The sequence below is a fragment of the Nicotiana tabacum genome, chromosome 3, assembly GCF_000715075.1.
Source record: "Nicotiana tabacum cultivar K326 chromosome 3, ASM71507v2, whole genome shotgun sequence".
Taxonomy (NCBI): Eukaryota; Viridiplantae; Streptophyta; class Magnoliopsida; order Solanales; family Solanaceae; genus Nicotiana; species Nicotiana tabacum.
Genome location: NC_134082.1, coordinates 86,363,785 through 86,435,873, shown reverse-complemented (window position 1 = coordinate 86,435,873; position 72,089 = coordinate 86,363,785). Strand labels below are relative to the sequence as shown.

At 39.4% G+C, this 72,089-nt stretch overlaps 1 long non-coding RNA gene across 2 annotated transcripts; it reads right to left on the bottom strand.

Moving 5' to 3' along the window:
- Nucleotides 1-22,732: 22,732 nt before the first annotated feature.
- LOC142174853 (uncharacterized) lies at nucleotides 22,733-33,045 on the bottom strand. Of its 2 annotated transcripts, none has more exons than XR_012703938.1 (3): nucleotides 31,237-33,041; nucleotides 29,796-29,924; nucleotides 22,733-23,013 (listed from the first exon to the last, which is right to left on the bottom strand). It is a non-coding gene; the product is annotated as an uncharacterized LOC142174853 (long non-coding RNA). The 2 variants fall into 2 exon arrangements; XR_012703942.1 differs by lacking the exon at nucleotides 22,733-23,013 and adding an exon at nucleotides 23,023-23,532 and having other exon boundaries at nucleotides 31,237-33,045.
- Nucleotides 33,046-72,089: the final 39,044 nt, after the last annotated feature.

The window sequence follows — 72,089 nt, the reverse complement described above, 5'->3', positions numbered from 1 at the left end:
ATGGAGTGATTTAAGGCTTCGATTTGGTTGGTCAATCTTCTAACATAGTCCTTGAGGAGAGGCCTGATATTCTCGAGCTGCACTTGATATATTTCCTTTGTTAGACATCCTCGATGTCCTTTGATTAAGACTGAGATGGAGGGAATGATTTGGTTTCCTTTTTGATGGCTTGACTTCCTTTGATTTAGCATCATCAATTCCGGACTTCCTTTGTTTTAGCATCATTAAATCTTTAATCTTATCTCCTATTTGTTGATGCCCTTGATGGTGCCTTAATTCTTGAAATCAAAGTAGATAGGATTTAGTTTTGCACAATTGTCATAACTGAAACTTAGATGTAACAACTTTAAGTAGAGCACGTAAGGACAAGCCTAGCAACAAAGATATAACATGAAACGATAATTTCAATTAAATGCATGAAAGAGGCCTAATAGTTTAAACCAATCAAATACCACATATAAGCCTGTGTACACACTCATCACCTCGTGTATACTCCTTCCACATAAATCAAATAGTACCATCAACCCAAAACCTAAGGGGTAGTTTTCCCCACATAAAGTTCGACAAGATATTTACTTCACTTTGGCCAAATAAATATTCAAATTAGCTTTTTCTTTATAAATTCACCTCCTCTCGGCTAAATCTAGCCGAAGATGACTTAAATATATCAAACAATGCAAGAGAATAATTTCAATTAACAAAGCTATGATCTTTATAAAATTTTAAAAAATCAACAAAAGTCAACTCCGGAATCACCCAGTCAAAACCTAGGTCTAAGGTTAGGTATTGACTACCTATAACTCCACGAGTCCATATATGTATTTTATATTCAAATCCGAGTCCAATTCAACTCTCAAATCTCAAATATTTATTTTTCAAAATTTTGATAAAATTCCTCAAGTTTCCTCTTGGATTCTCATGAATTTGATGTTAAATCTAACATATAATCATGAAATATAATTGACAATTGATTAAAATCACTTACCCAATAGTTTGGTATAAATATCTCTCCACAAAATTGCCTCCCACCGAAGCTAAGGTTCGAAATATGATAAAATAAAGCTAAGTTTCGGAATACTCAGCTATAAATAAGCTGTAGATGTGGCATTTATGACATGAGGTTCACAATTGCGGACCCTCGCAAAAGCGAAACCTGAACAATTCTGTTCCCTTTTCAAAAGTGACAAAAAAGTCGCAAATGTGGACACTGGTCGCAAAAATGACTCTTCCCCAGTCCAGGCCTTCATCGCAAATGCGAGCTCTACAAGCTTCACGAAAGTGATCATTTCCTCGCAAAAGCAAGTTCCCTCCCCATCAGCCCAACATCGCAAATGTGAGATCAAAAACACCAGCAAATCTGAACCTTCTTCAAAACACTGAGAAATGCATCCAAACCTCATATGAGCCCTCGGGGCTCCAAACCAAATATCAACACAAGTCTAAAAATATTATACTAACTCACTCATGTGATCAAAACACCTAAATAACATCCAGAATCGCGAACCGGATGCCAAAATGCATGAAAATCACAATGAACTTCAAGAACATCTAGAATTACAATCAAGCATCCGAACCACATCAAACAAACTCCGAAAGACACCAAATTTTACGTGCAAGTTTCAAATGAACGGACCTATTCCAAGCCCCGAAACCAAATTCCGAATCTGATAGCCTTAATGTCAAACCATGGTCAAACTTAGAAAAATTCCAAACCTTTAAATTGCCAACTTCCGCCAAATGGTGCCGAAACATTCTAGAAACATCCAAAAGCAAATCCGCGCATACTCCCAAGTCCAAAATCACCACCCGGAACTATCGGTACCATCGAAGCTCTAATCCGAGGGCAAATACTCAAAGTCAAATTTGGTCAACTCTTTCAACTTCAAGCTTCTCAAGAAAGAATCCTTCTTCAAAATCTACTCCGAATCATTCAAAAACTAAAGTCGGTCGTGCATGTAAGTCATAATACACTATAAGAAGCTACTCATGACCTCAAACTGCCGAACTGGATGCAATTGCTCAAAATGACCGGCCGGGTTATTACATCCTCCCTTACTTAAACATACGTTCTTCCTCGAAAGTGCTAGGAGTTGTTCCAAAGCTATTGAATCACTACATGAGCTCGTCATACGTACACCAGGGGGAGGGGGGAAGGGGGTGATTCCATGTCATCCTAATCCATGTAGGCCTAACAACACAACTTAACTAAAGATATCACTTCATCCTTAATCTATAAACCTTAGGACAAAACCCAAATCCTCAACATCTGAAACTCATCATATGACCCAAATCTCGCATATACACTGTATAAGCATGAACAAGCTGAATCAAGCCACAACCCCAACCCATGGTATAATCACATAATATTCCACACAACTCAGATGCCCGCAACAATAACTTCCGACCACCATAGTTGTTCAATAACAATCTTGGTACCAGTAATGCACTCCATATAGAATAGAATCTCGTTTCAAACCTCCGCAACACTACCTATGATAAAAGAAACATGCAGAAACTCATAGCCACATATGAAATCAAAAAGGCCAAGAATCTCTCTCGTGCGCCAAGGGCCATTGCCTAATTATGAAATATAGCACTATGCTTCCAAACACTCCCCATCCCTATACGATAGTGCAAATCTTAGGTCCCACATAACATCCGATGCAGCGTGCAACCCGATCCCAAATATATCAATCCATATAGGGATACCCTCTGATCCAAGCACTCATGTTCACTGATCACATGTATGCAAACATCAAACATGATAGAGTGCACAACTATAACCGTGGGAAGATGAATTGAATTAATACAACATGGGGGAAAGCAAGCACAACTATGACGACCCGGCCGATTGTCTTAAGAATTTACGCCTCGATCCCCTATTAACTGCTTTCCCCATATTTATTTCTGCTATTTTGATTTGCCAGGATATTCGGTTTCGAGTTTCGAAGAGTTTTGGTGCACTTAGTTCCTAAATGAGAGCTTAAGTGCTGGAAAGTTGGTCGTAGTTGGAACAATATGAAGACGGCCTCAGAATGGAAATCTGATGGTTCCGCTAGCTCCATTGGGTGATTTCGGTCTTAGGGGTGTGTTTGGATTGTGTTTTGGAGGTCCGTAGCTAATTTAGGCTTGAAATACCGAAAGGTCGAATTTTGAAGTTTTCGATTCGATAGTGAGCATTTTATCCGAGGGTTGGAATGGAATTCCAGAAGTTGGAATAGCTTCGTAATGTTGAATATGACGTGTGTGCAAAATTTCAGGTCATTCGAACGATGTTTGATGGACTTTTTGATCGAAAGCGTATTTCTAGAGTTTTGGAGTTCTTAGGCTTGAATCCGTAGTTGATTTGTTGTTTCGATGTTGTTTTAGGTGTTTTAAGGATTGGTATAAGTTTAGACAGTGGTATTAGACTTGTTGGTGCCTTTGGTTGAGGTCCCGGGGGCCTCGGGATAATTTCGGATGGTTGACGGAAGGATTTTGGAGTTTGGAGTTGCAACTTCATTTGTTGGTTTTCTGTCATAACCACTCCTGCGGTTTGGGTTCTGCAGGTGCGGAGCCACAGAAGTGGAAGAGAGACCACAGAAGCAGAAAAGGGAGAAGCCAGCAGGGACAACAGAAGCGGGAGCTTCACAACAGAAGCGGCCCCGCATCTGCGAAGGGTTAACCGCAAGTGCGGAAGTTGGGCTTTATGTGAGAAGTCACAGATGCAACCATTGTTCCACAAAATGAGGACCGCAGAAGTGGTCCCAGGACCACAGATGCGGTAACATCTGGGCAGAAATGAAATTTCGAGGGTTTAGTTTCAAAAGTTGAAAATTCAATTTGGAGCTCGGGAGAGGGCGATTTTGAGAGGAAATTGAAGAGATCATTGGATAACAATTATTTAACCCTTTCTAGTTATATTCCATCAATCTATAGTTAGTTTCATCATTTAATTTCAGATTGGAGATGAAAATTTGGGAAAGGTTGGAAGAAAGTTCTTAAACCTAAAATTCGACTTTTAAGTGAGAATTTGACCTTAGATTTGGATTATTTTGGTATGCATGAACTCGTGAGAGTATGAGAATTCTGAAAATATAAATTTTACCCGATTCCGAGATGTGGGCCCGAGGGGTGTTTTGGTCATTTTACCTAATTTTGCGTATTACTTGAAGTGTTATTTACATTATGCAATTGAATTGAATAGATTTGGGCCATTTGGAGTCGAATACACGTGGTAAGAACGTGATTTCGAGTTGATTTTGAGCTGGTTCGAGGTAAGTGCCTTGCCTAATCTTGTGTGGGGGACCTTCCCCTTAGGATTTGGTATATTTGGTAATTGAAAGGCCTTGTACGTGAGGTGATAAGTGCATACTTATGCTAATTATTAGAAGATTCGGTTTTCATTAAGTAATTACTAGTATGTTTCCTTTCCTGTTTTTATTACTTGCACTATTAAGCCTGTTGTTAGCTTAGGAAAGCATGTCTAAGTGACTTAATTACTTTACTTGTTCAAACTACCTTACCTGAATTCTGTGCAGCATGCTAGGCTAGAATTTCTTGTTTGCCTTAATATGAAATTTTCCATTTTCAAATATTTTCCTGTTGCTGCTACGTATTTAAATTGGGACTACGGATGTGGGATTCCGGTAGCTCCCCCTCGTCTGTTTATTTTGGGACTACGGAAGTGAGATTCCGGTAGATCCCCCTATACAGTTATATGGAACTACGGGAATACACCCGATAGATTTTTTCAGTACTGGTTATTATATTTGGGACTACGAAATGGGATTCTGGTAGATCCCCGCGCACTATGAGTTGGACTATGGGATGGGATCGCGAGAGATCCATTGGATATATATATTTAGGACTACAGGACGGTATCCTAGGAGATCCCCGATTGTTATTTTGATGATGAACCATATTTCTTTTTGTGTTTACCTTGTCTCTGTAATAGTTGTTGTTGCCCTTTATATCATGTGTTACTTTTATTGTTGTACTTATTTATACTGTTTTGTTCCACATTGTTGAACTTTATATTTTATTTAACCTCAGTAGGGCCCTGACCTTCCTCGTCACTACCCGACCGATGTTAGGCTTGGCACTTACTGAGTACCGCTGTGGTGTACTCATGCCCTCTCTGTGCATGTTTTTCATGTGCAGATCCAGGTACTTCGACTCAGACTTACCATCCTTGAGGCAAGGCGACCGTTCGGAGACTTCGAGGTATATCTGCTGCGTCCGCAGAACGAGGAGTCTCTCTCCACTCTCTCTTATAGTTACAGCCCTTATGTATTTATTTTGTTTTAGACTATTCTGGAGTTAGAGCACTATGTAGTGATCCTTAGCTTGTGATTTATGGGTTTCTGGGTTTTGGGCACATGTATTAGTTTTGAGAGTTAAATATTGTGTATGCCGAGCGGCACTTTTGAAACGATGTTATATCACTCTATTTCTGTTTTAATTTGTTTTATTTTGCACTTTGGTTTATCTTTTGCAATTTAGGCTTACCTAGTCGCAGAGAATAGGTGCCCTCATGATGGTTCACGGAGGGCGAATCAGGGTTGTGACAAGTTGGTATCAGAGCACTAGGTTCATAGGAGTTGTGGATCACAATCCGGTTTATTAGAGTATTGATGATCGGTACGGAGACATCTGTACTTATCTACGAGAGGCTATGTAACTGTTAGGAAAAATCCACTTCATTAGATTTCCTTGTCGTGCGAGATTTTGACATTACAATTCTAAACTTTTGTCTCCTATTCTCTCATAGATAGTCAGGACACACGCTACCCAAGATGATCAGGCACTCGCGTCCCCTACTACAGCTGTCAGATGCCGGGGCCGGGGTAGAGGCTGAGGGTGTGCATGCGGTGCAGCCAGAGCACCCATGCGCGTTGCCACTGAGGTACCACCAACAGATCCAGCCGAAGCCCAAACACCTGATACGCCTACTGATACTACTACTCCAGCACTTTAGGAGACTCTAGCATAGTTCATGAGCATGTACACCACTTTGGCTCAGACAGGGTTGCTTCCCCTTGCTGCAGCTACGTCTTAGGCCGGTGGAGGAGCACAGACTCCCGCCGCCTGCACTCCTGAGCAGCGAGTGCATGTTGAGAAGGTCCCTGAGATTATTCATGTATAGCATGCAGTCCGAGATCAGCGCGAGGACAAGGTAGCGGCTTCCGAGGATGAGCAACTGAGGCTTGAGAGGTTTAAGAAGTACAAGCCTCCTGTTTTCAGCGGTCTAGCATCGGATGATGCTTTGGGATTTCTAGATGAGTGCTATCGTATTCTCCATACCATGGGTATATCTGGATCGATCGGGGTTTCCTTCACTACTTTCCAGCTTCGAGGAGCCGCCTATGAGTGGTGGCGTACCTATGAGTTAGACAGTCCGGATGAGGCTGCTTTACTGACTTGGACTCAGTTTTCAGTTCCGTTCCTGAGAGAGTATGTTCCTCAGAGCCTTAGGGACGCATGGCACGCAGAGTTTGTGCACTTGCGTCAGGGTGCTATGACTGTCTCAGAAGTATGTTGTCCGTTACACTAGTTTGGCTATACATGCCCCAACCTTGGTTTCTACTATTCGTGAGAGGGTTCGCCGGTTTATTGAGGGGCTTATTCCCAGCATCAGGTCTAGCATGGATTGTGAGTTGGAGATGGACATTTCTTATCAGCAAGTGGTGAGCATGGCTAGGAGGATTGAGGGTATGCATGCTAGGGAGAGAGAGGAGAGGGAGGCCAAAAGGTCTCGAGAGTCAGGCCATTTCTCTGGTACCCGTGCCCCAGTAGCAGGTTGTCATGGTAGGGGTTATATGAGTTGCCCTGTTCATTCATCTCTTCTAGAAGCCAGTGGTATTCCAGCTCCTCCTAGGACTTCAGAGCCTTAATATGTACCTCCAGTATCTAGCGCGTCTCCCGCGCGGAGTGCTTTCAGAGGTCAGTACAGTAGACCTGGCCTGAGCCAGTCACAACCACCACATCCTCCCAGAGCTTGTTTTGAGTGTGGTGACACGCGCCATATGGTGAGGGACTGCCCTAGACTTGGGAGGGGTGCACCTCCATAGACTTCTAAGCCACAGCGTGCCTCGCAGAGTTCTCAGGCTATGGTTACAGCTCCAGTTGCTACCCTATCTGCTCAGCCAACTAGAGGTGGAGGTCGAGGAGGTAGAGGTCGCCCTAGAGGGGGAGGACAGGCCAGATACTACGCCCTTCCTGCCCGTACCGAGGTTGTTTCCTCCAATTCTGTCATCACAGGTATTATACTGGTTTTGTCACAAAGATACATCGGTTCTATTTGATCTAGGCTCGACTTACTTATATGTGTCTTCTTATTTTGCTCCCATTTGGGTGTACCTCGGGATTCTTTGAGTTCCCATGTTTAAGTTTCTACTCCTGTAGAAGATTCTCTTGTTGTGGACCGCATTTATCGGTCGTGTTTGGTTGCTCTTAGTGGTTTTGAGACCAGAGCCGATTTATTGTTGCTCAACATGGTAAATTTTGATATTATCTTGGGCATGGACTAGTTGTCGCTCCATTATGCTATTCTTGATTGTCACGCCAAAACCGTGATGCTGGCTATGTAGGTGTGCCATGTATTGAGTGGAGGGGTACTTTAGATCACACTCTCAATAAAGTTATTTCTTTTCTTTAAGCTCAACATATGGTTGAGAAGGGGTGTGAAGCGTATTTAACTTATGTGAGAGATGTCAGTATTGAATTTAGTTGATTTAGTCCCAGTAGTACGGGATTTTCCTGATGTATTTCCAGCTGATCTTCTAGGCATGCCGCCCGATAGAGATATTGATTTTGGCATTGATCTGTTGTCGGGCACTCGGCCCATTTCTATTCCTCCGTATCGTATGGCTCTTCCTGAGTTGAAGGAGTTGAAGGATCAGTTACAGGAATTACTTGATAAGGGTTTTATTCGACCCAGTGTATGACCTTGGGGTGCTCATGTCTTATTTGTAAAGAAAAAGGATAGTTCTATGCGTATGTGTATTGATTATCACCAGTTGAACAAAGTTACATTTAAGAATCGTTATCCTTTGCCTCGTATTGATGATCTGTTTGACCAGCTTCAGGGTGCACGGGTGTTTTCTAACATTGACTTGCGCTCAGGTTGCCATCAATTGAAAATTCAGGAGCCAGATATCCTGAAGACTGCTTTTAGGACTCGGTATGGTCATTATGAGCTCCTTGTCATGTCATTTGGGTTGACCAACGCCCCATCAGCTTTTATGTACTTGATGTACAGTGTGTTTTGATCGTATCTTGACGCATTCGTCATTGTCTTTATTGATGATATTCTGGTGTATTCTCGAAGTCAAGAAGATCATGAGCAGCACCTGAGGACTGTGCTTTAGACTCTGAGAGAGAAGAAGTTATATCCTAAGTTCTCGAAATGTGAGTTTTGGTTGGACTCCGTGGCATTCTTAGGCCACGTGGTATCGAGTGAGGGTATTCAGGTGGATCCGAAAAAATAAAGGCCTTGTAGAGTTGGCCCATACCATCCTCAGCTACAGAGATCCACAGTTTCCTTGGCTTGGTGGGTTACTATCGTCGTTTTGTGGAGGGGTTTTCGTCGATCGCAGCCCCGATGACCAGACTGACCCAGAAGGGTGCTCCGTTCCAGTGGATGGAGGAGTGTGAGGCGAGCTTTCAGAAGCTCAAGACAGCTTTGACTACAACCTCAATTTTGATATTGCCTACAGGTTCGGGGTCTTATACGATCTATTGTGATGCCTCAAGGATTGGCCTCAGAGCGGTGTTGATACAGGATGGTAGGGTGATTGCCTACGCATCCAAACAGTTGAAGATACATGAGAAACATTACCCTGTCCACGACCTTGAGTTAGCTTCCATTGTTCACGCCCTGAAGATGTGGCGCTATTATTTATACGGGGTTCCCTGTGAGATTTATATTGACCATCGGAGCTTGTAGCACCTGTTGAAGCAAAAGGATCTAAATTTGCGCTAGAGGAGATGGTTAGAGTTGCTAAAGGATTGTGATATCACCATTTTGTATCACCCGGGCAAGGCCAATGTGGTGGCCAATGCCTTGAGTCGCCGGGGAGAGAGTTTGGGGAGTTTGTCTTATTTACCAGCATCGGAGAGACCTATGGTGATGGATGTTCAGGCCCTAGCCAGCCAGTTTGTGAGATTGGATCTTTCGGAGCCCAGTTGGGTTCTAGCTTGCGTGGTTTCTCGGTCTTCCTTATTTGATCGTATCATGGAACAGCAGTATGATGACCCTTATTTGCTTTTCCTCAAGGACAATGTTCACCACGGTGATGCCAGAGATGTGACTATTGGTGATGATGAGGTATTGAGGATGTAGGGTCGGATTTGTGTACCCAATATTGATGGGCTTCAGAAGTTGATTCTGGAGGAGGCCCATAGCTCGTGGTATTCCATTTATCCGGGTGCCACGAAGATGTATTAGGATTTGAGGCAGCACTACTGGTGGAGACAGATGAAGAAAGATATAGTTGGATTTGTAGTTTGGTGCCTCAATTGTCAGCAAGTGAAGTATGAGCACTAGAGACCAAGTGGGTTGCTTCAGTAGATAGAGATTCTGGAGTGGAAGCGGGAGAAAATCACCATGGACTTTGTAGTTGGGCTCCCACGGAATTTGAGAAAGTTCAATGTTATTTGAGTGATTGTGGATCAGATGACCAAGTCCGCTCACTTTATTCTTGTGTGTACCACTTATTCTTCGGAGCGGTTGGCGGAGATCTATATCTGGGAGATTGTTCGTTTGCATGGTATTCTAGTATCCATCATTTCAGATAGACGTATTCAGTTCACATTACGATTCTGGAGAGCCGTTCAGCATGAGTTAGATACTCGGCAAGAGTTCATCCGGTATTTCATGTTTTGATGCTCCGGAGGTATCACGGTGATCTGTCGCACGTGTCAGATTTCAGTTCAGTCCAGTTGGACAAGGATCTATCTTATGTTGATGAGCCAGTGGTAATATTGGACAGGCAGGTTAGAAAGCTGAGGTCAAAGAACATTGTATCAGTAAAGGTTTAGTGGAGAGGTCAGCCGGTCGAGGAGGCGACCTAGGAGACCGAGCAGGATATGCGCAGTCGTTACCCTCATCTTTTCACTACTTCAGGTATGTCTTTATGATCGTTCGAGGACCAATGAATGTTTAAGTGTAGGAGGATGTGATGACCCGGCCGGTCGTCTTAAGAATTTACGCTCTGATCCCCTATTAACTGCTTTCCCATGTTTATTTCTGCTATTTTGATTTGCCGGGATGTTCGGTTTCGAGTTTCGGAGAGTTTTGGGACACTTAGTCCCTAAATGAGAGCTTAAGTGTTGGAAAGTTGGTTATAGTCGGAATAATGTGAAGACGGCCTCGAAATGGAAATCTGATGGTTCTGTTAGCTCTGTTGAGTGATTTCGGGCTTAGGGGCGTATTTGGATTGTGTTTTGGAAGTCCGTAGCTAATTTAGGCTTGAAATACTGAAAGGTCGAATTTTGAAGTTTCCGGTTCGATAGTGAGATTTTGATCCGAGGGTCAAAATGGAATTCTGGAAGTTGGAGTAGCTTCGTAGTGTTGAATATGACGTGTGTGCGAAATTTCAGGTCATTCGGACGAGGTTTGATAGACTTTTTGATTGAAAGCGTATTTCTAAAGTTTTGGAGTTCTTAGGCTTGAATCCGTAGTTGATTCGTTGTTTCGATGTTGTTTTAGGTGTTTTAAGGATTGGTATAAGTTTGGACAGTGGTATTAGACTTGTTGGTGACTTTGGTTGAGGTCCCGGGAGCCTCGGGATGATTTCGTATGGTTGACGGAAGGATTTTGGAGTTTGGAGTTGCAGCTTCAGCTGCTAGTTTTCTGTCATAACCGCACCTGCGGTTTGAGTTCCGCAGGTGCAAATCTGCAGAAGCGGCAGAGAGACCTCAGAAGCAAAAAGGGAGAAGCCAGCAGTGACTGCAGAAGCGGTAGCTTCACTGTAGAAGCGGCCCCGCATCTGCGAAGGGTTAACCGCAGGTGCGGAAGATGGGCTTTAAGTGAGAAGTCACATATGCGACCATGGTTCCGCAAAAGCGCCGCCAGGACCGCAGATGCGGTAACAGCTGGGCAGAAATAGGAAATTTCGAGGGTTTAGTTTCAAAAGTTGGAAATTCGATTTGGAGCTCGGGAGAGGGCGATTTTGAGAGAAAATTGAAGAGGAGATCATTGAGTAACAATTCTTTAACCCTTTCTAGTTATATTCCATCAATCTATAGTTAGTTTCATCATTTAATTTCAGATTGGAGATGAAAATTAGGGAAAAGTTGGAAGAAAGTTCTTAGACCTAAAATTCGACTTTTGAGTTGGGAATTTGATGAATATATATATATATACACCCTCCGTTCACTTTTATTTAGACATAATATGAGGTCTTTTTGGGATATATTATATATCAAATTGAAGGTCTTGGAATGTATTTTCCAACATTCTTAATCGTTCATTCATAAGATGTCTGTATAAAAAGATATAAGCATGTAAAGATAGGTCAATGCTAGGGTGCTAACTAGCACCTCGTTGACTTTTCAAAATTGGATATATATATATATATATAGACACTCCCTCCGTTCACTTTTACTTGGCACGTTTTGACTTTTCATGCCCCTTAAGAAATAATAAATGAAGGGCAAAATTTACCATAATACACATATTATTTGATGCATATTTTATTGGATTTGAGAATATGATTTAAAATGAGTAATAAATACTGTGGGTATAACAGGAAAAAAAATTATCTTCTCTTAGTATGCGTAAAGTGACAAGTAAAAATGAAAATATATTTTTAGTATACATGTCAAGTAAAGTGAACGAAAGCACGAAGTGTGTGTTATATATATATATATATATATATATATATATATGCATGTGCGCGCCGCTCGCCCGCGCTTGCCTCATGGGCAAAAGTTCATAGTTAAAAATTAAATATATTATCCATGGAACAAGAGAGGACAATACTTGTTAAATTTGAGTTCTGCCCCATGTGGCAAGATTTGTGTACTTTACCCCAACATTGGTGTCCGTGGTTTAATAGGTAGTCATAAAAGAAGCCCATTAATTGTTTGGACTTGATTAATGTGTAGAAGGTTCCGTAAAAATTACACGGGGCGTCCTATTTGGTCGCCCTCATTTAACCTATATTTATTTATTTTTAAACTTTTAATTTGTACCTACTTTTTAAATAACTTTAGCCCCCTTTCTCCTCCTCCTTCTCCTCTTTTGTTTTCTTCTTCAAGTTACAAAACAAACTGGTATTTATCTCCATAAGCAACGCTGCTTTAGTTATAAGGTCAATTTTTTTTAATTGATTAGTTGGGCAGTTGTACTTCTGCTCCAAATTTACAGCAAATTAGTCTTAGGAAAAAGTTTAAGTTACCAATACGATGAGTTGTAAAATGTTGGAGTTTTTGTATGTTTATTCGTGTTTGAGCGGAGAAGATGTACACTATTTTTCTTAAAAAATCCCTACTAATTGTGGTGCTTCAGCTCTAGAACTGAAGTTCGCCAGTTACAAACAAAAACTTCAGCTCTAGAGCTGAAGTTCGCCAGTTACAAAACAAAAATTTCAGCTCTAGAGCTGAACTTCACGCCCGGCTACTAGAATGCTGAAGTTTTGCGTGATTGCATTTGCTACTTCAACCCCGTATGCTGAAGTTATGCGAAAAAGTAGATACGCTTGCAATTTTTTTTTTGTAAAGCGGCCACAAGTTAAAACGTGACATAAAAAAGGGATATAGATGCAAATGTCTGAAGGTTTCTGACATAGGGTACATCCCATTAAGATAGCGGCCCATGACATCATAGACATGGTGATTAGTACTATGTCAATATTTCATTCTTTATTTTCTTCCATTGAAACTACAAAAATACTGAACTTCATTGGATAATTTGGATTTTGGCTTGCAGCCACTCCAATGACCCATCTTCTATATTTATCAAACAGTCATACATTGTATATAGCTCAATAAAAAAATATCAAAAATTATGCTAACAAAATGAATATTAGACAAATTAGGACCCCAAAAAAAAATACTAGTACCATAGCAGGAATGTAAAGTAGAAGAATGAAAGTCAAAGTAAATTATCATTATTCAACAGAATATATGTGTTAACTCTCAAGTATTCTTGCCTTCTTTTAGTATAGTTTAAATTTCTTCCTGACAATGGTTCCTGTTTGTTTCTCACATGCATTACTTCTTTTATTTGTTCTTCAAAAGATATTATATCTGTTTTGACTATTGCATTAAGTCCAGACTGCGAATGAGATTTCTGCAGTCGCTATTTGCTCGTCAGATGACCTTCACCTTTATCTTTTGCCTTGCAAATCACAACACATCACTCGACCTTAGCTTGTTAGAGTTTCCCACATAAATTACTTGAGAGAAACGAGCTAGTTGATCTAATTGGACATTGTTACTATCTAACGTCCATATACTTAACGCTTGCAAATTAAACGACATGAGGACCTACTTTAATTTAGTCTTTAAAAGAGGGCAATTGCATGAACTATGTTCTTTTAGACTAGCTAACTAGGGAAGGCACTCAAGTAACCAAAGAAACGAAGGACAGTAATAGGAGAAAAGTGAGCTGATATTGTTTCCATATGAAAAAGCTTTCTGTGAGAACAATGTCATTCAGTTAAAAACTCATTGTGTGTAAAAAAAATATTATCTCAAAATCAGGTTCAGTTGGATTGCTCATTCTTTGAATATTAAATCGGACAGATACACGAGACAACTAGCTATAGATAGGTCGTACATTAAGACTTGTCTATCATAGCTAGAGCACAAATTAAATGGTTCTTTGGGGAACCCACCTAATGAATTATTATAAGAAGGAAAGAAACAATGCGAAAAATACAAACCTCAACTTATTGAAAATGCCACCTTTAGGTACTTTGACACTGACAAATTCTTCCCTTCACCCGAGTAATTTTATGGTATGTCTCACACAATTCTGACATTAGTTGTGTGCAACCTCTTTTTATCTCACATATTTGTGGACTCATATCTAACATATTTGGGTCCACAAAATTGTAATACAAAAAGAAGGCTCACACAGCTACAAAATAAAATATTTCCCTTCACTCTATCCACGTCCACCCAAATGCATCCGCGCACAAGTGAATTAGATAAGTGATTGTAAATATATCAGCCAGCTGAAACAAAATAAATCTTATATGTAACTTTCTTCTTCTTTTTACCAATTTCTAAATTACGACTTTATTCACACCGTCTACATAAATTTCGAAAATGATTCCAACTTCCCACTAGTATGTGATCATAACATAAACCTCCTTGAGATCCACTTGGAACCCCATTTTGGTCGCAAGGTGCACAAACAATCAAATTATGAGTTTTGTCACAATTTACTCTGTTAGACGGCTAATTGTGATTGTTAAAAAAGCTGAGAATTAAGAGAGGATACATTTCTGCACTTTGTTGTTGCAGTCAAGGAATAAGTAGACATGGGAGTAACCAAAGAGAGGAGAGGAAGCTAAATGGAAATGATATATTTAGCTTCTTGGAATTGCTCACTCTTCAATCATTCCGCCTCATCTTCACTAGTCCAAAAATATTGGGGGGAAAATTAAGTATCTAAAACTTTAAAGTAATGAATAGAGTATTCAAAGATGTCTTTTAAAAGCACTTACACAACTCTTGGAGAAATTATAAAACTCAAGAAATAAATTAAACTCAGACATAATAACTGCCAAATTGATTTATTTAGTGTTTGTATAGAGCAAATATGAGAAATATAACCATATTAAAATCATGAGTGCTATAGCTGCTAATGACACACCAGGCAAGGAAAGCAATGAATCAACCAGGACGATTGCAGTAATTGTAGTAGTTACATGGCCGCTGTGTAGGCTTCTTATCCCCTATGCAATTGCCATAGATTCTCGCGTCGCAGATCGGCGGCCGCTGAAGAGTGTTGAAAGATATAGTATTTTCACCATTTGCAAGACTTACCTGCCAGTTAATACCATCCAATTCGTTCATCAATTCTCCGGCAGCACTGCTGTTCCAAGATATACCACCACTGTATATCGCGGCGGTAACCGAAGAAGCAGAGAGCAAAACATCCGCTATTACCATCAGGGAGAGGAAGAAAGTGATGCTCCTCATCTTAGAAGTCTCACAATTACTGCCTTAATTAAGTTCCTATTGAGTATATAGGATGATGCTGAAGGTGTTCACGGAGTATAAAGCATTTTAGGGGAACCCCACGTAATGAATTATTAGAGGAAAGAAAAATTGTACAAGATACAAACTTTCTACCTGTCTTTTTGTCCTTTCATGCATTTTTAATTTCGCGAAAAGTTCTTCCGCATACAAACAATGCGTCATCAGCGACGTTATGCGTATTGTATCCATTCCAGTGATGTTTTTCATATCCCGCAATATATAAATATTATTTCTATATGTAAATACATATTTATGCACCCACTTATGAACTAAATAATTATAATTGTCTCTATAAGTATTTCAAATAATTCTCTCTAAATGAGAAACTCTAAGTAAGACAATAACTTAATAGTCCTTTCTAACAATTCAAACTCCACTTCCGAATGTTCATAATGTTAAAGATGATATGAAAGTGTGACAGCCGATAATTTTCGTGATTCATTTTAGAACTATGATATTACATTGTTCGATTCATAGCCTGTTTGGCCAAGTTTCTCAAGGGGAAAAAAGTGTTTTTTTCCCCAAATTTGAGGTGTTTGGCCAAGCTTATTTGGGGAAAAAAAGTGCTTTTGGGAAGAAGCAGAAGCAGTTTCAGAGAAGCAGAAAAAAGTAGCTTCTTTCCAAAAGCAGAAGCAGAAGCAGTTTTGGCTTTTCTTCTTACCTAAAATACCCTTAACAAAATATAGTATATACCAAAATAACCCTTAAACCTAATACTTAGGATATTAATTTATAAATATTTCTTCTTATTTTTAGGAAAACTTTCTAATATATAGTGACTTTAGGGGTGAATGCTTTTATATTTGTTGAAGGAATTTTAATATATTTAACTTATATTAAAAGAATTAAGTACTTTTAAATTTTATTTTCATATTTTACTTAAATAAAATGAATTTTTTTTAATTATTGCATGTAATAACAAAATTTTGATATTATTTATTTACTTATAATATTAATTATTAAGTAAATCTATTCATGTCCTTATTCGTAATTTGACACTTAAAAGCACTTTCTAAAAAGCTTGGCCAAACACAAATTATTTCTCAAAAGTGCTTTTCAGACCGATTAGCCAAACACAAACTGCTTCTCTCCAAAAGTACTTTTTTCAAAAACACTTTTGAAAAAAACACTTCTCAAAATAAGCTGATTTCTCCGGCTTGGCCAAACAGGCTATCAATCATATAAACTTATTGGAGATGGTCAAATTCATGCATCAGTTCACCTTAAGCACTTATCATATTTCTAATAGTGTTCCGGGAGCAATTATTCTTCATATTTGCAAAGAACATATTTGTTATCCCTTACAAAGTTCAAAATTTTATATTAAACTAGTCTTAGGTTGTATAGAGAAAAATATGATATGACACATGGTCACCTAGAGGAAGGACACGTGGAATTCAAGACGGAGATGGTCACCGAACATAGCTATTCCGCTTGTCACCGGGAGAGAATGTTCATAAAGATGTATTAAATACTTTGCGTCCGATAGCATTTAATAAAGAAAATTCTGTATTATTAGGAGCGACAGCCCGTTACAAGGAATTTGACAGTTATTTTCACCGTTACACCTTCATCAATGGCCCTCATAATTGACATTAAAGGAGGGCACGATCCAAGGACCTCATTCCCAAGACATAATTATAAATAGAGAGCTCAGTTATCATTGTAAATGACACAAATTTTCTGGCAAACTGATGCTACAATTTATAGAAAGCTTAATATCATTTACTTTCTTGTTTTTTTGTCTCATAATTGCTGTACCGAAAGTCTTGCTCCCGAAATCGTTGTATCTGCTATTTTATCTACATTTTGAAGCTAAGTATCGTATTATTTTTCAATTACTTTATTATTTCTGGATCAAATTACTTCACTTGTCTAGAAACCACGTATAAATTCAATTGTACCATTTTAAGGTTAAATAGTTTGACGCCCACCTTGGGGCCTAGACATCTATGCAATTAAATTGATCCTTGCCTTTTTTACTAACGTATTTTGATTGTTTTGTCTCAAAGAAAAACCATAAGAAATGGCAGATAACACCGTCAACAACACACACAACCCCGAGATTCAAGGAGATCAACCTCACTTCGATGACTTAATCAGTGACACTCGTAATAAGGAGAATGAAGCCACACCTGTCATGACCCCGGTTCGCCCTCCGTGAACCCTCGTGACGGCACCTAGTCTTTATGACTAGGTAAGCCTTAAATGCGGAAGATAAACAAATTCGCAGAAGAAAACAATTTAAAATAGAAATAGAGTAATGAAAACAACGTTTAAAAGTACCGCTCGGCATACACAATATTTAACTCTCAAAAGCTAATACATATGCCCAAAACCCGGAAGCTCATGAATCACAAGCTAAGGATTACTGCATAGTGCTCTAACTCCAGAATAGTCTAAAACAAAATAAATGCAGAAGGGCTGTAACGATCAGAGAGAATGGAGAGAGACTCCTCGGTCTGCGGACGCGGCAGATATACCTCGAAGTCTCTGAACGGTCGCCTCGCCTCAAGGATGGTAAGTCTGAGTCGAAGTACCTGGATCTGCACATGAAAAACATGCGCAGAAAGGGCATGAGTACACCACAACGGTACTCAGTAAGTGCCAAGCCTAACCTTGGTCGGGTAGTGACGAGGAAAGTCAGGGCCCTACTGAGGTTAGATAAATATAGAGATGACAAAATAAAATAAACAGTACAATTAAGAATCTACAGTAAGAATTTAATACAGGATAATAAGGAATATAATAACTGAAACAGAGATAAAGACAAAATACAAAGAAATAACACTCATAACAAGGATGATAACCAGGGATCTCTCAGTATCCTCAATCTATGTCGGGGATCTCTTGGTATCCCGAGGATCTCTTGGTATCCTCAATATATATATACTAGGGATCTCTTGGTATCCTCAATATACGTGCCAGGGATCTCTTGGTATCCCGCACCTCAGCTCAAGTCATAAATACATACAAGGGATCTCCCGGGATGCCATCCCGTAGTCCCAAAGTAAAACATACAACAACAACACAAGAATACTCAATTAAGCTCAATTTCGTACCAACTAAACAGGTAATTCTAATTTAACATGCTTCACATAATTCAATTAAGGCAGTTTAAGCAAATAAATAGTTAAGTCAATTAGACATGCTTTTCTAAGCTAACAACAGGTTTAAATTGCAAGTAAAATGAAATAGGGAAAAGGAACATAATTGAAATTACTTAAAGAAAATCGGATATTCAATAATTAGCTCAAGTACGCACTCGTCACCTCACGTACAAGGCATTTCAAATATCAAATATACCAAATCCTAAGGGGAAGGTCCCCCACATAAGGTTAGACAAGACACTTACCTCGAACCAGCTCAAATCAATCCGAAATCACGCTCTTGCCACGAGTACTCGACTCCAAATGGCTCGAATCTATTCAATTCAATTTCATAATGTAAAAAGCACTTCAATTAACTGATTCTATAAAGAATTTCTAAGCTAATACACGAAATTATCTAACTGACCAAAATGCCCCTTGGGCCCACATCTAGGAATTGGGTAAAATTTATATCATCATAATCCTCATTCTCTCACGAGTTCATGCATACCAAATTTATCCAAATCTAAGGTCAAATTCTCAATCAAAAGTCGAATTCTAGGTCTAAGAACTTTCTTCCAACTTTTCCCCAATTTTCACCCCCAATCCGAAATTAAATGATGAAACTAACTATAAATTGATGGGATATAACTAGAAAGGGTTAAAGAATTGTTACCAATGATCTCCTCTTCAATTTCCTCTCAAAATCACCCTCTCCCGAGCTCCAAATCGAATTTCCAACTTTTGAAACTAAACCCTCGAAATTTGATATTTCTGCCCAGCTATTACCACATCTGCAGTCCTACTTTTGCGGACCATTGGTCGCACCTGCGACCTTTCACTTAAGACCAGTTTCTGCTTCTGCGGTAGACCCTCCACACCTGCGAGACCCTACGCACCTGCGGTCTCGCAGGTGAGATACCCTTCTCGCACCTGCGGCTCCTGCTGGACCTCCCCAATTCCGCTTCTGCGACTACAGAACCACTTCTGCGGCACCACACTTGTGGTCCCACACTCGCAGGTGTGGTTATGATAGAAAACCAGCTGAAGTTGCAACTCCAAACTCCAAAAATCCCTCCGTCAACCATCTGAAATCATCCCGAGGCTCCCGGGACCTCAACCAAAGGCACCAACAAGTCTAATACCACTGTCCAAACTTATACCAATCCTTAAAACACCTAAAACAACATCAAAACGATGAATCAACCACGGATTCAAGCCTAAAAATCCCAAAAATCTAAAAGTACTCTTTCAATCAAAAAGTCTATCAAACCTCGTCTGAATGACCTGAAATTTTGCACACACGTCACATTCAACACTACGGAGCTACTCCAACTTTCGAAATTCCTTCCGACCCTCGGATCAAACTCTCACTATCGAACCGGAAACTTCAAAATTGACCTTTCGGCATTTCAAGCCTAAATGAGCTACGGACCTCCAAAACACAATCCGAACACGTCCCTTAGCCCGAAATCACCCAACGGAGCTAACGAAACCATAAGATTTCCATTTCGAGGCCGTTTTCACACTATTCTGACTACATTCAAATTTCTAACACTTAAGCTCCCATTTAGGGACTAAGTGTCCCAAAACTCTCCGAAACTCAAAATCGAACATCCCGGAAAATCAAGATAGCAGAAATAAACACGGGGAAAGCAGTTAATAGGGGATCAGGGCGTTAATTCTTAAGAAGAACGGCCGGGTCGTCACATCCTCCTACACTTAAACATTCGTTCGTCCTCGAACGAGCATAGAGACATACCTGAAGTAGTGAAAAGATGAGGGTAACGACTACGCATATCCTGCTCGGTCTCCCAGGTCGCCTCCTCGACTAGCTGACCCCGCCACTGAACCTTTACTGATGCCATGTTCTTTGACCTCAACTTTCTAACCTGCCTGTCCAATATTGCCACTGGCTCCTCAACAAAAGGATAGATCCTTGTCCAACTAGACTGAACTGAAATCTAACACGTGCGACGGATCACCGTGATACCTCCAGAGCATCGAAACATGAAATATCGGATGAACTCTTACCAAGCTGGGAGGTAAGGCAAACTCATAAGCAACCTCCCCAATACGCCTCAATATCTCAAAAGGGCCAATAAACCTCAGACTCAACTTCCCCTTCTTCCCAAATCTCATGACGCCCTTCATAGGCAAAACCCGAAGCAGAACCCGTTCTCCAACCATATAGGAAATATCACAAACCTTCCAGTCCGCGTAGCTCTTTTGTTTGGACTGGGTTGTACGGAGCCTATCCTGAATCACTTTAACCTTCTCCAAAGCATCGTGAACCAAGTCTGTGCCCAATAATCTAGCCTCACCTGGCTCAAACCAACCCACCGGGGATCTACACCGCCTACCATATAAAGCCTCATACGGTGCCATCTGAATGATAGACTGATAGTTGTTGTTGTAAGCAAACTCCGCCAATGGTAAGAACTGATCCCAAGACCCTCCAAACTCAATCACACGCATGGAGCATATCCTCAAGAATCTGAATAGTGCGCTCGAACTATCCATCCGTCTAAAGGTGAAATGTTGTACTTAACTCCACCCGAGTACCTAACTCATGCTGAACGGCCCTCTAGAATTGTGATGTGAACTGAGTACCTCTATCTGAAATGATGGAAACTGGAATACCATGCATACGGAAAATCTCCTGAATATAGATCTCCGCCAACTGCTCCGAAGAATAAGTAGTACACACAGGAATAAAGTGAGCGGACTTGGTCAGTCGATCCACAATCACCCAAATAGCATCGAACTTTCTCAAAGTCCGTTGAAGCCCAACTACAAAGTCCATGGTGATCCGCTCCCACTTCCACTCTGGAATTTCTATCTGTTGAAGTAACCCACCCGGTTTCTGGTGCTCATACTTCACCTGTTGACAGTTGAGGCACCGAGTTACAAATCCAACTATATCTTTCTTCATCCGTCTTCACCAGTAGTGCTGCCTCAAATACTGATACATCTTCGTAGCACCCAGATGAATGGAATACCGCGAGCTATGGGCCTCCTCCAGAATCAACTCCCGAAGCCCATTAACATTGGGTACACAAATCCGACCCTGCATCCTCAATACACCATCATCACCAATAGTCACATCTCTGGCATCACCGTGCTGAACCTTGTCCTTGAGGATAAGCAAATGAGGGTCATCATACTGACGCTACCTGATACTATCAAATAAGGAAGACCGAGAAACCACGCAAGCTAGAACCTGATTAGGCTCCGAAAGATCCAATCTTAAAACTGGCTGGCTAAGGCCTGAACATCCATTGCCATAGGCCTCTCTGATGCTGACAAATAAGCCAAACTCCCCAAACTCTCCGCCCGACGACTCAAAGCATCGGCCACCACATTGGTCTTGCCCGGGTGATACAAAATAGTGATATCATAATCCTTCAGCAACTCTAACCACCTTTTCTGGCGCAAATTTAGATCCTTTTGCTTGAACAGGTGCTGCAAGCTCTGATGGTGAGTATAAATCTCATAAGGAACCTCGTATAAATAATGGCTCCATATCCTCAGGGCGGACGGGTGTTTTCTAAGATTGACTTGCGCTCAGGTTACCATCAGTTGAAGATTCGGGAGCCAGATATCCCAAAGACTACTTTTAGGACTCGGTATGGTTAGTACGAGTTCCTTGTTATGTCATTTGGAATGACCAATGCCCCAGCAGCCTTTATGCATTTGATGCACTGTGTGTTCCGTCCGTATCTTGACTCATTCGTCATTGTCTTTATTGATGATATTCTGGTATATTCCTGGAGTCGGGGAGATCATGAGCAACACCTGAGGACTGTGCTTCAGACTCTGAGAGAGAAGAAGTTATATGCTAAGTTCTCGAAATGTGAGTTTTGGTTGGACTCCGTGGCATTATTAGGCCACGTGGTATCGAGTGAGGGTATTCAGGTAGATCCAAAGAAAATAGAGGTCATGCAGAGTTGGCCTAGACTATCCTCAGCTACAGAGATCCGCAATTTCCTTGGCTTGGCGGGTTACTACCGTCATTTTGTGGAGGGATTTTAATCGATTGCAGCCCCTATGACCAAGTTGACCCAAAAGGGTGCTCCATTCCAGTAGACGGAGGAGTGTGAGGCGAGTTTTCAGAAGCTCAAGACAGCTTTGACTACAACCCCAATTTTGATATTGCCTACAGGTTCGGGGTCTTATACGGTTTATTGTGATGCCTCGAGGATTGGCCTCGGAGCGGTGTTGATGCAGGATGGTAGGGTGTTTGCCTATGCGTCCAGACAGTTGAAGGTACATGAGAAGAATTACCCTATCCACGACCTTGAGTTAGCTGCCTTGTCACGACCTCGGTTCGTCCTCCGTGAACCCTCGTGATGGCACCTAGTCTCTATGACTACGTAAGCCTAAAATGCGGAAGATAAAAAATTCGCGGACGAAAACAATTTAAAATAGAAATAGAGTAATGAAAACAACGTTAAAAAGTGTCGCTCGTCATACACAATATTTAACTCTCAAAAACTAATACATATGCCCAAAACCCGAAAACCCATGAATCAAAGCTAAGGATAACTACATAGTGCTCTAACTCCAGAATAGTCTAAAACAAAATAAATACAGAAGGGTTGTAACGATAAGAGAGAATGGAGAGAGACTGCTCAATCTGCAGAAGCGGCAGATATACCTCGAAGTCTCTGAACGGTCGCCTCGCCTCAAGGATGGTAAGTCTTAGTCGAAGTACTCGGATCTGCACATGAAAAACATGCACAGAAATGGCATAAGTACACCAAAACGGTACTCAGTAAGTGCCAAGCCTAAGTTCAGTCAGGTAGTGACGAGGAAAGTCATGGCCCTACAAAGGTTAGATAAATATAGAGATGACAAAATAAGATAAACAGTACAATTGAGAATCTACAACAAGAATTTAATACAGGATAACAAGGAATACATTAACTGAAACAGAGATAAAGACAAAATACAAGGAAATACCACTCATAACAAGAATGATAACCAGGGATCTCTCAGTATCCTCAATCTATGTCGGGGGTCTCTTGGTATCCCGAGGATCTCTTGGTATCCTCAATGTATACAAGGGATCTCTTGGTATCCCGAAGATCTCTTGGAATCCTCAAAATATATATGCTAGGGATCTCTTGGTATCCCAAGGATCTCTTGGTATCCCCAATATACGTGCCAGAGATCTCTTGGTATCCCGCACCTCAGCTCAAGTCATAAATACGTACAGGGGATCTCCCGGAAGGCCGTCCTGTAGTCCCAAAGTAAAACACACAGCAGCAACACAAGAATACTCAATTAAGCTCAATTTCGTACCAAGTAAACAGGTAATTCTAATTTAACATGCTTCACATAATTCAACTAAGGCAGTTTAAGCAAATAAACAGTTAAGTCAATTAGACATGCTTTTCTAAGCGAACAACAGGTTTAAATTGCAAGTAAAATGAAACACGAAAAAGGAACACAATTGAAATTACTTAAAGAAAACCGGATTTTCAACAATTAACTCAAGTACGCACTCGTCACCTCGCGTAAAAGGCATTTCAAATATCAAATATACCAAATCCTAAGGGGAAGGTCCCCCACACAAGGATAGACAAGCCATTTACCTCGAACCAGCTCAAATCAATCCGAAACCACGCTATTGCCACAAGTACTCGACTCTAAATGGCCTGAATCTATTCAATTCAATTTCATAATGTAAATAACACTTTAATTAACTGATTCTATATAAAATTTCTAAGGTAATACGTGAAATTAGGTAAAATGACCAAAATGCCCCTCGGGCCCACGTCTCAGAATCGGGTAAAATTTATATCATCAGAATCCCCATGCTCTCACGAGTTCATGCATACTAAAATTATCCAAATCTAAGGTCAAATTCCCAATCAAAAGTCGAATTCTAGGTCTAAGAACTTTCTTCCAACTTTTCCCCAATTTTCACCCCCGATCCAAAATTAAATGATGAAACTAATTATAGATTGATGAGATATAACTAGAAAGGGTTAAAGAATTGTTACCAATGATCTCCTCTTCAATTTCCTCTCAAAATCGCCCTCTCCCGAGCTCCAAATCGAATTTCCAACTTTTGAAACTAAACCCTCGAAATTTGATATTTCTGCCCAGCTATTACCACATCTGCAGTCCTACTTTTGCGGACCATTGGTCGCACCTGCGACCTTTCACTTAAGACCAGTTTCCGCTTCTGCGGTAGACCCTCCGCACCTGCGACCTCGCAGGTGCGATACCCTTCTCGCACCTACGGCTCCTGCTGGACCTCCCCAATTCTGCTTCTATGACCACAGAAGCCCTTTTGCGGTGCCACATCTATGGTCCCACACTCGTAGGTGCGGTTATGACAGAAAACCAGCTAAGCTGCAACTCCAAACTCTAAAAATCCCTCCATCAACCATCCGAAATCATCCTGAGGGCCTTGGGACCTCAACCAAAGGCACCAACAAGTCTAATACCATTGTCCAAACTTAGACCAATCCTTAAAACACCTAAAACAATATCGAAACGACCACGGATTCAAGCCTAAAAATTACAAAACTCTAAAAATACGCCTTCGATCAAAAAGTCTATCAAACCTCGTCCGAATGACCTGAAATTTTGCACACACATCACATTCAACACTATGGAGCTACTCCAACTTCCGAAATTCCATTCCGACCCTCAGATCAAAATCTCACTATCAAACCTGAAACTTCAAAATTCGACCTTTCGGCATTTCAAGCCTAAATTAGCTACGTACCTCCAAAACATAATCTGAACACACTCCTAAGCCCAAAATCACCTAACGGAGCTAATGGAACTATCAAATTTCCATTCCGAGTCCGTCTTCACACTATTCCGACTACGGTCAAATTTCTAACACTTAAGTTCTTATTTAGGGACTAAGTGTCCCAAAACTCTCCGAAACTCAAAATCGAATATCCCGGCAAATCAAGATAGCAGAAATAAATACGGGGAAAGAAGTTAATAGGAGATCAGGGCGTTAATTCTTAAGACGACCGACCGAGTTGTCACAACACCGGTTCATAATAGGTAGTATCCTCGACAAGTTCAAGAGCCAACTCCCGATAATGTTGATGAAGAACATGTTGTTGACGCAGTAAGGGTTTTACACGACCAACAGGCGATCATCCTAGACCATCTCACGCGGAAGGATAAGGTTATGATGGAATTAAATCAAGCACCTATCACTATCAGGTGTTTCCAGTAATGCAAACAGACGAGATCCAATTCCTCCCGGTATTCCCATAAATCAAACAGCGCAGAGGGCCGGCAACAACACTCCCAGGGGTGAAGTTGGATCAGATGGGGCTGGGGGGAGCGGATCCGGTCTAAACAATGAAAATAATCTTTTTAAGAATGAGCTTTTACAATTTATGAGAGAGGTAAACTCCCGCATTGACCAGATCCCCGGCGCGCTACCTGTATTGAAAGTCCCGGATTCAAAGAAGTACACTCAATTTCCATACAAGCCGAGCGCTGCACCAGAGTTGATACCAAAATGGTTTAAAATGCCTGAAATGCCAAAATATGACGGAACTTCAGACCCTCAGGAGCATATAAACACATACACAATAGGAGTAAAAGGAAATGATTTAGCTCCTCATGAAATTGAATCTGTGTTGTTGAAGAAATTTGGAGAAACTCTCATGAGAGGAGCTCTGACGTGGTATTCATTATTACCCGAGCATTCCATTGACTCCTTTGAGATGCTCGCAGATTCTTTCATCAAGGCCTACGTAGGGACCAAAAAAGTACAAGTTCAAAAGGCATCAGGATTGCATAGGGAGAGTCCCAGTTGTTGCGCAAATACGTCACTCGTTTCTAGAAGGAAAGAATGTTGCTCCCCGCTGTCCCAGATGAATGGGCAGATGAAGCATATACCAAAGGATTGAACCCGAAAAGTTCAAACGCTTCCCAAAAATTGAAGGAAAACCTACTCGAGTTTCAAGCAACTACTTGGACGGATGTCCACTACCGGTACGAGTTAAAGATAAGAATCAAAGATCATCAAGTTGGCTTTCCATCGTCGGTAAAAAAACGGGAGAAGGATAGAGAAAAATTAAGAGATGACTACGACAGACAGACTTTGAGAGTCCAGTTTTTGCTCTACGAGCGGACTGAAGGTCGTAGCAGAAACCTCCAAACAGCAGATAAGTTCACCATTGATAGAAGGATCGATCACGGTCGAAATAACAGATCGCTGCAGGAGAAAGAAACGTCAGGGTCACGGGATCTTTCTTACCCCAAGTTATCAAAATACAACACCAAAGTCGGTATAGTGGAATTGGTATCAACCATGAGAAATATCAAAGAACCACGGTTCCCGAGACCAATGGGATCCGATCCCGGTCAAAGGGATCCCAACTTATGGTGTGAATACCATGGGAGTAACGGCTACCGGACAGGGGACTGTTGACATTTTCGGGAAGAAGTGGCAACGCTATTGAAGAATGGTCACCTTAGAGAATTCTTAAGTGACCGAGCCAAAAACAACTATGGTCGGAACAGAGACAATGTTGAACCCTCGAAAGTAGGAGAAGAACCCCCATGACAAATGATTATTATGATCTTTGAGGGAAATGAGATTAATGGGGTCACCTTTTCAGCAGCGAAGAAGACAAAAGTTTCAATAACTCATAGTAAAAAGCTCCAGCAAGATGATATCAATTTCACGGAGGAAGATGCAGATGGATTGTTACTTCCACACAACGATGCACTGGTAATTTCTTTAAATGCATTAGATTTTAAGATTAAATGTGTTCTAGTGGATCCAGGAAGTTCAGCTAATATCATACAATGGAGAGTACTCAAGCAAACCAAACTCACCGGAAGCATTATTCCGGCAACAAAGCTCCTCGCTGGATTAAACCTCGCAAGCGTGACTACCCGGGGAGAGATTTTGCTGCTCACAAACGCCGAAGGAGTAATGAAGACAACTCTCTTCGAAGTTGTAGACGAAGACATGGGGTACAATATTATCCTAGGAAGGCCATAGTTACATCAGATGAAAGCTGTGCCCTCAACGTATTACCAATTATTGAAATTTCTGACTCCAGAAGGGATCAAGAAGATAAGAAGTGATCAACCAGCAACAACGGAGATGAATGCAATCTCGGTCTCCAGCAGCAAAGGAAAAGAGCGCATGGCATAACAATTATAGGAACTGGTATTTGCCCCTAAAATCAGAGGAAGTTAGCCCGGGGATAGAGGAATCGGAATAGTATCAGGTGCCAAGGTATTTCCAAGTTTCAGAAGAGACGGACGCAAAGAAGTCCACGGTGGAAGAACTAGAGCAAGTTGTGTTGTTCGAAGAATTCCCAGAAAGGAAATTCCATTTGGGAATAGGATTGCACCTGGAGCTCAGGTCTGCTTTTATTGAGTTTCTTAAAATTAACGCCGATTGTTTTGCATGGTCGCACAAGGATATGACAGGTATCCCAATGGAGATAGCCATGCATATGTTAATCTTGGATCTCGACATACCTCTGGTAAGTTAAAAGAAGCGCCCTATAGCTGAAGCGAGGAATAAATTTGTCAAAGAAGAGGTAATCCGCTTACTCAATATCGGTTCAATCCAAAAGGTAAGATATCCGGACTATCTAGCTAATATAGTAGTACTTCCTAAGAAAAATAATAAGTTCCGCATGTGCGTAGACTATAAAGATCTTAACAAGGCATGCCCAAAAGACTCATTCCCATTACCAAATCAAATGATTGATGCCACGGCGGGGCACGAGTTAATGAGTTTCCTCGATGCTTATTCTGGGTACAATCAAATCAAGATGAACCTAAAAGATCAGGAAAAGACTTTGTTTATAACAAATTTCGATATATATTGTTACAATGTGATGCATTTTGGGTTAAAACAATGCCAGAGCCACCTATCAATGACTTGTGAATAAGATATACGAGAAACAAATAGGAAAGACTATGGAAGTATATATAGACAATATGCTCGTTAAGTCTTTAAATGCATGTGGCCACCTAAAACATTTGCAAGAAACATTCGACATCCTGAGGGAGCATAACATGAAACTTAACCCTGAGAAGTGCACGTTCGGGGTCAGCTCTGGTAAGTTCCTAGGATTTCTGGTCTCACAAAGGGGAATTGAGGTAAACCTCGACAAAATCAAGGCCATAGAAGATATCCCAGATCAATTGTCAAACGTAAAAGAAGTCAAGAGACTCACAGGGACATTAGCAACATTGAGCAGGTTCATTGTCGGAAAAATGTCATCGCTTCTTCGCCCTGCTGAAAAATAAGAATGATTTCGAATGGACAATGGAATGTCAGCAAGCCTTGAAGGACTTGAAGAAGTATTTGTCAAGCCCTCCGTTTCTCTCAAAACCAAAAGAAGGTGAAACATTGCTAGTCTACCTCGCAGTTTCAGAAGTTGCGGTAAGTGTAGTTTTAGTCCGAGAGGACGAAGGTACACAATCTCCCATTTATTAGATTCACAAAATTCTAACGGGCGCAGACTTGCTACCCACATTTGGAAAAATTGGTCTTAGCTCTCGTAGTCGCTACTCGAAAGCTGAGGCCCTACTTCTAATGTCACTTGATAATTGTGGTGACTACTTTCCCTTTGTGGAACATTCTTCATAAGCTCGAGCTCTAGGGCAGATTGGCCAAATGGGTCGTTGAAATGAGTGAATTTTATATTGAATGCAAATCAAGGGCTGCAATTTAGTCACAAATCTTGGCAGACTTCGTGGCCGACTTCAGTCCAGGACTTTTGCCTCTAGCAACCAAGGAGGCAGTAATGGTGTCGGAATTGACATAAGGGGTTTGGACCTTATCTACGGACGGAGCTTCCAACATAAAAGGGTCCGGGCTCGGAACAGTTTTAATCACGCCATCAGGGAAAACCCTAAGGCAAGCCATCAGAACAATCCCTTTAACTAAAAATGAAGCAGAGTACGAAAGCTTTGATTACAGGGCTCGAACTGGCTTGGGGACTTTACTCTGAGGTCATTGAAATCAAATGTGATTCGCAGTTGGTGGTAAATAAGGTCTACGGGATCTTTGACACCAAAGAGGACTGTATGCAACAATACGTGGTAAAGGTTCAGTCTCAATTGGTACGATTTCAGGAGTGGTCAATTACTCATATCCCGGGGGAAGAAAACATGGAAGCATATGCATCGACAAACTTGGGCTCGTCGACAGAAATCAAGGGATCAGAATCAAGAACAGTGGTACAACTAATGAATTCAGTCTTGGATACAGATGGTTACTATGAGGTGAATTCGAGTAGTTTGGTCTGGGACTGGAGAAATGAAATAATGGACTATCTCGAGCACGGAGTTTCCCGGAGATCCCAAAGTGTCACGAGCGCTACGCACAAAAGTTGCACGTTATAGCTTCCAGGAAAGCCAATTACATAGGAAATCCTTCCAAGGCCCGTTAAACTAGCCCTACTACAGGAAGGAAGGGAGTGAAAAAGAAGACGACATGAAAGTCGAAGCAACAAAAGATCGAAATGAATGACTTACCGGTCGAAGAAGGTTTACATCCAAACTTCTTGTGGAACGATGACCATTCGCGGATCCCTACCGTGTGGGGCAAAATTTGACTCATCCAGTCGCGAATGTCAGCGATCAACGTAGGAGGCTCCTTCTCGGCTGTACAAAAGAGGAAGAAGAATGATTAACGATCCTAAATAAATAAATAAAGCTTCCGACACTGTCGCAAACCAATATCGTTCCATGTGAAACAAGTTTCTTCATGGATCTCTAGATCTGGCACAAGAAACTTCAGATATAGAAACTTACGTATGACTACTGGACAACGTAAATCAAACCACTAATACATGTACGTTATCCTATGAACAAGAAAATCCATCTAAATCTTTAACAGTTGTATCCATAATCTCAGCTTTGTAATTGGCAATAGTTAGGATTCAGGAACTCATGAGTTTAACCTGCAATGTTTGAAAAGTAACTTAACATTGAAAATGTTGAAGTGAATATGAGATAGAAGGGCCCATCAAAGTAGCATTTTTGTGCTAAACATACAATTTGCACAACACACGTGCCCTAAAAGTTACTCTAAACCGCGGCCAGTAGCATAGACTCTGAATAAAGCTTCAGTGGCTAAGAGCCATCTCAATTACAACCACTGCGAGCGATTGAATGGAATCAGAATTGTGTGCTGAACGTGATAATCCAACCACGCTAAAGTAAAAGAGAAGACACATAGCAGCTGCACCAGAAACTACTTAAGATAACATTAAAGCTTTTGTTATATTATATAGGTTAAGTATTATCATTTGCCACATCTAGAGGTTGCCATTTGTTAAAGATCTGGTGCAGCATACCAGTAGCATGAAATTCATATAGGAGTGGCAACAACACTTTGCACATGAATTTAGAAACAAAGAAGCCAGAAAAATAGTATTTAAATCCAAAAAAAATGGAATAAGATATCTAATATCTATGATACATTTCCTATATACAATTCTTTTTATTCTTTGGAACAAAACAATGTTGGTCATTGATTCACCAAGCAAAAATAAGATGGCAAAGACCCAAAAAAAGAAAACCAGAACTTCAGAAATTCAAATTATCGTAACTCGCCTATTCTGTTTAAGCTACATCTAGATTCAAAATTAACTATCACTTGTGCATTTCTAACTCAAAATATTCGCGATTCTTGATTTATTATTTTATTGAATATTCTATAGAAGATGTGCTACGCAAGTTCAATGAATCATACGTGATCTAAATGTAACTAAATTAAGTCTCGACTTTTACACAAATTGAAGTATCTTTTCTTTCTAGTAGGAGCTACATACACATAGATTCCCTCAACAGTAAATCAACGTGCACTTATATAAAATTCAGCAACTGTAACAAATATGAAAGTATCCTTGTTTATAACGATCAATCAAACTAAAAACAATCTTAATATTAAGCAAAACTCATAAGTGCATACCTTAGTCCCAGTCGCAATATACTTTGCTAGTGGAATATTCTTCATATAAAGCTAAGCAACAAAGTGGTTGTTAAGAATTTTTTTTCCTAACATCCCGATCTTTAGAGAGAGAAAACCAAACCCAAAAGTACAAAAATCATAACATCACAACTCACAAGTTGGCCTCTGATTCACATCTACTTTAACAGGGAGATTCAGACCCATCTTCTTCAATTATTCAAATAATTAGGGTGCAGATACAGTTGAGAAAAAAACAGAACTGAAACTACAGTTGACTGCCATAGTGATAGCATGAGCCGGTCGCCGGCAACCATGCTTAGACAGTGAGGGACAGTGTGAATCGGGAGATACAAAATGAGATCCGGAGGTACAACTTAACCTTGTCCTGAAAAGTCATTTACTCACTCTAATTTTACGAGTGACCTAAATAAAAGTTGACTTTGTAAATATGGCACTTTTTCAATTAAACTGCCATGGATGCAGTTCCGAGCACTTCCTTTCTGTTTTTCTTCTAAACTTGTCCGTGTTCAAATTATAAAACCTTCTTTAACCTTTTAGCTCAAAATTAAGCGAGTGCAATCTTATACCACTAAGTCTAGTCTATGATTATCAAATAAGAAAATAATTAACAAGTCTAGTCTATTAAAATTTCAGTAACAACTTGTTTGGATGGTCCCCGTTGTATCCTATTGTATTGTTATCCCAAAACAATATTTGTTTTGATTATTTAATTAAAATTTATTGTATTGTATTGTTAAATTCATTATTCCTTAACAATAAAAAGTCCCCTTTTTTGAAATAATCGATTTGGTGTGGTGGTATTGTTTCCTATTTTTCTTTCCAATTATGCCCTAACTTATTACTCCACAATTCTATTTTACCCTTTAGCTCCTTTTTTTTTTTACTATTTTAACTCCAAATCTCCAACCTATGATCTACTTTATTATTTTTTAGAACTTCTGCCGCCAAAGTTAAACGTGTTTTTGACGTCTTTTATTTTATTTTTTCTCCTGCTTTTAACTCAATTCTAATTAGTTGTGCTCCTTTGTTTTGCCTTCTTTTGTCTTGCTCCCTTTTTCTGCTTTCTTAAGGTGTTTTGCCTTCTTTTGTTTTATTTTTTAAAATTATTTTTATGCATAATTTTTGACAAATTTAATATTTAAATAATTGAGGATATTTTAGTAAACTTATCAGTAGTTACAGTACAATATGATACAGTCAAACCAAACAATAAAATATTATTTAACAATAATAAACAATACAATTTATCCGAACATTGTATTCATAAAAAAAATACGATACAATACGTACAATACATTTAAAACGATGGGGAACAATAATCCAAATAGAGTGTTACTCCCTTGTAATTGGGATTAACACTATTTTTATAGCTATCTTTAATCAACCAATACAACAACAGCTAATGTCACAGTATATAATTCAGCTTATACAAGGGAGTTTCAAGCAACTCCATACCATTAATCACATGCAAGTAAAGTACCCAACATTTGCTCTTGTCCTTTCTAGGTAGTTGATTGTTAATTTTACACAAATATATTTTTTTACATAATCAAATGTACAGGTCCATTCAAAATTAATGTTGGAACTACCAAGATAACGTATCAGCCTATTAGCACAGCTTCTAGTTAAAAATTCCTTAAGAATTTAACTTAATGGTGCAAGTATGTCATCCATCAATACTTTTCATAGTTGCATGAGAAGCTCTTTAAATTGGTAAGAAACTAAGGATAGGCTCCTATAAAAAATCTTGCAGTATCGGCCAGGATACGAGACATTAATTATCAAGAATCTTATACTCGTAGACAATTAAATTTTTATTACATTTAAATCCACAAATAATTTGGATTTTATCATATATTAAATACATATTAGTCCAAATAATATTATGGGCTAGTATTATTGGGTAGATTATTTAAATCCAAAATAAATAAATTTAAACAAAAGTCCAATATATTATTGGGCTAACCCGTCAATTTGTCTTCTATCAAATGGGTCGGTCGATAAGCCTCAAGCCCAATGGCTTACTAGGATTTTCTTGGAGCCTACTCCATCCCATACCTATATAAAGGGGTCAAAGGAGAAGGCTAGATAGGACAATCAAGAAAGCACAAGGAAAGGCTAAAGAAGCTCTAAAGAATAGCATCAAGGTTTCCATCCATATTTGCAATTGTCGTCTGTACTCAAATTCCAGAGGCGAACTCAAATCATAGGCGGACGACTTCAAATCTTCCGTTCGTGATAACCCAACACCAAATCCTGATTTGTGGCGACCTTCAAATTATTCGTGACGTACTACAAACATGAAATCTATCAAGTTCAAGATCAAGCTCTCTAGCACTTGAACCATCGTTCATAAGGAGAAGAATCAGAGGACTACATTTCTTTAGATTTGAGATATTTTAGAGATTGTAACCCCATCACTTGAAATCGAATATAATATTTGTCGCTATATTTCTTGTCTTGATTATTATTTTTCAGGAGCAAAATTTAGTTATTACAAATTTTGATACGCCCGGTGAGACCATATCTACCTCTCATCTCTTCTCAACTCTCAACATTCAAGATCCCTAAGATGGCTTCAAAGAAGATCGACTCAAAAGTTGCCGACTCCAAGTTTTCTTCTGATGTTGAAAGTATCCTGAACGCTACCATGGGGTGTCTTGGGCCAATCACCAAAGCATGGCGAGCGTCTTTGGACAGAAAGCACTGCAAGTGTCGTCTACATCAATGCATGCTTTGAGATCTTCATCATCCGGAGAAGAAAGGTCCTCTGCTAGAAAATCAGAAAGAGGAGATAATATTGCAGAAGTTGTGGAGAAAGCTCTTGCCCAACTTACTTTATACAATACCAAGAGTCAGCTTACCCAACCTGATGATGGAGTTTTAAGTGTTGGATCCACGCCAATCTCTCCACATGACATGTCCCAAACTGAGTTCAACCCATGGGAAGATCTTGGTTACTCTTCATCATTTGTAATAATCATGGAGGCAATGATGACTAACACTTTGACATTGGAGGAACAACTCGCAAATCTGACAAAGGCGATTGAGGGCTTAACAAAGTATGCTCAAGATCAAGATGTTTGTATCGCAAAATTGACAAGCATAGCTGAAAACATGATGGATGGAGAATCAAGTCATGCACCTGGAAAGCTCCCAGAAGTCCACGAGAAGGCTTATCCTCCAACAAAACAAGTGTCATCCGCCAAAGAACTTCATCTCATCCAAAGGATCAATTCCCATTGAACAATTGAAGGATTTCATCATGGGAATTATCAAATATAAGTATAAGGTCGCTGCAAAGTCTTCTCTCACATACGCAAATCCATATACTGGAAGAATCGATAGCTTAAAGATGTCTGCCGATTATCAACCTCCTAAATTTTAGCAGTTCGACAACAAGGGAAATCCAAAGCAACATATTTTGCACATTGTTGTGACATGCAACAATGCAGGGACTTATAGAGACTCCCTTGTCAAGCAGTTCATCCACTTACTAAAGGGGAATGCTTTTGATTGGTACACCGACCTCAAAGCTGGATCCATTGATAGTTGGGATTAATTGGAGCAAGAGTTTCTCAATCGCTTTTATAGCACGAGGCATACTATGAGCATGGTGGAACTTACGAACACTCGCCAACAAAAAGATGAACCAGTTATTGACTTTATCCATCGATTGAGGAATGGAAGCCTCAACTGCAAAGATAGGCTAAAAGAAGCTTCTTGCATAGAGATGTGCATCCAAGGAATGCATTGGGGAATTCATTACATCTTGCAAGGAATTAAGCCTAGGAAATTTGAAAAACTTGCCACACGTGCTCATGATATGGAGTTGAGCATAGCTTCTATGGGAAATGAAGGGTTGCCCGTCTACAAACCTCGCAAGGGAAGAGATAAGCAAGAAGTCGATAAATGGAGCAAGTTCGTACCGAAGAATGAAAGCAAAGAATCCATGAAGGTCAATGCCTCTCATGTGAAGTTTATTACCAAGGTGAGCAACAAATAGAGTATTAAAACAACTTCCTCTCAAGACAATGCAAATCAGAAGTTGACCCTCAAAAAGATGCAAGAAAAGGAGTACCCATTTCTAGAATCCGACGTGCCTGCAATATTTGAAGAACTCCTCGAGCTAAAGCTCATTGAGCTTCCAGAGATGAAGCGGCCAGATGAAGCTGGAAAAAGAAATGACCTGAATTACTGCAAATATCATCGGCTTGTAGGTCACCCTCTTGAGAAGTGCTTTGTCTTCAAGGACAAAGTTATGGATTTGCCTCGTCAAAAGAAGATCGAGCTTGAAGACAAAATTGAAAGCACAAACCATGTGTCTATTGGCTCATTCGATCCAATTGAGATATTCACCTATGAAGGGAATGAAGATGAAGAATTATTGGAGGTGACAATGTCCGAGTTGATCAACCTGATGAAGAAGGTTGGACCCTGGTGACTGGTCGAAGACGCCGTAAATTGAGTCCGCAAAGAGGATCAACGAAGCAACCTACGAGGAATAAAATGGTGAGAAGACCAAAGAAGCAACAAATAGTTAAGAACCCAAAGAAAGTGAAGATAGAGACACACCATCACCAAAATCCACGTTACCCATTCGCTATCGAAACAGTTAACATTCTTCCCATTCGCACATTAAAAGAACTCAACATCTCAACTGAAGAACTTTCTGAAAGCCGTTTGATGATTCAAGGATTCAATCAAGGGGGACAAAGAGCCATAGAGGCTATCAAACTGGAAATCACCATGGGAGATATGCAATCAACTGCATGGATGCATGTGTTGATGCAAAGACTTCATACAATTTGTTGTTTGGCAGACCGTGGATACACGAGAACAAAGTTGTCCCATCAACTTACTACCAATGTTTATAATAATGATGGAGTTGAAAAGAAGATAGTTGTTGATAACAAGTCGTTCGCTGAAGCTGAGGCATATTTCGTTGATGCAAAGTTCTACTTGAAGAACTACATCATAAAATGAGTAAAAGTTGATGACATCACTAAGGCCAAAGGTGATAATATCATGTCCAAAAGGGCTGAAGTGGCTTCTGGTGAAGATAAAGTTCTAATAGAAGCATACCAAGTTTCAAAAGCTCACAAAAAGAATGTAGCAATTGCAGGCAAGAAAATAGCTCATTTATTTCGTTACATCCCAGAAGTGAAGAAAGATGAAGGAGAATCATCAAGCCTCCAAAAAGATGTGCTAAAAGAATTAACCCTTCCTATCAAGCAAATTGATACCGTAAAGTTGTCTACAAAGTTACTGGAAAGTTTGTGGCCCCTAACATGCCTCAAAATATGGCACTCCCCACAAAGCGCACCAATGAAAGTTTTAATTTGAATGCTTACAGGTTCTTCGCAAAGGCTGGATATGATCCCAATGAACTATCTAAGCTAGGGAATCTCCTACCTGAAGCTACTAGGAAAGCAAATACGATGAAAGATAAGGAGTATATGGTGAAGCATTCATGTGAGGGCCTGGGTTACAAACAACTCCCACTAGTTCGCATCTCCATATGAAGAGCAAGTAGTAATTATATCACGATGGAAGATGAACTCACTGATCCTAATAAAAGACCTTCTGTCTTTGATCGACTTGGAGAACTGTAGACATGTGATTTTTGATCCTCCCCAAGATTTTTCATATTTTAGCACGTAAATATTTAATTTAGGCCTAATATAGCTATTTCAACTCATTTTTATTCTTTTACTTTTTTTTATTATAAGAAAACGAAAATTACAAAAAAATAGTTTCATTAATATTTTGTAGTCATTTTTAATCTTGAAAAAAATACCAAAAAATAGTTTGTTTTAACTGGCAGTCTTATTTTAATAATCATTTTTACTTAAGTAGGGTTAATTAACATTTTAGGTAATATTTTTATATGGATAGATTTTTAGTTAATTAAGCTAATTTTAAGCAAAATTAGTCATGAATACCCATAATTCTCAAGCCCATTTCTAGATCTATGCCCCTTAACCTAGAAAACCCTACAAATACCTAGACCCGTAGAGCTAATAGAAAAAAAGGCAGCTAAAAAACATGCCTAAAAACCTTACACTCTATCAGATAACCATCCGCCGTTTCCATCAGCTCTAAGGAGACCCCCTCCCCCAAAACTCCATCTCCTTCAGCGAATATCTGGACACAAAAATCAGAAGACCCTCTCCAAAAAAAAAAAAGGAACGGCGCCTATCATCTGCTGCAACGAACTAATCCATCACTTCGTCAGACTCAAGCAACCCAAAATCACACACTCACGTAGATAGGAAAAGAAATAGCGTCTCCTCCCTTTCTAATTAGTGTTGACAGTGCTGCTCTTGCTGGTATTTTCGAACGTGCTGGGAATGTCGAAATGGTTGAGTTATTTTTTTTCAAGGTTAAATCGAGTTCTAAAAGGGCTGTTTGTTGATGCTGTGTTACAATTTTGGTGAACTCTTATTGTCTTCCTCTATAAATAGGTACTCTTCTACGAATTCTAAATTACATATTAGATGAAAATACACCTCTGTTGAAGAGAAGTTTGATTACGGAAATTAATGTTGAATTTCAATGCTTGTTTATTTTCAGATCTGTGTGTTATATTTTAAGTTTAACCCATATGTACCCCAGTTCTTTTTTTTTTGTTCTTAAAATTAACAGATTCTAAGCTATTTAGTTTGTTAGCCTTTAGTTCTGCTTTTGAATACCGTTACTAGTTTTGTTTGTGTTGTTGTGTGTTTGTTTGAGTTGTATTTCTTTAGGATTCCAGGGTGTTAGTTAGTGAGTGGTCAGTGGATTTGTATTTGGGACGTAATACCTTCTTTTTGCATTTTCGTTCTTGTTGTCACTTTTAGGTCTGCGTTCCTTTTGCTAGTAGAATTTGTATTGATGTGCTCCTTTTTTTTTGCCATTTTTAATTGACTTGGTTTGACACCGACAAAGTAAAAAAACAAATGTTTAAATAAAAATATATTGGGTCAGATGGCAAAGAGTTACAATAAAATTTTGATCTTCAAAAAGGAGAAATGGTGTCAGATGAATAAGTAGTATATATTTATGCTGAGGTATAATTTCCATTAGGAAAGACTTGAACTTTTGGAGTGTATACGTGGAAATAGTAGATCAATGTAAATGGAATGGAATGGAACGGGGTGTATCACTAATTACCGTGATCATGTACATGTTTGGCTTACACGATTATGATTTTAAAAATTGAATACTCGTAGTGTGCTCTAGACGCGTAAATAAATCATTACAACTACAAGTACGATTTCTATGACGTAGTTATGATATCTAATTAGTTAAATATGAATATCCATAGTTCACTTAGTTGAATGCTTTTCCTTTAATAAATTTGAGGTGTGCCATCCAAACCTAGTTTATGGCCCTCACATCGATATCTTAACTAGTGTAGAAAATGCCTTGAAATCTCATAGTTTGGTTTAGGCCCGTTAATATAATAATTGTCATAGCTACGGGTACGGTTCCCGTGACGTGATCGTAAAAATATGGGGGTACATTTATGTGACCCGGCCACAATTTAATCTTTTTAATAAAATAAGCACGTTGTGGATAGTGGGTACGGTTTTCGTGACATGATTCACAAACGTGTAATGAATAATTAGTTGTATAACAATTGGATTATTAAAAGCGGTTTAAAAAGAATAAAATGCACATAGGTTTCAAGAACGTTTTAAAATCAAATAAATATGCCAATACTAACAGTTGAGCGACCGTGCTAAAATCACTGAATCCGGGAATGCCTAACATCTTCTCCCTGGTTAATAGAATTTCTTGCCCGGATTATTGTTTTCGCGGATGGTAAAACAGACTGAATCTTTCCTCGATTCGGGATTTGAAATCGGTGACTTGGGACACCATAAATTATCCCAAATGGTCACTCTGAATTTTTAATAAAATAATCCCATTTCGATTGTCACTTAAATTGGAAAAAACTACCTTGTATACCCTTTTCGAGGTAGTGAAAAGGAGGTGTGACAAGAACCAACTACAAAAACTTTTATATTTGAGAGGTTGGGGCCATTGAAAAGGAAGAAGAACAAGTCCCAATGAAATTATAGAAAAATAAGAATACATGTGACATCTAGAGTCCAAAGTATCTCTAAAGAGTGTCAAAGTCTGATCCCTTCTAGAATAAGGTGTCAATCAGAACTTCTGATTTTATGCGGAGATGTACTCAAAGTGAAGACTCTCATAGTGATCCACACTACAGAGCGTGACGAAGACGAAGAAAGCGTAGGATATTCATATCACATTACTACGAATGAGGAGAAATACACTTCATTTCTAAGGAAGGTCGACGAAAAGTTGGGAGACCCTTCTTGGTGTGGCCATATATCTTTCAATGATAGTGATCCCCAAGAAGACAAAAGTGTCAAGGACGCTCCTCCAGAACTAGAAGAAGGAATTAAAATGAAAGTTGATGCATTGAAAGAAATCAACCTTAGCATTGCACAAGACGCTTCAGGCTAGAATTGATCCCATAAATCGAAGCCGAGGTCAACAATCTCATTGAAGCCAGTTTCATTCGGGAGGTTAAATATCCTACATGGATTTCAAGCATTGTTCCTCTGAAGAAGAATGACCAAATTTGAGTTTGTGTTGATTTTAGAGACCTCAATAATGCATGCCCTAAGGACAAATTTCCGCTTCCCATCCCAGAGCTTATGATTGATGCCACCACTGGATACGAGGTGATGCGTTTCATGGACGGATCATCTAGCTACAATCAAATACGTATGTCACCGAAAGACGAAAAGCTTACTATATTTCGCACTCCTAAAGGCATTTATTGCTACAAAGTAATGCCTTTCAGCTTGAAGAATGCTGGTGCCACATATCAAAGGGCAATGTAGAATATCTTTGACGACATCCTCCACAAGAACGTGGAATGTTATGTGGATGATTTAGTGGTGAAGTCAAGAAAAGGAGGAGACCACTTGTAAGACTTAAGAACAATGTTCGAACGACTCCAGATATATCAACTTAGAATGAACCTGCTGAAATGTCCCTTTGGAGTTACTTCTGCAAAATTCCTTGGCTTCATTGTTCGACATTGAGGGATTGAGATATATCAAGCCAAAGTTGATGCAATCTTGAAGATGCCTGAGCCTAGAAATATACATGAACTAAAAAGTCTACAAGGAAAATTGGCGTATCATAGAAGATTCATCTCAAATCTAGCAGGGAAGTGACAACCTTTTAGCCATCTCATGAAGAAGGGTGTACCTTTTGAATGTGACCAAGCTTGTAGCAATGCATTCCAAAGCATCAAATCTTACTTGATGAAATCTCCAATTCCGGTAGCCCTGCACCAAGAAAGCCATTGATTCTACAAATTGCAGCCCAAGAAAGGTCAGTTGGAGCCCTTTTGGTCCAAGAAAATGGTGAACGTAAAGAAAATTCCCTCTACTACTTGAGTAGGATTGATGACCCCAAATGAGCTGAAGTATTCTCCAATGTCTGGCATTTGTTTTCGTAATTCAAAAGCTAAAGCACTACTTTCAGGCTCATGTCATACGCCTCATCTCAAGGGCGAACCCGATCAAGTTTAATATGTCAAAACCCGTCCTCAAAGATCGATTAGCAAGGTGGTACCTCCAATTTCAAATATTCGAGATTGTGTACATCCCACAAAAAGATGTGAAAGGACAAGCTTTGACAGATATCTTGGCGGATCATCCAATATCTGATGATTGGGAGTTGACTGATGAACTACCTGATGAGGATGCAATGGTCATCGAAGTGCAACCACCTTGGAAAATGCATATTGACGGTGTCACGCATCGTGAAGGAGCTGGTGCAGGTGTCGTGTTCGTCACTTCTCATGGAGAGGTCTTGCCACATTCTTTCACCTTAACACAACATTGCTGCAACAAACATTGCGGAACATCAATCACTCATACTTGGGCTTGAAATGGCCATTGATACGAGACAACTCCAATTACATATTTTTCGGGACTTTGAGTTAGTGATCAATCAAAATTGCTAGGTAGCTACAAGGTCAAAAAGCTAGATTTGCATCCTTATCATGATTATGCACATAAATTGATTGGATGACTTGGCAATTTTTACACCCCACATTTTCGTAAGTGAAAGTATGCCATAAGTAAATTGATAAAAGTCGGGAAATGAGATATTATACCCCGCATTCTTGTACGTTAAAGTTTTATCGTAAATTAATCGACGTAAGTTTGGGAATGAGATTTATTTTGGGATTATAAGCATCATGCTATTTCAAACAAGTAATAAGTAAATTCGTGAAGGTGAGAGGGTAAATAAATCGAAGAAAATGAGTTTCATCAAAGTTTGACAATTTAGGATAAAATACGGTCCGAGCTATAATACCCGATATTTATGGACTAGTACCATACAAGGTATCACATGACCATGATAGTGAGGTATATAAGGTATATTAAAAGTGAGTAATATTTTAAGTAATTTGAGATAATTCTTAATTATGTGGTTAATTGGATAATTATGAATTTTTAAGTGGGAGATTAACTTGTAATTAAATTGTGAACAATTATCTAAGAACGATTTGGATAAATATTAGGGGGACAAACATCCACGTGGGATGTCAAAATCTTGGCAGCAAATTGCCATTTAATTAAGTTATTAAGGAGGTGGAGGCAAGAAAATTTAAGACATGTCACCTTATCTCTCATTCTTGTGCCATGTCTATTGAAAGACTCTTGATTAAGGATTTTGTTGAAAGACTCTTGAATTCACAAAAAAATGAAGTTACTTCATTTTCAAAGTTACGGCTTCAGCAAGAGAGGCTATATAATATTATGATCAAACTTACAAGAATGGAGACGTTTTTCATCTCCCAAGCAATGGATTTTCAGAAAAAAGAAGTTACACTACGTAATGTTATAGCAACGAGATTTTTCGATTCAGAGGGAGTCCGATACAATCTTTCTCAAGAATATAATACGGATTTTTTCCTACTCCGATATTGCCGTCACGTGTTTTGTGGCAATTAACGTGTGTTAAAGAGATTGTCAAGAGAATCGACTCAGGTATGTTAATACTATCCCTTCTTTCTTTTTGGAATGATCTATACGACACGAACGAAATGAGTAACTGCACAACTTCTATAAATGACTCTATTCATAGAAATAGTAGAGATGCTTATGTTCTTGATTCCCCATGTGTCATATTATTCTATCTTCTATTCATGGATCTCAAAAATACGTAAGTTGGTAAAGTTTATTTCATGGTACTAATCAGAGGCATAATGGCCTTATGACGTACCAAGAGATTTTATTAGCATATCTCATATGCATTTCATGTATTTATACATGCACATTGACCCATGACCAGATGACGTTATATATATATATATATATATATGTGTGTGTGTGTGTATGGAATATGGGAAAGGTAATGACGTTATATACGCAACACCACCTGATCAGCTAGTATACGTTGATTATTTTGCCTATAGTAGCCGAGATGATATGATGGGATGCCCTCAGAGGCCTGATGATGTTATGAAACATGTAACCATGCATGATATGACATTCATATGCATATGTATGGCACTAATTATTTCATTAATTACAGATTTATCCAGACTTATAAGTTGAGTCATTTACTCTATATTTCTTCCATATTTGTTATGTGCCTTACATACTCGGTACATTATTCGTATTGCCATATTTTTTTCTTGGGGACGCTGCGTTTCCTGCTCGTAGGTCCTGAAAGACAGGATGAGAGTCCTCCAAATAGGCTATCAGCTCAGCGGGAGGTATTGGTGTGCTCCATGTGCTCCGGAGTTGCTTATTTGGTCTGTATGAATAGGACATGTATTGATTAGTATGGCGGGGCCCTGTCCTAGCTTTTATGACATTTATGTACTCTTAGAGGCTTGTTGACATATGTCGTATACATGAAAGATTGTATGGCCTTGTCGGCCTATGTTCAATGCACGAGTGATCATTTTTGGTCTTATAGGCCAGTATGTCATATGTATAAGTTTGTATTACCTATGTTTTACTTCAGTTCATTTACTTATGATAGAATGGTACGAAAGATACGTTATGTTGGTACTCGGTTGAGTAAGGTACCGGGTGCCCGTCACGGCCCATCGGTTTGGGTCGTGACAAAAGTGGTATCAGAGCAGTTCTGTTCTCGGGAGTCTACAAGTCGTGTCTAGTAGAGTCTTGTTTATGGGTGTGTGCACCACACTTATAAGCAGGAGGCTATAGGGCATTTAGGACTGTCACTCTTTCTTCTTACTCTAGATCGTGTGGTAGAGCTTAGTTATAGGAACTCAATTTCCTAAACTCTATCTTGTTCGTAATACAACGATGCCTATATTCAGAAAGATGGTTGGTAAGAGATATATATGTAGAAGTATTGAGTTAGAGGAACTCGATTTTGCTTCTTGCTTTTGATGAGTAAATATGAGGTCTTCAGCAGACCATATGTGTACTAAAAGGTGTAAGGTTCTTGATAAGGAGCTTTAAGGAAGAATACTTATCCACTCTTACGGTAAAAAGTAATCACAGAATCGGAAGTTAGACACAAGTTTCAGCAAGTAAAAGAAGGAAGGTGAAGAAGGGTACGAGGTACCCATTTAATAAAGATTATCATTATTTACCATTCAGGAAGGGAGATATAAGCATTTTAAGTTATCTTCAACAGTAACAGATGTACGTTCAATCAACCACACCAATCTTAGTCATGCCCTATGGGAGCTAACGGATAAGGTTTAAGAGAATGACAGGATATCAGGATCCGGCTGGGGTTAGAGTAACCCAAAATGATGGATGGATGGTTTGCATTAGTTGACAATTCCGAAGGATATTGCAAATGTGCTAATAGGTCTCCTTGTGAAACACCCAGATGGTGCACTCTAAAATAGTACCACTAGATATGAGTGCTACAAAGATAGGCACTGGAAACCTGGAAAGGATAAATATTATCTTAGTATAACTCCCGTCCCTAGTAAAGAGATAATGCTAGGCAACCCGAAGAGCCAGTGGATGGAGCAAAGGGGAGCTAAATGCAAAAGAATATCTTGTTGAAGTTTTCAGAATAAAGTGATGGACAGAAAGGTTAGCAGGAAATAAGAAAAGAGCTAATGAAGCATTAAGAGTGAGATGTGATACATGGATGACAACGGTAGTTCAAAAGATGACAGAATTATGGAATCTATAGTCAAGTAAAGGAAAAGACAAGAGGTGATAGGCCTTGAGACAACAAAAGAGCATAGGCCATAAAGTCATATCCTCACTTTGAGAAATAAGTTCGTGACTCCAACGCAACTACCAGAAGGAAAGGTTAGACCCCATAATAATAGAAATCAGTATGAGCTGGTGAACAAGATAAACTAAACGTGAATTAGGGACTGAGTGATTGGATAATACTCGACATCATGGGAGTTTCAGATTTTGTTCTGGCGATAATAGAATGGACAACAAAAGAAGATTCATGAGAAATTCAGAGACTGGTCATTAAGGAAGACGCTTTCCTAAAGTAAGCAATGTGAGCAAAGTTAAGCTTAAGGGACTATGTGTGCCAGTTACACTAAGTGCCACCCTCGCAAGTAAGGAATTTCGTTATCCACCGCAAGGCGAGTAAGGGTCATCGATAATGTGAGAAGATGCCAATGATAAAGAGGTAAAACATCTATAGGTAGATCGTTGTAGAACTAAATATTAGTACTTCCCTAAAGGGGGAATGTGGAGTGAGGTGACATTAAGTCAGAATTAAGTAGTTCTAGTAATTATGGAATGGTAAAGGAAGAATGCAATAAAACAAAAAAGATGAGATTGCACTTATTCAAAGCCTATAGATATGCTACGATACCATAGCATTACGCAAACACAACATCAAGGAGAGTAAGTAAGGATTCCTATCCAAGATATTATTGATTAATAAGGAGCCAGTGCAAGAAGTAAGTTAAGACAAAGTAAATGACCCAAGAAAGATTTCGCAGAATATTGATATGGGAATGGTCCAACAAGTAGTTAGTAGTCGATTCAGGAAGAGCCTAGCTATGGCTAGACAAGAGGATACAGACAAATCAATAGAACGTGCAAGATAAAAAGAGGGAACCCTAATATGGGGAATTCAACCTCAAAGTTATGACATCATGATCGTTGAAATATATCCATATAGGAGTTGGGGAAGTTAAAAAGGTACCGTATGAGTGTTACGGAAATAAAAGAGAGTGTCACTGTGAAGACAGTCAAAATATTAGTTCAGAAATAACCCTACAAGCACAAGGGCGTGAAGGTACTAACTACGGATAAGTATAGGCAAGGAAGGACATCAAAAGGTCCGTCGAGTATACAATGTAATAAGCTCACAACTTTACAAGAGTTAGAGGGTCCTCCCTAAGTACTACAATGAATGACTAGCTAAAGAAAATAAGGAAGAAGGCTTCAACCAAAGCACAGTGACCTAAGGAGAAATGGTTATGTAAAAGCAGTTTCACAACAAAAATTGTATGCACTCCAAAAGAAAGTGGCACCTACCGTGGCTAATGAACGGAGAGAAAAACAATGGTAATATTTGAGACCATATGAGTTGCACAAAAATTCCGGCATGCGTGGAAACTAGGATAAGTTAAGTATGCATGCAACAAGGTGCAGAAAGACCAGGAAAAAATTGCATACGTTTAAAGAAAGCTGAGCTGGAACGAAAGGAATTATTCGATCAGTGATCCAGAGTTAGTATATTATAGATACACTCAAGATTTTGGAGTATTATCCATGCAACATATATATGTTGACAGTCATACAGCCATAGAAGACTCCGGTATAAGTTTAAAGAAAGAATTGAGCCCAGGGCATAGACAAAGAATTGAGTTGTTAGAATATTGTATCATGGATATTCTATAACATTCATGAAAGGCTAAGGTAATAACTAATACCATGAGCCACATACCGGAAGATAGCTTAAGCCTACATAAAGGCTGATCAGAAGGAAGAGGAAACTAAAGAGTTACATCAACGAAGTAAAGCAGGAGTATGATTATTGGACCTAGAAAATTATAGAAGTTGTGCTTGAGAACATGACAGAATCACTCTTAATATCAAAGGTGCAAGAGAAATAATATAACAACCATAATTTATAATAGCTCTACAAGAAATCCAGTTAGAAAAAGTACCGGCCTTATAAGAAATCAGTATAAAGCTCTTACCGGATTGTGTATACACCAGAGGTGCAAGTATTTGAATATTAATTACACTTTTGTGGAAAGGAGGTCATGAAAGGGATAGAAGATGTGATGTGAGAATTTAAGGTAACAGGTGAAAATGAACAACGTATGAGATACTCAGATACAGAAGGTTGGGAATAGACCATACTTTGGATAGAAGACTAGAAGCATTGGAATTCAGTATCGATAGCAGCGTCGACAATGGCATATCTTCCAGCCTATGGTTACTAGGTACCAAGAGATCTAGCCAAGAAAGTAAAGAAGAGTTAGAGACAATGTGATGTCTTGTTTGATGTTCTAGAATAACATAAGGCACTCTATGGTGCAAGCAAGTTGAAGGAAGGTTGCGAATAGTATAAATAGATACGTAGAGGTCGCAAGCTAAAGTACAATAAATCGACAAGGTTTTATGATAGGAGTAAGGTTGAGAAAGAGCAAGTAAGGTGATAAGAATGGATAAGTCCTCGAGATTAAGCCCATGAAAACAAGAGGGCTAATGGTTTCTATAAGTTATAGAAAATTCAGTATAGCTTGAACGAACTCAAAGGAATCTAAGACTACTAGCATCAAAAGTGGAATAAGGGTGTGATTGTGATAGATAAAAGATGACATTTGGGCCTTTGATTGAGTAATAACTTGAAGATGATTTCATGAATTGTACATGATTAAAATACCCATGTAAGGTGAGTCATATTGAGATGCTATAAAATACGGCTATGGAAGTATAGTATCGTCCCTAGGTAGATCAATCTAATTACTCCAGATGTCCTTGATGAGACGTGAGCCCTAGCGGCAGTGTTACATAAGAGATCAAGTTATCAGTGGAAGATGATAGATCAACATTAAGGTGAATCAACAGTGGATGGACAAAAGTCACAAAGTATGAGGTGAGATTAGGCCGCCATTATAAGATGAACAAGTAATGAGGAAGCATTACATGACTTAGATTTATACATATGGGATAAGCAACGAAAGTAACCCGAAGTTCGGTAGCAGACCTCAGTAACGATAAATCGAAGTAAGAGGTATAGTATGACCTACCTAGATGCAATAAAGTCATATAGATGGATAATCGGGTCCATGAAATAAGGTATAACAATATTCGTATGTTCAACAAAGTACTGAGCAAAGAACTTCAGTATACCTACAGATGCTCAGAGGGACATTTTATCAAGATCTGTATATGTTCCCAAAGTGAGGCCAAGAGGTTGGCACACATATAAGGAAAAAGTCATACATGCTGCATAACCGAAGGTAGCAACATTTACGAGATTGAAAGGATTCCGACCACAAGTCATAGTGTGAGAAAGAGACCTAAAGGGGGGAATATCTTGGCCTTTGGATTTATTCAAAGAACAATTGCCTAAATGGAAAGAAAAGTATTAGAGTATTCGCAAGAGCTATGGGTTATGAGAATGATAAGTGCATTAGTCAAAATTCGAGGACGAATGTTCCAAAGGGGGGAATGATATTACACCCCACATTTTCGTACATGAAAGTACGCTATAAGTAAATTGATGAAAGTTAGTAAATGAGATATTACATTTCGCATTCTTGTACGTTAAATTTTTGTCATAAGTTAATCGACGTAAGTTTAGGAATGAGATTTATTTTGGGATTATAAGTATCATGCTATTTCAAACAAGTGATAAGTAAAATTCATGAAAGTGAGAAGGTAAGTGAATCGAAGAAAATGAGTTTCATCAAAGTTTGACAATTTGAGATAAAATATGGTCCGAGCTATAATACCTGATATTTGTGGATTAGTACCATACAAGGTACCACATGACCATGATTGTGAGGTGTATTAAAAGTGAGTAATATTTAAGTAATTGAGATAATTCTTAATTATGTGGTTAATTGGGTAATTATAGATTTTTAAGTGAGAGATTAACTTGTAAATTAAATTGTGGACAATTATCTAAGAATGATTTGGATAAATATTAGGGGGACAAACATCCACATGGGATGTCAAAATCTTGGCAGCAAATTGCTATTTAATTAAGTTATTAAAGAGGTGATGGCAAGAAAATTTAAGACATGGCACCTTATCTCTCATTCTTGTGCCATGTCTATTGAAAGACTCTCTTGATTAAGGATTCTGTTGAAAGACTCTTGAATTCACAAAAAGATGAAGTCACTTCATTTTCAAAGTTACGGCTTCAACAAGAGAGGCTATATAATATTATGATCAAACTTACAAGAATGGAGACGTTTTTCATCTACCAAGTAACGAATTTTCAGAAAAAAGAAGTTATACTACGTAATGTTATAGCAACGGGATTATGTGATTCGGAGGGAGCACGATACAATCTTTCTCAAGAATATCATATGGATTTTTTCCTCCTCCGATATTGCCATCACATGTTTTGTCGCAATTAACGTGTGTTAGAGGGATTGTCAAGAGAATCGACTCAGGTATGGTAAGGCTATCCTTTCTTTCTTTTAGGCATGATCTATATGACAGGAACGACACGAGCAAATGCACAACTTCTATAAATGACTCTATTCATAGAAATACTAGAGATGCTTATGTTCTTGATTCCGCATATGTCATATTATTCTATCATCTATTCATGAGTGTCAAAAATGCGTAAGTTGGTAAAGTTTATTCCATGGTATTAATCAGAGGCATAATGGTCTTATGACGTTCTGAGAGAATTTATTAACGTATCTCATATGCATTTCATGCATTTATACATGCACATTGACCCATGACCAGATGACGTTATATACACACATATATATATATGGGATATGAGATATGGGAAAGGTTATGGCGTCGAAGACTTTCTGATGTTTTGCTTGACTTGCGGTGGCATCCATCTTATTTGTCATGGCTGGCTTGGAAAGCATAACATCTTCTGGAAGAACGAGGCACGACTCTTTGGGTAAACTCAAATCTGTCAATGGAGCATTGTTTGCAGCATGATGTTCAACTCCATCAAATAAAGTGTGAGGACTTTTTGCGGCAAAACCAAAGGAATTTAGGCTTGTAACACAGTCTTCCACCATGTTGTCACCAAGTGCATCATCATACAACTCATCGACGCCCAACTGCTATTTAGAAAACAAATAACTTTAGTATTCCCAAAAAGGGGAAAATGAGTAAATTTGAAGGAAATAATATTTACTCATTTCTCCAGTTCAGACAACGACATCGTTGATCTAGGGTCACCCTCTACAAAAAATCTAATATCGATACTAAGAGCGTCCAAGTCAGCAAACTCACTATGGCTCGTGTCCTTAGCCTTCTTCTTTGAATGATGCCAATGTATGTCGTGACTAACATCACTCTCATTTAAATGGGAAGTCGCACTAACATTCACAATCTCATTGGTCAAAGCAGAAGGTTGAGTCCTTTCCTCGTTTGTTAGCACGATGTTGGTTGTCTTCGTAACATCTTTGTTTAGTGAAGTAGGCGGCACTTTCCTTTTGCAAGTATTGTTCGTTACCTCCACAGTGGAAGCAATTGTCTTGGAAGTCAACTAAACATGTTTAGCTCCTTTGTCCGCACGGGCATCCCCACCCATCGAAGGAGTAGACTTGGATAAGACCTTGGTGCTTTGCGAAGGATCTTTTGATTTTAACTTGGACTTGAAAGACCCTTCGTGAGTGTTCTTTTGATGTTGATCATCTTTGGATGATAAAGAAATATCATCTCTCTTTGAAACCTTAAAAATGATGTGAGTACTTTGTCGGGAAGAGTGCACCCGACGAGCTGACCACTAATCTACATACTCACGAGTCATTAGAGGCCCCTCTTCTGATGCACACGTAGGGACGATAATCTTTGATGAGCCTTCAAGATGAACACAGGAGTCCTAGAATTGCACTTGAGCCATCATAAGGTCACTCTACGAGGTTTCCAGGAATGTCTTGACAAAAGCCGAATTGACGACCAAACCTATGAGGGCTATAAGATTTCACAATATGACCATCATCATGCCTAAGGGTGATGAAGCTTGAGTGAAGACTTATAAAGAAGTTGCTCCAAGAATTCGATTGTTCGTCATGACTGGTAATATGCAATTCCTTCCCTTGTATCATTTCCAAATGGTGAAGTTGTCACACACTAACTTGTTGAAACAACTCGCGGGCATTACTAAGGTCAAAATGTTTGGCCATCTTTTCGCCAGAAACCTTGCACATTTGCGGACCTCGTTGTGGACGCGTAACACGACAGTAGGTGCCAAAATATGCTCATATTCATCCATATACATAATGAATAGGAAAGAGTGCTTTGCATGCGCCCAAATCTTAAGAAGTGGAGATCTCTCTCAAGCCATGGTAGATACTTGCAAGGACTGGAACTGCCAAGGAAAGCTTCTCTTCATGAGCCATCAAACACACGATTTTGAAGACACTAGCACGAATATAGTCGATCTTCTTGTTGGGGAACACAAATTTGCAAAGGCAACATGCAAGGAAAGCCGCCAAATAAGTCTCAGCTCTAAGTGACTCCTCCATGCCAAGCTCAACAAATGGGGCATTCTCCATGTCGGTTTGTGGTAGGAAGCTCACGTCAATATTTTTAGAAGGATTATGATTCAACTTCGGAATAGTAATCTGATTCCTTGATGACTTTTGCAGAGGCTTGTCATACCTGTGAGCACGTGATTTTTGCCCTATACGAGAACTACTCTAAAAAATTCAAAATAAAACAATTTTCTCTTTGTTGTAATTTTGAGAATTTTTGTGGCATTTTTTGGATAATTATTTGTATTTGTCTGTACATGTTTATTTGTTAAATTAATAAAAAAAATACAAAAATATGTCGCATTTGCATTTTAGGATTTAATTCTACAATTAGGAGTAATTAAGTTTGTTTTACAAAAATGAAAAATTATTACAAAATATGTATTTCGCATCTTTTGCATTTAATGTTCAAATTGTGTGACTTTACTTTACTTGGTATTTAATTGTGTGTGATAATTGTTATTAAGGATTAATTAGTATTCTTTATTTATTTGGTTTATGATTTAAATAAGAGTTTTAGTTTTATTAATTATGAAATAAGAGAAAAAAAGAAGGCAACACAATTTGGACTGGGCCAGTTTTTAAAAGAGAATTCAGGCCCAAAAGTCACACTCCTTACCCGGCCCAGGTCTGTCAACCCAAAGACCACCAAACAACATAGTATAGGGCAAGAACTACGTCGTTTTGATGGTGTCCGGTCCAGTTAATCTCAAAAGACAAACCAAGCGACGTCGTTTCCTATAGGTAAATTGATCCAGGCCATTGATCTCACTTGATCGAACGACCTGGATTCATTCCACCCTTCCGTATATAACCCTAATCTCATACCCTGCCCCCAAGCCAAAACACCCCATCTCTTCATTGTCTCTATGCCTTAGAGACTAGACGACCCTCCGCCTCTTACCACCGTCGACCACCCACCGGAAATCGCCTCACGGCGGTTCCGGTGGTCCAAACAACCCTAGCTTCACGCCACTGAATCCCCTCGACCTCCCCACTCCAAATCCATAACCCTTATCCTTCGAATCATCACCGATCTGCTCGAATCTTCAATCAAAGAAGTCAGCCTGAACTTCACCTTCTCCGATGGTCACTAAAATCACACCCCTGAGCCCCCTAACCACCCTCGTTCCAAATCCATTAATCGTTTACCTCGAACAGCTTCTCGAATCTTCAATCGAAGATTCGAGCAAAACCTAAACCTACCCCAACCTACCCCAAACTCACACCAGATATCCACCAGGCCTCCCTCACCCCTGAACCACCACTGGTTCCCTTCGAATCACGATGGAACCATTCAAACCCCAAATCAAGCCCAAGAACCCTAAAAAAACCAAGCCTGGAATTCTGTCCAAATCAAAGAGGTTTTTGGTGTTCAATGGACCTTAGTCGAAGTGTTCTCAGTTGAGAACCCTCGATTAAGGCCCGTTCGACCTCAAAAAAGGGTATGAGTCAGAGTTCAAGTCAGGATCATCTAGTATCCGAGTTCTTGAGGTATTTGTCCTTTCCGGTTGGTTCCGTTTTGTATGTGTTTATATATGTTTATCTGTTTTAGTTTAGTTTTATTAATTTTTCCATTCTTTATCAATTCATTTTCTCATCCCCAGTGACCTTTTTGTTTGGTCGATTTTTCTTTTGTTGATTAAATTGTACCTGTTATAAACTACACATTCGATTTGATTAATGTCGTCGAATAATTAGTTTCATAAGTCCCCTGTGTTGTACAAATCCATGAATCATCTTGTTTGTATGCTTGATTCTGTTTGTTGTTACCAATTGTGTATGCATAATCGATTAATAAGTTGCGTCGATTAATTAGTTTCCTGTTAGTCCCTGTTACTGTCAATACCACTGAAATTACCCGTGAATTGCCTGATTCTCTATATCTGATTGTTTAGTGTCAATTGTAATATGTAATCGATTAATTAAGCTTCGTTGATTAGTTTGTTCGTATAGTTTGAATCATTTGGCATTCTATTGTTTATAGTTTTCAATTGTTAGTTGTCCGATTAATTAAGATTTTGTTTGATTATGAGCATTGTTCTGAATCATTGAAACTATTGTATTTGATGTATTTTTCTGCCTTAAAATTACTAACTGGAATTGGTTTATAGCTGTAGTAATTTAGGTGATCATATGGGAATTAGTTTAGTCAAATGATTAACTTTCCTCCTTAGGTGAGTTGGTACAGCTGATAGGCAGTAATATGAAGGGGTTTCAGGGGTAATTTGAGAATGAAACAGTAGGAATAATATGTTAATGTTAGTGTTTTGTTAGTGGGATGTTAGTGTCTTTAAATTAATGTGATAACGGGGAACAAAAGGGAATTGGGGAGGGGGGGCTGAAAATAAGGAAAAGCTTCCTTAGTGGATTTTAAGTGGAAAATTCAGATTTTAGTGGGAAAAAGGGGTCGGGCAGTAGGTTGAAAAGGTAAGGCAGTAAGTATAAGAAGGCATAGGGAAGAAGACTGAAAGGGGAGAGCTTCTGAAAAATACAAAAGAGAGAAAAGTTGGAGAGTTGGTTTTTCTTTCACTTCTGAAAAATCATAATCAGTTTGGTTAAGTGTTTAATAAAAAGTTCAAAGTGTTTCTTTCTTGGAGAGTTTTAAAAATAGAAATCAAAGTTTGCTGTTTTATTGCACTTCTGGTTCTATTGTTCTATTTGTGATTGCTGATTTGTTTCTGGGATTTCATTGAGGTTTCAAGTAGTTTTCCGAGTTTGTTATTTCTGGTTTGTACTGGTTATTTGTTGCTGATTCTGGTATATCTGTGTTGCTGTTTGGCACTTCTGAAATTGCAACTAGATTTGGTCCTGAGTTTGCTGTTGGTTAAACAAAACTGTTCCATTGGTTGTTTTGCTGGATTTGTGCTGGTTTTAATCTATGTTTGGTTTGCTGCCGCTTGGTTGTCACCACTGCTGCTACTCACTCCTTCTTCCTATTCTTATATTTCCAATACCAGGTACATGGCTGTAACCTTGTCGATATTGTAAACTGAAATGTGAAAGCATGAATACATATGAAGAATGGAACTTTGAAGTTTTAATTTAGCTTTTTCTTTCTTTCTTTTACTGATTGTATTTAGGCTATTTCATGTATTATTATTCTGTAAATTTCTGTCGCTTTGCATAACTAGGCATCTTGTAGTGATGTATTAAATAATACTCTGCTTTAGTTTGATTATTAGGTAGTATATATTTAAGCATGCTCATTACTGTCAAACTGTTTAATAATTGGAATAAGAGGAAAATAACATAAGTTGGTCTTTAGTGAATCGGCTTGGCAAAACTGATTAGTTCACTAGCTATGGAGGTTTTAATATTGTCAACAGTAGGTTAATCGTGAACATGTAGCTAAATTTAGTTAAAGCATGAATTTAAATTAATTTCGTGAATTAGGCATTATGACATGATTTGAGTTCCAACAAGACGAGTTAACGTTTGAATTTAATAAACTTTCGAATATGCATTAGTAATTAAGATTGATTCTAGTTTCAAATAGTTGTAAATAATTAATTCCAATGGTTCAAGTCATCTAACAATGTGAGTTTAATCTAGTTATAGGATAATTAGTTTCTTTTGAATATATTATTTGTCGATTCCGTATTTTATTTATAATTTCAATTTTAGTAATATTCCTTTCCGTTAACATTTGTCTTAATCTAGCATTTAATATGTTACGCCTTTTTTTAAGCATGTAATTAATTATGATTTTTCTCTTTTATTTTAGAGACGAATTTAATAGAAATGTAGTCACTTTAGGATATCCTTAAAATAAATGAGGCGTGCTTCGTCAAAATAAATCACAAGTTGCGGGACCCTCTATACGTGTTGGTAAAATTACTTAGACTTCGAGATGGACCGTTTAACAAAATTTCACGGCCCTACCCAAAATAATGATACGTTAGTCGCTTTAGGCGCGTATTTAATAATGTTATCTTCTTAAACTCGGGTGCACATTTATGTGACCCAAATTCAAATCTGAACAGAGTTGAAATGTGTTAATAACCACGGGTGCATTGATGTTACAATTCTCGGTAAAAAAATAAAATAATAAAAGCGGTGCACAGTTAAAATTTGCACATAGATTCAACATGTATTATATCAGATAATCAAGCCGAATATGACAGTTGAACGACCGTGCTAGAACCACGGAACTCGGGAATGCCTAACACCTTCTCCCGGGTTAACAGAATTCCTTATCCGGATTTCTGGTGCGCAGACTGTTAAACAGAGTCAATATTTTCCTCGATTCGGGATTAAACTGGTGACTTGGGACACCATAAATCTCCCAAGTGGCGACTCTGAAATAAATAAATAAATCCCGTTTCGATTGTCCTTTAATTGGAAAAACTCCCCTCCGCGCCCCTTTGAGGCGGCGCGGGTGAAAAAGGAGGTGTGGCAATACCTACTCGGACTTCGAAACCAAAACTCCACCCAATCACGAATGGAGACCTCGTGGACATCATCCTTCATGAGTTTGTAGAATGCCGAGAACAAATGTAGGCAACTTCTTGGGAGGAAAGGTTTTCCTTGATCGTCCGCTTGTGTCAACTCCTTAGCTAAGAGGATAACTTTGTCGTAGAAGGATCCATGCATGGGAATTCCTCCGATTGCTCGCAAGTACCATAAAGAGATGGAGAGTTCACCATTAGAGGTATAAATTGTGTTGGTAGATGGACTCCAAAGCTCACAGAAGGCACGAAGGACATTCTCATCGTAGTCATACATGAACAACGAAACAAAGATGGCGTCATAGACCTTGATGCCGTCTAGAGTCAACTTGTTGCAGGCAAGAACATCTTCTACCCACTCCAATTATTTGGATGTATCCAAAACTTCACCAAAGCCAAAAGGAGGAACACTGCAAGTGACGAGACGTCCATCGTGATCACGATGAGGAGGACTAGCAAACCCGACCTTCTGATGGGCGGAGCACTTCAAAAGTAGGACCTTCATGTTGGTTGCTTTGCCCAAAGATCTGTCCAATGCATCCTTCGTCTCTCTAGTCGACCATTCTGGATGATCAAGGGAGGCGTCAAGCGGCTTTGTAGCGAGCGGGAAAGCACCTATCATCGGAGGATGAACTTTTAAAGCGAGAACTTGGGTGCATGGATTCTGCTTGTCATTAATAATCTCAAGGTATGGATATGGTGTATCGTGATTGATAAAATGCAGCTTTGCTGATGGAATCGACAATCTGATGTGCTGCTTGGAGAGTTTGCAAAAAAAGAAAAAAGGAAGAGTCTATGAAAACCAGCAAAACCGAAGGGGGCAGCATGTCGCAATATATAGCCTAAGTTCGAGAAAATATCTAAGAAGATATGGGGACATTCTGATTACGAATTTTACCTATGTTGTATCTCCGAAAGTATAGTTACTGTATCCCCAAACCGCTCATGATTTTTATATTCCTAGACCAAGGTTTGAATTTTTTGGTGAAGACGCGCAAAGCTGAAATGTCGAACGCGGCAGAACTTTAACCAAGTTTAGGAAGCTCACCTAGGATGATACAATGTGAATTTAAATTCAAAATTTTTGAAATTTTGCAGAACTCTGAGTCTAGTTTCTGTATCAATAAACCGCTCGTAATTTCATTATTTCTACACCAAGATATGAATTTTTTTGTTAAATCGCGCAAAGCTGAAATGTCCAGCGCGGCAGAACTTGGACCATGGTTAGGAAGCTCACCTGGGACGATACGATGCGAATTTTAATTTGAATTTTTGATATGTTGCAGCACTCTGAGTCTAGTTTCAAAAGAATCAAGAGTCTTGTATTCTCGATACCCCGACAAGGAGATATAAAGGCTTTTCGGCAGACGCACAAGTCTGACAGCTCGAGATAATTTCTGCAACAAAAGAGGAAATCATCAATTTTGGACATTGCTTTGAACCATGGCCACTATAAGTTTTGATAGCAAAGAACAAAAAGGGACCATTGTGGACTCACGAAGATAAAGAGAGTAAAGAATTTTATAGGTGCCGAACAACCTTCTCAGCTAACTTATGTTTGGCTTGCCCACGACAAAGGAGAGCTAAGCTTTGTTGAAAAATTGTAAAGGAACACCTCTATTTATAGTTTTTCTCCTTGTTGGATTTTCCTTGACATACAAGAACTTTCCGTTCAAGGGTGGTTCCTTGTTGGATTAGGATTTGGGAAGCATAACATCGTATTAAAATAAATTTTGAGGCAATTGTTGTACCGGAAAAGCTGAAGGAAAAACTCTTCAAGTGCAAAAAATCCTAACAAAATTTGTTGTGACTTTATTTGGTCGTATGTAAAATGGGTTTGAATTAATAAAGACACAACAAATTTTGGTCCATACCTATTATTTTGGTCCATACCTATTCTTTCCATAAAAGGAATGATGACCAAGTATATCATGGAACAAAAAATACTTGTCCGATCGACAAGCAAAAAATACTTGTCCGATCGACAAGCCAAGTTATTTTAGGAATTTGGTAATACTACTGCCTAGCTCCACGTTGATGGTTATTAATTCGCATTACAAGCTAACATCCAAGCTGCAACGTGGTGATCATGGTACTTTTCAAAGACAATTGACGCAACTAAATTCTTCTCTAACATGAAGAAAAAAATAAGATGGTTAACTTTAATACATCGGACCAGTTGGTTAAATGATTCATGAAGGGACATTATCTCATGGGTATTTCAAGTTTCTTCTTTGATTTCGGCAAGCCTACATCCTGACAAGTCTTGAAGCATGAGACATTTGTAGACAATTAAAATTTTATTAAATTTAAATCCACAAGTAATTTAGATTTTATCATATATTAAATACATATTAGTCCAACTAATACTATGGGCTAGTATAATCGGGTTGATTATTTAAATATAAAATAAATTAATTTAGATAAAAGTCCAATATATTATTGGGCTAGCCCGTCAACTGGTCTTCTATCAAATGAGTCGGCCTATAAGCCTCAATCCCAATGACCTACTATGGTTTTCTTAGAACCTACTACATCTCATACCTATAAAAAGGAGTCAAAGGAGAAGGCTAGAGAGACAATTAATAGTAGAAAGAAAGACCGAAGAAGCTCTGAAGAATAGCATCAAGGTCTCCATTCCATATCCACAATCGTTGTCTGTGGTCAAATTTCAAAGAAGAACTCAAATCATAGACGGACGGCTTCAAATCTTCCGTTCGTGATAATCCAACACTAAATCCTGGTTCGTGACGACCTTCAAATTGTTCGTGACGTACCACAAACTTGAAATCTGTCAAGTTCAAGATCAAGCTCTCTAACTCTTGAACCATCGTTCGGGAGGAGAAGAATCAGAGGACTACATCTCTTTAGATTTGAGATATTTTAGAGATTGTAACCCCATAACTTGAAATCGAATATAATATTTATCGCTATATTTCTTGTCTTGATTATTATTTTTCAGGAGCGAAATTTAGTTGTTACACTACTTTCTTACTATTCCGTTATAATTAAATTAACAACATCAAAAGGTTGATGGTAATGACTTATGGTATGCTATACGAAAGCCAGCTGACAAATCATGCATGGAATTTCATATGTCATGTCATATAGTAATTTTATCAATCATCCATCCCATCAGTGTCTCCAAGTTGTGATCCCAAAAATTGGGAGTGGAGAGGTAGAAGTAGAAATGAGAAAGAAGAGAAATCCATTAAACATGAAATGACAAAACAAAACTGATAAATCTGAAAGCTTTGCGATTTATATTGTCAAAGTGCAATTATAGCCTTCACGTTACGGTCTTAAAAGTACATCAATGTCTATGACTTAAAAACAAGGATTTCTTTAACCGAGAAGAACAAAATCCACTAACAAGGGAAAAGATAGTAACACACAACCAACAGTGCTCCACAAAAGATAACACTTCTCATCTGCTTTTATTCTATTGCGTAATTGTACAATTCTCCCTTTCGACTCTCTCTGCTTCCTCTCAGAGTGTGGAGGGTTTTTGGACTAAAAGTATCAAAATAGGTGAAAAAAAATAACTGGTTATCTTTGTCCGTTAAGGTAACTGGGTTTTCTCTCAGAGTATAGCGCAGGTATTTTATGCGTTATACCAAATTTCCAAAAGGTGGTCAAAGCACAACTATAGCACATATATTAAGTGTGCTCATATATGCGCTATACCTGAATTTGAAAAACAGATAGGTATAGCGTATACCTGTTTTAAAAAATGGGCAACTCTCCTTCCTCGGGATAGAACAGAACCCCCCCCCCCCCATTTTTCAAAGCTTAAAACTCCATTGGAGCCCATCCCAGTAACGATTCGACCGGTCGTTTTGAGGTTTGGTACTTCGCTCTCCAGTTCTCGGGCATGACTAGTCCCGTGTGATGTATTATGACTTATGTAAATTATCGGTTTTGGTTTTCAGGGTAATCGGAATGAATTTGGAAGAACAATTCTCAGTTTGAAGCTTAAAATTTGAAAGGTTTGACCAAATTTTGGCTTGTTAGTATATGATCTCGGATTGGAATTTTTATGATTTGGTTAGCTCCGTTAGGTGATTTGGGACTTAGGAATGTGATCGGAATGTATTTTGGAGGTACATGTAAGGTTTAGGCTTGGATTGACGAAATTGGGATTTTGGCATTTTCCGGTTGATAGGTGAGATTTTGATATAGGGGGCGGAAGTTGGAGTAGGTCCGTTGTGTCATTTGTGACATGTGTACAAAATTTCAGGTCATTCAGACAAGGTTTGATAGACTTTTTGATCGAAAGCGGAATTTGGAAGTTTTTGGAATTCTTAGGCTTGAATCAGATGCAAATTTGGTGTTTTAATGTTGTTTTGAGCATTCCGAATGTTGGAACAAGTTTGAATGATGTTATGGGATAAGTTGGCATGTTTGGTTGAGGTCCCGAGGGCCTCGGATGTGTTTCGGGTGGTTAACAGATCAATTTTTGGACTTTGGACTTGGCAGTTTTTGCTGGTTTTTGTTGCAGACGGTTTGCTCTTCGCATTCGCGGTCAAGGACTCACGTTCGCGAAGGGTGTTCTCAGAGATGGTGAATTCTGTCCTTCGCGTTTGCGCTTTGAGTGTCGCGTTCGCGATGTATTGATACTATGTTCTTCGCGTTCGCGTAGTTACGTCTCCAGTAGGTATCGCGTTCACGAGGCTTGTGCCGCGAACGCATAGAGAATTTTTGGGAGTCTATATTTTTCTTCATCGCGGACGCGATGGTCGTCCCGCATTTGCGAATGAGGAAGCCTGGGCAGCTTTATAAATGTAACGACCCGACCGATCATTTTGAGCTTTTGCACTTCGCTTGCCAGTTCTCGGGCATCACTAGCCCCGTGTGATGTATTATGACTTATGTAAATCGTCGGTTTTGGTTTTCAGGATAATCAGAATAGATTTCGAAGAACAATTCTCAGTTTGAAGCTTTAAATTTGAAAGGTTTGACCAAGTTTTGACTTGTTAGTATATGATCTCGGATTGGAATTTTTATGATTTGGTTAGCTCCGTAGTGATTTAGGACTTAGGAGCGTGATCGGAATTCATTTTGGAGGTCCGTGGAAGGTTTAGGCTTGAATTGACAAAATTGGGATTTTGGCGTTTTCCGGTTGATAGGTGAGATTCTGATATAAGGGACAGAATGGAATTCCTAAAGTTGGAGTAGGTCCATTGTGTCATTTTGTGACGTGTGTGCAAAATTTCAGGTCATTCATACGAAGTTTGATAGACTTTTTGATCGAATTCGGAATTCGGAAGTTTTGGAATTCTTATGCTTGAATCCGAGGGTGATTCGATGTTTTGATTTTTTTTTGAGCGTTCCGAAGGTTGTAACAAGTTTGAATGTTGTTATTGGATGTGTTGGCATATTTGGTTGAGTCCCGAGGGCCTCAGGTGAGTTTCGGGGTGGTTTCGGACCATTTTTAGGCCATTTCTAGTTGCTGATTTTTGGCTTCAGGGGCGTAAAATGCGTTAGCATAGATCTGACCGCGTTAGCATAGAGAAAATTTGAAAAAATGGAGTTGTGCTATGCAATCGTGTAAATCTTCCCGCGATCGCATAGAGTAAAATCTCTGCTGCACTGGCCCGACTCTGGAAGCTTATATCTCACAATCTATAAAGAATTTGAAGGTGATCCAAAAATAAAAGTTGTAACCCTTGATGTCTAGTTTTCAGAAAGTTAAACCAATTGTAATTTGGAGATTTGTACAAAACGTTATGTCCATTAAACTAGAGGTTGTCCGGAAGAGTTGGAGAAGGTTGTTGGAAAAATTTGTTCTACGCGATCGCGGGGGAATGGCCACGATCGCATAGGGTAAAAGAAGGGCTGGAAATTTTTTTGCTTTTCTATTGCATTAGTTTGTCTGCGATAGCATAGAGTAAATACCTAGGCAGATTATAAAGTACTCTATTTCGAGGATTTTGGCCATTTTTGCATTTTTGGAGCTATGGAGCTCGGATTGAGGTGATATTTGAAGGGATTTTCAGAGGATTGATTGGTGTAAGTGTTTTTCACTCAAATTTGGTTAAATCTCATGATTATGTCTTGATTCTTATCATTTAATTTGGAAATTTGGGGTGAAAATTCGGAAATATGGAAGAAGGTTTGGAGAGTTGATTTTGGGGATTTGGATGGCTATTTGATATCGGATTTTGGTGAATTTGATATGGGTAGACTCGTGAGTGAATCAGTTTTCTAGTTTTGTAATTTTTATCAGATTTCGAGACGTGGGCCCGGGGGCCGGGTTGCCAATTTCGGGATTTTTTAGTTAATTTGATTATTTTCGCTTGGGCTTTGCTCCTTTAGCGTATATTGATGATAATATAATGATTTTGGTTAGATTTGGAGCATCCGGAGGCCGATTCGAGAGGCAAAGGCATCACAGACTAGAGTTTGGACCGGATAAAGATAAGTAATGATTGTAAATGTTGTCCTGGCGGTATGAAACCCCGGATTTCATATCGTTATGCTTCTTTTGAGGTGACACACATGCTAGGTGAAGAGCGTGGGGTCGTATACCGTTGGGGATTGTGACTTGATCCATCCCGTATGACTGTTCAGTCACGTATTTGATTTAAAACTGTTTGATATCATTGTGTTTTGGAAAGTATTACCATGTTTTGGGCTGAATGCCATATTTGAGCCTCGTGCCAACTATTGTAGGCCCTTAGGGGATTTTTATTACTATTCCTCATTGTTTTGACTTTATATTTGTACTAAGTCATGTTGTACTCTACTGTTTTCATAACTCAACCGTGTTTACTCCGTTTGATATTTTAAATGATATTTTGGGCTGAGCATTATGTTTTACTGTTGCCCGAGTGGCTTGAGAGATTTCTGACTGAGTGAGGCTGAGGGCTTCTATTGTGAGGATATTATGGGATTGGGCTGCATGTCATAGTGGTGTTGTACTTATTCATGATTATGAGGCCGATGGCCTGATTTGTTACGCCACAATGTGGCTTGATATGAGGCCAAAAGCATGTTTGATTATGCCACGAGATGGCTTGTTATTGCGCTTGGGCCGTAAGGGGCCCCTTCCGGAGTCTGTACACCCCCAGTGAGCGCGGGTACCCTGAGTGAGTGATATATTGATTATGCCACGAGATGACTTATTATTGCGCTTGGGCCGTAAGGGACCCCTCCCGGAGTCTGTACACCCCCAATGAGCGTGGGTACCCAGTGTGAGTGATGTGATGTAGCCCGATGAGCTGTTATTTGATTCATATTGTTGCCCGATGGGCGGTTCTTGTTTCATGACCGAGGGTCTAATTACGAGTGATTGTGAGGTAGCCCGAGGGGCTGGTTCTGTTGATGATATGATCGAGGGGCGGTATGTGATACATGTTTCGGCCGATGGGCTGTTTACGTTTTTTTATCAATTTTACTTACTGTCTTATCACTCGTTTGAAACTATTGAAAGTTGTTTTAAAAGGTTTTTACCTAAATTGAGCATGATTTTTGAAGTAAATGATTTTTGTACTGTGTTGGAAGTGTCCTGCTTTTATTGTAGCATTTTGACGTGGTTTATGTGTTTTCTTACTGCTCAACTTTCATTTACCTTTATTACTTACTGAGTTGGCATACTCACATTGCTCCTTACACCTTGTGTGCAGATTCAGGTATTTCCGAATCCGGTAGCGGGTGTTGATTGCTTAGTGGCAGAGTCATCAGAGTTAGCAACATAGCTGTCTGACGTTAGCAGCACTGCTTTTCTCCCTCTTGTCTTCCTTAGATTGTATTTAGTACATTTTTAGACTCTTCGTTGTACTCAGACCTTAGTAGATGCTCGTGACTTGTGACACCCCAATCTCGGGCTTGTATATTTATTCCTCACTGTTCATTTAGACTTTCATTATGAAATATTTGATTAATTAAAGACTTAAAAAATGATTGTTAATGATTAAATGGTTAATTTGGGAGTTGTGTTGGCTGGCCTAGTTTCACGATAGGTGCCATCACGACCGGGCCGGTTTTAGGATCGTGACAAGTTGGTATCAGAGCCTAGGTTACATAGGTCTCATGAGTCATGAGCAGGTTTTGTAGAGTCTCACGGATCAGTACGGAGACGTCTATTCTTATCCTCGGGAGACCGTAGAACCCTTAGGAAAAAATTCACATTCTTGAATTCTTATCATGCGTCCTTGATTCAGCTTGAAATGTAACTCTTTGAATTCCTTCCACGCATTCGTGTGCCCCCATGAGCGCTCGATATCGGCTGTGCGTCGACGGTTTGTGATTCCCTGATCGAGGGGCGATATGTGATCTCTGTGTGTTGATGTTGGACCAGTTTGGAGGACTTGAGGCTGGGCCTTGTCTGTAGCTTAAGCCTTGAGCTGTTGATTATGTGAGCGCATGTTTTTAGATTTATATGTTTGATAGTGTCCCTATTAGGGGAAGTGGTGGCTGGATAGCTACGCGATGAGTGTGATGTAACTGCGAGATGTGTTCATATGAATTGAATAAGAGGAGAAGGGTCTACTTGGGGGTAGCAAGAACTATATAGTGCTTGATTTCCATCGTGATTTTATTTATAGACTCGAATTGTGGGTGTATTGAAGGATCTTTTCATGTAGCCTAGTTGGGAAGTGAGGTAGATTTCACGTTGTGATATGAGTTCAAATTCAGAAAGATTAAGTGAATGCATAATGTTTATGATGGTGGAAGGGTATAAAAAGATGTTAGCTTGAGGCGAAGCAGGTGGGTTATCTCCTGCGGAGTGTTCTGAAGTTTGCATGATCCTTATGTTGTTTGTTGGAATATCTCTTTTACCAATGAAACATATGTGTTGCAATTTGAGTTTGGATCGCTTATGGGAGTGGTCTTGTCTGTTACGAGGGTGAACGCGAGATTTGTAGATGATTTAAAATACTATATGGCTTGTATTGCACGAGCTTATGAAGGATTGAGTTTAATATCACTATGGTATTATGGCGGTATTAGAGTATAGACATTGTGAGTTATTGTGTGTTTTGATCTATGGCTTTGAGCCAAGTGGGGGAGCCTGCTATTGATTAGTTGGTTGCACAGTTATGTGCTATGTTGGTTCCAGTTTGAGGTGTACTTGTGAATCAGTTATGGCTTACGGAGGTTGAGACTGAGGATGGCTCGAGTAAAGGAAATTTCAATACAGGTTATGTTATGCTTTATGGGTGTATGAGAATCATAGAATAACTTGAGTTATTATTAGTAAAGGAGGCACAATGCATAGAACAAGAAGTTGCTTGGTTGCGTTAAGGTAAGGTTACATTCTGCAGTGTCAGAGTGCTAATGGGGCACAAGTCATTCGGTCTGTCTAATTGAGATTTGAGCATAGTGGATGACTCTCGAGAATGGTTCCAACGAATTCAAGATTTATACGGGGCAATTGGGAATCTTCAGGATGTGAATTGGCTAGAAACTGAGAATTATATGGGAGGATGCCAAAGACTTGTGGCATTTTTATATCATTATGGATTCTACATATCAATATCATGAAGGTGAAGGTAAAGGCTTTAGATTCGCAAGAAGTCTTTTCAGGGTAAGTATCTTGAATGTGGTGCTTTTGGGGATATTTGAGGGAGAATTTAGTGGCTTATGAACCTTAGAGGGTGTGGTGTTATGCTAAAGTTTGTGGGGCAAGTTTTGGTTAAGGATAGTGGTGTACTAGCAAGGAAACGTATCAATTTGAAGGCAATTCAAAAGGAACTCAGAGAATTAGGATAACTTGGTAGTAGGTTGGATCGACATGGTACTGGATATGATCGGTTCTTGGGTGCTTATGATGCGGTGGGTTTCTATAGGTGTTTCGCAAAAATGATCTTAGGTTTTGATGGCTTGCGTAGCTTGGTTAAGTTAAAGGAATTCAGTCCAGATAGTTGGGTTGTGTGACAATGGTATTCGGAGAGTTCTTGATGGTTTCTACCACAATTAGAGAGGTATATTTTCTACTAGCGTGAGAAGCATGTGATGTGTAGTGATTTTCTTTAAGATGGGATCAAATGGAAAAGTTCTTGACCGGTTGAGTACGTAGTTGCTTGTAGCTCGGAGTGGAGTATGAAGTTCTCATGTTTATCATAGGATGTCATGGTATATGCAGTATATTGTGTAGGGTTGAGATTTGCGTATGTAAGGTCGTGATTCAGTTTTGAAAGGAAGGTCATAAATTCTTAGGCATCATGGACGGTTCCAGATGACTAGATAAATGAGATTACTGATTGGTGTGGCTTGATGAGGGTACACATTTTAAAAAGGGCGGTGTGTTTGAGTTATGGATACTTTATTGGTATTGAGGCACTATCTTGTCTGATTGACTGCTGATATTCGAAGTTTGCTTGGTGGCACAAGAGATTTTTTGGAGTACCCTCATGGAATGATCGAGTATTAGAGGTGTGTTAGATATTCGGGCGGTGGAGTTGGGATCGAATATGGTGATTCGTGTGCTTTATGGACTTGGATACTGGCAGTTCTCATAAACAGATTATTTTATGGTTGTGGACTATAAAGATGTGGGCAAAGCCAGTCAGATGTTGTACGTGCCATGATTCAGTCATTGTGAACTTTCAGAAAGTTATTCATCTATTGTGGTGACCAGAGTTGATTTGGGGTTCATTGGTAGGCCCAATATGGGTGGGTGTTCTACATCGAGTCGGGTATGTTGACTTCGAACTGATATTGTTAAGGGATGTTCCATTCGATTATTATTGAGCTTATTCGTGTTCGGGGAGATCTATGAGTTACCTTTCGGTGTTGCGAGGCGTTAGGATTTGTTGGTTATAGGCACATGTGGTGCAGTTTTATAGGGGTCTCTCAGTGGAATTCGAGTGGGAAGAGTATTGGGTATTGCTCAGTGGATGGCGTATCGGTTGTGTCCTTTCGGGTTTGTGTGATGTTATGTCATTTGCCTCACCGTCGTTATAATGATTTGCTTTTGGTACTAGACATCAAATTGCGCGTGGTTATTGATTTTGAGCATAACGACTTGAGCTGTTTCATGTCGACCAATGTTTGGATAGGGTCACGCATTGTAGCAAAGTTATATGGAGGTATGATCCTTCGGGTTAGATTCATATGTTCTGGTTCTACAATGTGTGATGGGTCTCAGCATTGTGTGGTGGTAGTGTTGGTGAGCTTGCGGTACAACCCTCTCATTTGAGTCATTTTTCGATGATTTGAGTACATTTTGACTGTTGCTTATTGGTGCACGGGTCGCACGGGTTGTGGCTTTAGATTGTATTGATGTGTCATGTCATTAGAGCAGTCGTGTTGGATGAGATGAGGACATTGGGATCTTGAATGAATACTTTTGGATTCGATTTCAGCATGTTGGAAGGATAATATCGGCATTTGGCTTAGAAATTTACTATGGTCCTTGCCAAAGGAGAGGGAGCTTCATGAATGGTTGATCTGAGGAATGATTATGATTCTGTGTGTTTCTTTCATTATTGGCAGTATACGAAAGTGTTGGAATGAGACTTTAATTGGTAAAAGGTCTATTATCAGTATTCGGTCGTTTTGGGCAATTGTTGTGATTAGAAGTTGGCGCTATGAGTGTCTGAGTTATGTGGTATATCATGTAATTTCATCTTGGGTACGGATATGGTTGATACAGCTTGTTTGGACTTATTCAGAGTATAGATGTGAGGTTCTGACCTTATAGATGATTTCAGAAGTGGAAGTTTGGTTCTAAGATTTATGGGCTAGGTTGGATTGTGAAATTTCAGTTACATTGTGTTATCGGACCTATATGAGATAGGGTAACGTGGGATCACCCCCAGGTATGTGCATGGTAAGGCGTCACAGCGATTTGATGGGTTTCAGACTAACTCTGGGCACGTTCGAGGAAAAACGTATGTTAAAGTAGGGGAGGATGTTGATCGAGGCCAACCCTGCACTACTATTGAGTAGCAAGAGAGGGTCGAAGCAGCTTTTACCCGATTAAGGTCGGGATCGATTTCCATAGGGAGCTAGAAGTTGGAGTCGGATGTCTGTCTAAAGTGGAGTTGTGTATGTGTTCTAAATTGCACTTCTTAACATTTTTGGGTTTTTGATTTACTTCTAATTTTATCAAACTACAATGCTAAATTAAACTAGAATAAGCTAAGAGTAAACTATTGCGAGTTGTTCAAATGGTTAAAAGGCACTAGGGTAGTGACTTTCGCCTAGGTGGTCAATTGACGGATACTTGAGTCTAAGGCATGATTGACATATTTGGGGAGTATGATATAACCGCTGCACAATTTTACCCACTCTACACCTCTCTGTGGTTCGAGTGATTTTGCCCGAATTGACTTTCTCAAGACCAATTGGGTATGCAAATTTGCACAAGAAATCAAGGTTCAAGTCGGGTATTACTATCTCTAGGTTTAACCCTTTAATTGGGGCTATCATTCTCTTGAGTACGCCCCAATTCCTTATTGGACCAATTTCAGAGACTTAGGCTCTCTTTCTCAAGAAGAGCCAAAGTCAACTAAACACAAACTAGTATTTGCAACCACCAATTCATCAATTAAACATGAAATTAGCCAAATATCAAACACCCATAGTCAATCTAGCCCGAAAACACAAGACCCATCAATTACCCACACTAGGGTTAAGCCACAACCCTAGCTTATGGGTCTAGATACTCATAATTAGAGAAGAAAACAAAGAAATAGATGAAGAAAAACTCATATTAATTAATTCCTAAGATAAACTAGAAGATTCAATGTTGAAATGAAGCTAAAATTACTCAAAATAGCTAAAATATTCGAAGTCACAAGCGTAGCCCAGTACCAAAACTATCTGATCACCTAAAAATGTGAAAATAAGCTATTTATACTAAGCTGAAAAATCTGGACAAAAATACCCCTGCGGGGCTAGTGCGGACCGCACAAAATCACGTGCGGCCGCACTACGTCTCTTGACTTATAATTCAGCTCTCTGAACTCGGGCAATATGGACCGCACAAAATCGAGTGTGGCCGTGGTGGCTTCTAGTGCGGTCCGCATGAAATGGAGCGCGCTTCAATCTCCAAACTGGCACTTCTCTGATCCTTCGTTTTGCGGACCACACTAAATCGAGTGCGGCCGCAGTGACTCCAATGCAGACCGCATTAAATCTCATGCGGCCGCATTGCCTGTTATCCTGGAAGTCCACCTCACTGAACCTCACTTGTGCGGACCGCACAGAATGGTGTGCGGCCGTATTGAGCCTGCTTTGCCTGAGCTTGTCTTGTCTTGGTTCTTGTGCAAGTTTTACTCCTTTTTGAGCCGATCTTTGACATCTTGTCACTTTGTTGAGCAAACCTTCAATCAAGCATAACTCGTGAGCCTTTTTGGGACTATTTTTTCCAAATTTCTAATCAAAACATAAGTAAGAAGGAGTATAAAATGTATCAAAATCCCTAGTTATCAACTCCCCCAAATTTAAGCTTTTGCTTGTCCTCAAGCAAACAAATAAGACCCACTTCTTAAGGAAAATTCCAAGAAGATTCACCTGTCCTAAAGTGCCCTCATCTAGCATCAACTGGGACTAACAATTGCCCTCAATACAAATGAATCATTAACAATATTTTACTCTTTGAAACACCACGGATTAAGTGCGACACAAGAGCATCAAGAGTTGACTCAACACATCAAAGAACTCTTTCTATTACTTTGGTCATTGTGGAACCCAAACTCACACATCCTCAACTCTCCCTAAGCAAACCTCACCTTTAGAATAGTAGCACTCAGAACGAGGTTAATGGAAAATCACTCATCTCTCTCAAGGAAAAGTCACGAATCCGGCTCTAAGTACCATATGCTTGCCCTTGTGTGAGTCACCACTAATGTAAGTTTCATTCAACTCAAGATCATATAGGGCTTTTGTGGAGACATAGTGAAGACTTTTGGTTTAGGGTAGGTAATGTTTGGTCTAAGTAGGTTCCATCTTCCCTTAAGCACTTCTTTTGTTTCATTTTGGCTCAAATTAATTTGACTTTTTGAGTTTTTTCACTTCTTTCTAAGGGGTTAGAGAGACACACTGTAATCTTTCTTGTACATTTCAAATCTTTCTCCTTTCTCAACTTTCCACACCTTTCATTCTTTGTTTTTCTTGAATCCCCTTTTTTATTCAATTCTACTTTGAGCATTCTTTTTGTCTTTTTTGCTTTTCTTTCTTTTTCATTGCCTTTCCTTTTCTTTATTTGGTACCTTTTTACCACTTTGTTGTCATCCTCGTCTCTCCCCCCAAACTTATACTTTTTCCATGTGCTAAAGGAAAGATCGGGTGCCAAGAGAGAGTATCTTTTAGAACGGGTAAAGGCTTGTATCATGGTTCTTCGAAGGAAAAAGGTTTAAGGATCATAAGGGTTTACTAGGGATCTTATCACTGGTAGGTTATGGAAGTTTTCAAGCTATCATTTGGGCCAAGTAGAGCCTATAATCATGTCTCAAGTCAAAATTCACTTAGGATTTCGCCTCAACAAACATTCAGGGCAAGTTCTAGACTAATGGCTCTGGACTTGGACTTGCAATGCAAAAGACACAGAGTCGAGGGCCCACAACGACCTTAGATAAGATTTGAGCACACAATGGTCCCGAAAAACCACTTGATGATTATCGGTCAACACAAGAGTCTCAAGGTCACGACTTTCACCATCCTATACACAACAATTTGTTTTTGACCATGAGATCAAAGGCAAATGTGCTAGGCCCAAATGAAGCTTCGCTTGAGGCACCCTTACCACTAACTACGAAAAAATAAAAGAAAAATGTACTCAAACCCTTAAGAAGATTGTCACGCCATCCATCATTGGGAAGGGCCACCCGGTTACACAAACTCCACATTTGGAAAGAACTGTGGCATTAAGAAAACCAAAGGCTTATTGCAAACGTTCAGAACTAGAAGCTACGAACATAAATAAGAAGATAAGAAAGAAAAATTGCGTAAAGTAAAATGAATATATACAAGAGGGTATTTAATCGAATATACAATAGATGGGATGAATATGTACAATGTAACATAACTTTATATACTGACCCAAAGTAAAATAAAAGTACGATAAATGTAATGAAATGTTTAAATTATATACAAACTAAAGATGAAAAATAAATAAAGCATAAAAACTGTCAAATATATACTATAATCCAAATCCATAAAAGTAGGGCCTACCCCCTCAAATGAAAGCTGGCATTGTCCCCAATGCCAACTAAACCAAATAAGCACCAAAAAGAAAAGGGGAAAAGGATATAGAGACTCCCTATGGCCCGTCTATCTGCATGGACTCCTGAGTGGTCATTGGGTCCTCAATATGCCCGGGAACCTCAAACTGGTTCCCTATAGCCTACTGCTCTGCTACTGGGACCTGGGCCTGGAAAGGCTTCTGAGGTGCATCCTGTAGCTGACTAGATGAAGTCTCTGGTGGGTCTGCCAACTGGATGACTGCATTGTCTGCTCGAGGAATCATCCTCTTCCTCTTTGGAGCCCTCTAGGACTACTCAGGCTGGGGATGATCTGGTGGTACCGGGTCCTGTAGCAATAAGTTCAAAGGCAGATGATCTGCCTTCATCCTGTCAACCTTAGCCCTCAGCGCCTTTACGGACTCCTTGGAAGCCCGCGTCTTCCTCAACTTTTTGTGCTCCCTAGCAAGCTCATTGGGAGCCTTGCTGTGTGAATCAACATCATCCGTGAGCATTTTCTGGGTGTCAAGGATTTTCTTCTGGTTGGCCAGAATCTCCTTGAGGGCATCCTCGATAGACTATGAGACCTGTAGAGGCGGAGGTGCCGACTGAGCTTCCACTGTAGTAGTGAGGATAGACAACTTGCATAAAGTTGTCTGCATCCAGTTGTTGATGCTAAGAAGAGCCTGGCTTAGTCGGTGTGCAGTCACTAGGTAGGCTCGGGAAGAGGGTATCTCGGGATCTGCTAAAGTGGATGGACCAGGAGGAATGTCTGCGGAGGTGGAGGCAGGCTGAGTAGGAGCCACTACCACAACTGGCTCTTCAGACTGGCCAGTTGGAGCAGTAGCTGTTCCCTTGATGTTCTTGCTCTTTGGGTTGTCATCACCCTACATACTGTACCATGATAACGGGGCCTTCGCTTTCACCTTTATATCAAATGGCCTCTTTTCAACTTTGAGGTCCCTGAAGTACATGGTCAAGAAGCTGGGGAACGAGTAGTTTCTGTCACCCTCACTGACTACCTGCATAATTACCCGAGACATTACCTTCCCGACATTAATCGGGTACCCCGCCATAATCGATGCCCCCAAAACTGCCCGATGAATAGGGAGGGAGTTGTCATGAGTAGTGGGGTCCAATCTGCTGCACACGAATGTTTCCCATCCCTTGGCTTTGAATATCAGACTTCTTCTCAAAATTTTCACTCCCGTATTTATCCAATTGGGGGTGGTACCTGGGATTTCCATATACTGTGCCAACCAGAAACGGACCTCCTCACCCAATCCATCTTTTCCATATACAGTTCCTCATCCTCCTCATCAAAGCCGAGGTAATCATTTATTGTTTTCCCGTCAAAAAGCACCTGCAAAATTTGCACCTTGGTCACTTTTGTGCCCTTTTGATGTGGGCAACATTGGTATAAAATTCCTTGACCAGGTGCTCCTTTGCATCCTCATAGTTATTCAAGAAATACTCTCAGCCAACTCTTTCCCTAAACTGCCTCCTCACAGTGGGATTGTGAGGTAATAAGTCTCTATCAACAAAGCTCCTCTCCGGGATCAACTTCCTCACCGGCCACCA